Below are 72089 nucleotides of genomic sequence, written 5' to 3'. Positions count from 1 at the left end.
AAAGATAAATTAAAACACAAAAGATTAGGATTTAATAATTTAATTTTTGACTTCCATCTTATTGTTTAGTCAATTGAATTAAAGGACATATAAACTCCAAATGTGTATATATACACTAAAATTGTATTTATATGTATCACATCAAACTACAAACATTGCGTCCTCACATGTTTTCTAAATGTGCATTGTTAGTCTTATACGACTAGGCTCACCTACTTTAATTGCTAAAAAAGATGGTTCTAAGAGGTCTCTTCGATTCCTAATGAGGTTTGATTTTAAGTGACATTGAGTTCTAGTCACCCTCACTACCTTCATGCATTTTGAAGTAGAGTTACCGAAAAGGGTTTGATAGGACAATTATGTAAAGTTAAAAGTATTAACTTAATAAGTAGTAAAATAAAATCTCGTTTTATAATAATAATGTGAATCTTATGCTTCCCATGGAAATTACTTATACATGTTGATTGTACTACTTTTAATCTTACTAACTTAAACACAAAGACAAACACACGAAAGGCAGTGTACCTATCAATTAACAGTTTAGTTCAGGCAAATAGGGTATCGAACACATGGAACGGTAAACAATTAAAACTAATACTAATATTATCTAAATAAAACTATATTTAAAAATGGGGTTTTTCTCTAGTTTTTCAAGAATAGAAAAATAAGCAATTACTAAACACTTAAATAAAGGAAAATTAACAATTAAAAGAGAAACAAAAGACAACGAGATTCAATAAGATAAAAGATAATTCTGTTTGGATTCAATTCACTTGTTCCTATGGTTGATTTCGTGGCAGGTGCAATGGATTGATATATCAATGGTTACCGATTTCTAATATGATTAGGTTCATGTTCACTATTACAAATCCTTTAGCAAACAAGTTAATTCAAATAGTGGTCAGTTGATTAAACTAACAGGTTTCCTAGTATTCAGTTCGAATCAAATAAGACTTTTAATATTAGTTAACTAAATAGGTTGATTCAATCAACTCATATGTGGTTGGTCATCACACATGCTTACATATTAACTTACTTATTTTCTAGTTAACCCTAGGTTATGTTCACAACACTAGGCATACAATCTTGTTTTCACAACACTAGGCATACAATATTGTTTTCACCAAAACTATAAGATTCAAGCAATCAAGAAGATGTTCATGCAACTCGATTAACTTAGTTATTAACAGAAAATAATTAACATTAACACATAAGGATCTTTTAATAAGCTTAACTAGATAAATAACCAAATCAATATAATCCAAAGCCACTAATCAAACCATATTCATAAGATCATCTAGTCTAAACAGAAGTATGGAGTTTTAGCCCATAACTTCAGCAAATAACATCATAAAAACGAAATTCATCAATGTAGACATAATGTAAACAAGAGAATTAAGTAAATTAATCATGATTTTTCCTTTAGATCTCTTCAATTCCAAGCCTCTAGTTGAATTTAAAAAATCACAGCTTCTAAGAACTTCTATGGCCTCCAAAAGTCCCTAAAAACCTCCAGCAAAAGTTAGGGTTTCAAATGAAAACGTTCAATACAAGATTCTGAAAATAGGATTAAATCGTCGAATTTTATGACCAAACTCGCCGAGTTGGTCATTAAAATCCCGTATTCCCCAAGTCAGCGTCAAGAATCACGAAGCTTCTATTCAACTCGTCGAGTTGGAGGCCCAAACTCACCGAGTTCGTTTGGAATCAACATTTTCTCAAAACACAAAAGTCGTCCGAAATTGTGTCTTGTTTTCAGAACATTTTGAATGTCATCAATCGGAGTTACGAGTCATGGGATATGTCCAAAACACCGAAAAGGGGTCAAGCTGTCCAACAACATCCTTTTTTCTTCAAAATCCAAGATCCAAGCTTCCAATCACCAATTCTGCTTCCTTCTCCTTCCGAGCATGTCTTTGTTGCTGAAATGAGAGTTTAAACTAATTAAGTACCTTTTTTTCATTATTATAGATAAAATCAACATAAAGTATTAAGATAATGTATGAATTTTATAACTGAATATGCCCATATCAATTACACCTTGTGGTATATTCTCTTTGTGTAAGTGTGTGTTGTTTACCGGACCGTCAAGAGTAGAATATAATCAAAGAAAGGCATATGGTGATCACGATTCTCAAGCATTACATGAGCCAAATCTCATTGTAACGTCGTATGGTCGATTCACCATTTAGATTCACAATCCTCGGCTAATCCAATAATGGTTGTTAAATGAGAATTAGAAGAGATTAACATGCTATTGACACAAGTCAACAATTCTTGTTTTTTAGGAATCTCAAACAGATTGAGATCGACAATCGGTTGTCCACCTAAATAAATTTGGAATCAAACATTTGAATTTTACCAGAGACATCTGCTCCTTTCAATGTTGGATCGGGAACTCAACCCATGACACGATCTCTACCTTGACCACAATAACAAACTAAGAGGTTAGATCCAAACGAACCTCTGTTGCATAATGCAAAAAATGAACTAGACCTTTTCCTCTATGGGGAAAATCTAGTACGTAAGACACCTTCCATCTCCCCTATCCACCGCATGCGAAGAACTTGATCCTTCCTTCTTTCTAATCTTTGGAGGCTGATACAAAACCAGCTCAAAACATGTAACATCTCTAGCCTATTTCTTACTCAGGCCAATGAAGGTTGTAATCTTTTTGTCGATCATATTATTCATTATTCTCGAGACTAAAGCCGACATTATATCAAACCAGGTTCATGGGACCTCCGAACCAACCATTTCACTTATGAGTTGCAAACCAAAGGCCTTATAGGGTCAGTTAAGTCTTGTTGGGACCGATGTGCGTCTGGTTAGGCTGTGATTGTTGTTGTAGGTTAATGGATCGAGGGTAAGCTCGAGTGCTATTTTTAGTGAGTGGATCGGGGGTGAACTCGAGTGTTTTTAGTAGACACCTAAGCAGGTTTGTCAGAGTCGAATGGAAGCAAGGTCTAGTTTAATATGTAACAATTTATTTTTCGTTACGATGATGCACTTATGTGCGTGATTAGCATGACGACGTTTGTCTGAGAAGGTTTTGGGCCGATCAAATCTGTAGATTTCCAATCAGTTTGGATGATGTGGGGGTTGTGTCAGGTTCTGAGTTGGAAAAGATTTCTTTCCATCATGATTCAAGGAGGTTGTGTGGAGATATTTTCTTCAGGCCGCTTGGTATTAACAAAATTTATGGGCTAGCATAATTATCGGGTGATGGTCGACTATTCGTGATGCTACAAAATAGATGAATAAGATCTTGGAGTCAGTTTCGAAGTACTCTCAAGGGGTTACATCGAGAAGTGGAAGTGAGAACTGATCGTAAGGACGAAACCTAATTTAAGTGAGGGAGAATTGTAACATCCTATTTCTGGTCATTTCTTAATTCAAGGTTGTGGGCCGAAAGTCGATTGTGTGAGGGCTTTGGGCCATAAGGGGATAAAGTTAGGCCCTTTGGAAGGTGACAATGATGGTTGTGAGATCTAAACCTTTGAATTATGTTTTGGGCCAAAGGGTTGAAAAGAGAAAAGTCTTAGATCAGGTTCCTGCATGAATTGCGAATTTTAGTTCAAGAAGTAGGGGTGTTCGTTTGGATGGATCGGTTTGATCCGACCCAATCAAGTGAATCCAAATTGATTTCGGTTTTCAAAACATGGATCCGAATAGTCCAAACTAAATTCAAATCCGATCCGATCCAATCCAATTACAATTCGGTTGGATCGGTTTTTATAATTCGGTTTTCGAAAACCGAAACATTTTAAAACGACATATAATTCTAATACTACCCAACTTTACACAAGAAGCGAAAACAAATTATTTAGTTGTGATTTGGAATTTATAAACAATTACTAAGAAGATATATTATAGATAAATATTTTATAGATAGAAAACTTTTAAGAGAAAATGCATATTAATGTTTTTTTATCGGGTGAAATGTTTTGAACCTATTTGAAAAAATAAATTACAAAATTAATAAATAACTATAGATATATATTATAAATAAATAAATAATAAATGTTTATTCGGTTTTTTTGGACTATTCGGTTCTTATTTTATAAACCAAAACCAATCCAAAATAATAATTCGGTTTTGTTGAAAACCAATCCAAAAATCTGAATATACGAACCAAATAGTCCAATCCAAATTATCCAATTGGACAATTCGGTTTTATACAAATAGTGAACAACCCTATCAAGAAGTTTTTAGTCCAAAATATCTAGAAAATATTGTAGGGCTCTTCAGCACCTTTCGTGCATATAAAGAACGCCAAAATCGGCGTTGGAACGAAAAAGTTGTGGTAGTTTGAAAGTGTGTTGAAGTTGGGAAGGAGGGTGGTACATTGCGCGTACCAACATTATGACGTTGTGCCTTTAGAAGCGTACGTTGGGTGTACATGATCATAACCCAAACCCTACATATGGGGTTTTGAGCCTTATTTAAGCTCCTTAACTCCTCTAAACCACTACCATTCTCAGCCTCCGTCTCTCCAACCTCTTCCCTTGAAACCCTAACCTTACTTTCAGCTTTGTGAGTTCAAGAGTATGCTTTTTGGTGAGTTTGAACAAAGAAGAAGGTGGTGATAGTGCTTGGAATCTTGAAGCAACTTTGGATCTGGAAGTTCTCCTCCCTTATTCATCTCCAGAAGATATAAAGTTTGTACCTTTATTCCTCCATTGATAGATCTAGCTTAAGTGTTAAAGTTATGTCCTTTTTGTCCTAAAAATTGGTCCATTTGAGTGTGATTTATTCCAGAGCTTGTTAGGTGCATTTCCAGGTGTATTTGAGGGTATTAGGTCATAAAAATGCAATCTTGGTCTTGCTCTTCATTCATGCATGAGTTATGAAGCTTAGAGTCTTACTCTAAGTTACGACTTTATATTTGGACTCCTTCTAGTCATACACAACCATAAAGTTGGAAACATTATGATTTAGACTGTCTTTTAGGATTAGATCTGAGCTCTAGATAAAAAGTCTTAAGGGATAGAGTGCTTAATAGAATGTTGGAACCAACTTGAGTACACTGGGCGTACCTGGTAGTATGTTGGGCGTAGTAGGCTCGAATCGTGTATGCTAAGTGTAAGTTGGAGTACCCTGGTTGTACTCAGCCTACCTTAGACTTTGACTTTCGTTGAATTCCATTAACCCTTGACTTTTTCACCAAGTTTGACTTTTGGTCAAACTTGGGGGTTTTGGACCACGGATTACGATTTTTACTTGGTTTTAGTGATTAGTGGATTCGTGAGAGAAAGCAATACAGAAAGGGAAGTGCATCTCAGTATTTCAGGGTTCTTCATTTCAGGTGAGTTTCTCTTCACTGTACCCCGGGGTTGAAGGCACTAATGCCAACCTACTATCTTTGATTATCATTTATTAGGAGGATGCCCTAGGTACTATATGTAGTCACGTAGGATAGACTAAGGAATCTTGATCTAGGCTTTCCTGGATGTTCCTTGTTTGGTTGTGACTCTAGAGTAGGATCATCTGTCTGGGTGGCTATCTTACCTCTGGTTACATACTTTTACACATTCCTTGTTGATTTGGTCATGTATCCTTGTGTATAGAATGTTGTTATGTTGTAGTGATTTGCTATATATATATATATATATATATATATATATATATATATATATATATATATATATATATATCCTGGTGTGATAGGATGCAAAAGTAGAGTACCAGTAGGCAGGTTATCATCTAGCTGAGTGTCTAGGGACTGTACATAGTCATGTAGGATCATATGTTCGGGTGGCTATCTCACATCTGGTTTCTTATGGTTACGCATTCCATGGAGGTTAGCTGGTAGCGGAGCAATGTGCTGTGAGAGATCTAGTAGGCGTAGCGAACTATATGATTGATAGTACCTTTGTTATATGCCTACTTGATCCTTGTTTGTTTATATGTTGACATATGGTAGTGGTTGAGGCGGTCGTACTGTGTGTTGTAGGCCAAGATAGCTGGTTCGGTTCGGCTTCAAGCCGAAGGGATGGAGGCTTTGGAAGAGCATTTGGGTTGAGGCGGCAGTCCAACAAACCCTGTATATTCAAGTCCGGTGACTAATTGGACCCATTGCATGTCGGTATTCTAATCTGATGACTGTTTGAGCCAGGGTAATCCAATCTGATGATTGTGTCCTGATATGCACACTAGTATTTGTTGTATGGTGTATTTTGGGGAAAACTCATTAAGTTTTGTGCTTACCTAGTTGTTTATGTTTCAAGTACTATCAGTGATCGTAGGAAGGCGAAGGGGGGACTGTACACACTCATTAACAACATTGAGGATTCCGTGTTTATTATAATACTCTGATTTTCAACGAATGTAATTGAGAATAAATGGTTTTTCTTAAAATTGGTTTAATAATTATGAAGTTTTATCTTAATAAAACGGAAATTTTTTGGTATTGAAAATGTGACGTTACACCATAACACAGGTAATGACGAGACAACACATAACAAATTCATAGTGTTATCTACACTATTTACCCATCTACCAATGCCTTAGTAATTTGTGACTCCTTTTTATCCAAGTACGTATCATGTGCTTCCGACAATATATATTGGCGTATACTACCTTCCACACCTATCCACACTCGTTCCTAGAATTGTTCCAAAGTTCCCAAGTCACGAAACATGACAAACATTAAGCACTCTAACATACTTGTATATACCGAGACGATCACATACCATAACTCATCCTAGATTTGACTAGGATTCTACTCCTGTATATGCGTGCACTTAGCATACTCTAAAAATTGTCCTAGATCACTAGGAATCTCATCCCACCCTGGTATCTTATTAGGAAGGAAACTTTTATCAATTTCAGCTAACTATCTTATGCATGCCATTACATACCACTAAAAATTAATTAATCTTTCGATCATGCACTAAAATGGTTGGACTCAAACGAGAGTTGTATAATAGAGCCAAATCGAATATTCTAAAACTATTTAATTCTAGGAACATGCAACCTAACACATTCGACTAAAATTTAATTAATATAAATATAGGTTTCAAGTAAACCAACAACAAGAAATTCCTAAGGCTACAAGGCATCTTAGGTGTTAGACAATTCTATCATGCAATTCCTAAAAAATTACTTAGCCTACATACTAGTATGAATTTCTAAGAGTTCTCATATCGACGAATACAACAAGTAGCTCCAGTTGATTGTACGCACCACATCCTTTCCCTTTTGTATATACTTCTTTTATAAAAAAGATTTGCAAAAATCTACCTTTTTTCTAAAATGGTCTATATAAAACTCTTTTGTAAAAAGTTTTGTAAATTCCGTCTTTTGTATATAAAAACATTTTCCAAAATGTTTGTAAAAATTCTCAGATCCTTAGTTTGAGTTTGGAAAACATGAGTGTCCATCCGAGTCTCTCAAACCAGGGCTCTAATACCAACATGTAACATCCCATTTTCCATAATAAAATTTTCATTTTCAGAGTAGGGTATACTAATAAAATTTATGCCTAAAGGCAATATAAAACTCTTGTAACATCTCATTTGCACCTAACAGTATAAACACCAAATTAAGTAAAATAGACAATTTGATAGAAGACTGTTTAGGATAAATAGTCCTGATAAAAGTTGTAGTAATCATAAAAGTGACAGCATACATATAGCAAACGTCCAAATCTAACTTCATAAGAGAAGATATGTTTTTTAGAAGTTGCAGCATAACAGTGCACGACACAGAAACGTAAATTAGGATATGTCAATTGTTGGGAAAAACAATCTAAACAAGAATTGAATATCTCATCGATACCTATCCATCGATATAAAGACAATCAATAACGGATACTGTAAGAGAGAGTTATGATTTTTATACGGGCTTTAACATTCTAAGCCTGTTAAAAATATAGCTTTAAAAACAAATTAAGAATTAGCCGACAGAGTCTAAATGAAAGTTGTAGAACTCATCGATAGCTACGCATGGATAAAAAGAACATAAAAAACGGAGCTCGTATGAAGAAGATATGTTTTTTTTAATAATCTAAAAATTTGCACGCTCAGGCGCTCGCGCCGACAAGGCGCACGGCGAGCAAAGACAACCCGACGCGGCCCGCCAGGTTTTTGCCACGTTTCATCCTCTGATTGAGTCCACGTCACCAGCCTCGACAAGATGCACGACATGCATCTGTGTTGTACGGTGCACAACCCCACTATAAATAGAAGCCTTCAATCTCTATCATTTCTCACACCACCCTCATTTCAAACTCTCTCTCTCTCATTCTCTCTCTCTCTCTTTATCTTTCTCTTTCTCTGTCTCTGTCTCTGTCTCTCTCTCTCTCTCTCTCTCTGACTTTTGTCATGAAAATCCTTGTAAGTTAAGCTACACTTCTAGTGTAAATTATATGTAACACCCCAAAATTCAACCAAAATTTTTCGATTAAAACTTTTAGTATTTATTGAAATCCCACCAGTAAGATCATAAAACATTTATCAGAGTATCATTAAAAGTTATCAAGTACACAAGTCCCCCATTGCGCCTTTTCATGGCAATAGAAGAATTCAGCCTCTTTAGGGTTGGCAGAAGAAGTGATAGAAACACCTTTGGTTCTACTTGAAGATCAGGAGCCATCAAGGGACTTTCCCTTGGTACCCTTCGAAGGGCTCTTCCTCTTCTTCCCTTTACCTTAAGACCACTTTCGGCGGTCTTCAAAAGTCCTTGAAGTTTGCTAAGTGTAACCTCCTCCTTGTTCATATGATAGGTCATCCGGAAATGATCATAACAAGAAGGTAAGGAGTGAAATATGATGTCAATTGATAACTCCTCGAGAAAGTTCACATTCAACTTCAGCAGACAGTCCACAAACCTTTGCATTTTCTGCATGTGGCCCGTGATGGGTTCACCAGCTTTCATTCGGGTTGTAATCATGGAGGATATTATTTCATATCGCTCTTGAAGAGCACTCGGATGGTATCTTTCCATCAAATCCTGGTGCATCTCAAAAGGATAAAAGTTATCATAGGACTTTTGGAGCTCGGCTGTTATCGTGGCCAGCATGATACATGCCACTTTAGTGGCATCTCTCTCATGAGTCCTGAAGTCAGCAATCTCCTTGGGAGTAGCAGAAGACTCATCAAGTTCCTTCAGCTCCTTGTTAAGGACATATTCCTTGTCCTCATAGCGAGTGACCATCCTTATCTTCCTAATCCAATCATTGAAATTAGTCCCATCAAAGATGACTCTCCCACAAAGGTTCATGAGAGAGAAGGAGCCGGTAGGGTTTGAGCCAGAAGCAGCATTGTTGGAAGACATCTGAAAAAGAAGAAGGACAAGTTTAGATTAGATATAAAGATAGTCCTTAATAAGACACCAAAATATAATATTAAGGCTAGGACCCAACACAATATTTTATAACTTAGAAGAGGGATGCCATAATCCAAGCTATAAAATATTTAAAGGTAGGTCAATGACGATTCACCAATTTCCACCATGAAAAATGAAATGTATTATTAGGTTTTAATTGGTTTTGAAACTCCAAGATTCTTTTGAGATTCATTGAACTTTTCAATGTCATGTTTCAATCTCGATTGTGCCCTTCAAGTTTTGTGATTGGGATTCCGAGGATCACAAAATAAGGTGTGAATAACCATGCAAATTTACTTGGTACTCTTAATGTTTATCACCTAATCGATGTGCCGGTTCGCCACACACGCTCCACCGATCTATGATAAACCTTAAGCCACCCTTTTCCAACCTTGTTAAATCCAAGTTAGTGTGTCGATTGACCACACACGCTCCACTAACGACTTAACCAAGGTGCAAAGTGTAATTTCATGGGTTAGCACCAAATTCACATTTTCCTAAAGTAACTAAGATTGAGAATTTATAAAACATTTAGTTAGTTTATAATAATCATTATACTTTTAATGAGAATTAAAGTCATTGTCCTACCCGTTCGGCTGAAGACCCTCCACCAGTCAAGGAAGCGGTGGGTGAGAGTGGACACCCATTAAGCTGCCATTTTATAGGCAACAACTTTATACCCCCTTGTAGACCAGTTTCGTGAATGAGGCCTACTAACGGTAAAATGACTTGATCTTATATATATATATATATATATATATATATATATATATATATATATATATATATATATATATAAACTTTTAATACTATAAATTATAAGGGTTGAATTTTAACTTTTAAAATTATAGGGGTTGGAACTAAAGTTTTCAAAAGTGACTTTACATGTTCCAAAACTTGAGGGCAAGTGTTGTAACTATTCAAAAAATTTCAACTTCATAACTTATGAGTTAATGGTTTATTAAAATGAAGACTCTTCATTTATGTAACCTATGTGTTCTTTAATGGACTTTAAAAAGAAAAGACTTTTGGTAATCCATAACTTGAGGACAAATTATGGACTCCATTAAAAACATTTAGATCAAGAATTAAACTAACAAACAATTTGCAAATAATTCCTATGATCTACCAAAACTCATAAGTGTATGAACATTCATATCAACAATTTCAAGAATCATATAAACACATAAAGCTTGAAATTTGATAATAACCTTTTAAATTGGATTAGCGTAAACATTACCACATCAAAACCAAGTTATAAGGTTCAAAAAATAGTTTAGGGTAATGATCCTCATCCAATACCAAGCAAAACCCCCGAAATTCTGCATACAGGGGCATCACCACGTCGTGGTAAGGACTGCCACGTCGTGGTGAGCATTCTAATGCAAAAAATGCAGAATTTCAACTTTGGAAAAAACATGTAGCATCAAGTATAATTGTAAACAATCCTAGGCTTTGATACCACTGAAGGGTTTTGAACATTCTAACACTCCTGTGGTGTACATGCAACCCTAGAAACCTTGGATCTATGTTTTACTAAGATACATGCAAATTTGATTTTTCCAAGGTTCTTAAGCTAATTAGCATGGAATGGGGAACTTGAAACATAAAATCTAGTAGAAGAACATACCTTTCTTGTTGCTTGGATTCCTTAAGAACTTTGTGAGCCTAGCACCCCAAATGTGATGCCTAAAATGTTTCACACAATACCACAACTCTTGGAATAACTTTGAGAGAAATACACTATCACTCAAAATTGGCTAGCCCTCCTTGTTCTAGTCTTAGTGCCGATTTTGCTAGCCTATGAGGTCTTTATATAGTGTGTCACAAGTAGGGTTACACCATGTAAACCCTAATTGACATGGCTTTTCATTTCCTCCATGATCCATGGGTTTTAACCTCCATGGAGCACCCTATGGGTTTTAGCCCAATCCAATAAACCATGGATCATTAGCCCACTATATAATAATGGATGATTTACACAATCAACCCCATATATTTAATTAGTCTATTTTTTATCACAAAATTAATTCCAAATTAATTCTTGATCGATACTAATTAAATAATATGATTTCATATTAATATATTATAACTTATAATATGTTAACAAATCATAAGTGTCCTTCTTCTCATTTTGTCTATCCAGTTATCATGATGCCATGCAACCCAAATGGACCGTGTCAACCGGGTCAAGTACATACCAGAAATAGTTATGGACTTAGACACATTATCCAACAATTGCTTCTTAGGATCTCCTAGGATTATCTCTTCACCCTGCCATCAGCTGCTGAAGGACCCCTACCAATGTCGGTCAACTAATTCATGAATATAATTACATGCAACAAGGCTTAGATAATCGTTCGACTAAAAGACACAACCCTACAACGGTTAGACTCAAAAAAGAGTTGGGCAATAAGGCCAAGTCAATCACTCTCAGATTATTTAACCCTCACTGCATTTAAATTAACATATTCATGTGATAGCTAACTTACATTAATCTGAGTCCTACAAAGCACAAAGCAAGCAACATTCGAGCATCTAGCACTAAAAGCATCACATAAAAAGGCACTCCCATCTCAAAAGCTCTTGATGATCTCTGATCACTAGCATGCAGCACTACCAACTCACACAACAGGCATAAAGGCATCTCTCATAATCAGGCATCCTACCATGCAACACTGAGCATATCCTTAGCCCTAATCTAGCATGAAATTCTCGTATACTCACATCAAACATCAATCATATAACACGCATGGGTATTTTGGAAAATACTTCCTTGAGCTCGGTTGATTGCACGCATCTCACCCCTTTTTATTTTAAAAACTTTCTTAGAAAATCAATTTCTTTAATAAAGTTTTTACCAAATCCTCATTTTGAGTTTAAGCACACGTACCCAAGAGTATGCCTGAATCCCTCAAAACAAGGCTCTGATACAAGCTTGTAACGCCCCAAAATTCAACCAAAATTTTTTGATTAAAACTTTAAGTATTTATTGAAATCACAATTGCAAGATCTTAAAACATTTATCACAGTATCATTAAAAGTTAACAATTACACAAGTCCCCCATTGATGTGATGCAATCGAGCCATGCCCCTCCTTTAATATAAGAAAACATGAAACATGCAAACCACAAACCGTAAGCACAAAGCTTAGTAAGTTCCCTAAAATACCACACACAACACATCACAAATAAATAGTTATGGGCTATTAGCAACCCTGGGGACAATCAGCATTCCTAATGGGCTAACAGCACCCTCGGTGGGTTATCAACAACCTTGAGAACTATCAGCAGTCCCAGTGGGTTAACAGCACGCCCGGTGGGTTATCAGCAAACCTGGGGACTATCAGCAGTCCCAGTGGACTAACGGCACACTTGATGGGTTATCAGCAACCCTGGAGACTATCAGCAGTCTCAGACACATATAAAAAAAACAAAACATAATAATAACAGCTAGACCCAGTTAGTCATCACAGATACAACTATCCTACCACACAAGTTTATACAAACATACTAGAGTCACAAAGACAGGTAGCATCCTACATACATAATTTAGTGAGCCAACATCGGTGCCTTCGACTCATGGGCACCGGGAAAAGACTCACATCAAACTACTGAAACAATTAGATAAATGTTCGAACTGCTAATCCAGGAAACCTCCGCACTAAATATCATCAGGCAATATCCTAATTAATAATCATGTCATAAACCACAACCAGGCCCCACCCAAAGACACCCAAAAGCCTACAATGGCCCAAAATCCTAAATGGTGTCTAAAGCCCACTATGGGCCCAAATCCAAGAAGGCCTAAAACCCAAAAGTCAACAATTTGAGTACGCCCAGCGTACGCCACCACAGTATGCACTTCGTACGAGCTAGGTACGCCCAACATACGCCACAACAACCCAAACTCATCATTAAGGACTTAAATGGTTAAGCCGCTAAGTTTACTTCTTCATATCTGATCTCAAATAACATCTTAACCCATAAATTCAAAGACTTTAAGCATTTTCATGGCTGGAAAAGAGTTTAAACCTTGAAACTCTAACTTAATCCACACTCAACACTACCAAGATCTTGCATGGCTAGAAATGGACCATAAATTAACCATTTTTATGAATCCACAAGACCTAAAATACTTGAAAGGACAACTAATAAGCTTTGGAGTACTCCATAATCACAAAGGTCCAACCTTTGGGACAAAAGTTCATGAAAAAACCCATCTATGGAGATCTAGATGGAAACTCATCAAGGTATGAACTTTATACCTTTAGAAGATGCACCAAATGGAGTAGTTTCTAGATCCAAAAGCTTGAAAGCAACCCCTACTTTGTCATTAGTCTTTTCTTCAACAAAAGGCCTCCAAAATCACCACCAAGCTTCCATATCTTCACTCACAAAGGATACACTCGATATTAGGGTTTGGAAGTAGTGAAGGCTGATTATGGGAGGCCCAAGGGTCAGTTAATGCCTTTAAATAGGGGTGATATCCTAATAACTAGGCTCAACCTAAAAACCCTCCAACTTTGAATGACCACAACTTCTTCGTTCTAACTCCGATTTTGACGTTATTTAAATCCACAGAAAGGTATTGAAAAGCCCCACAAAAATATCTAGATATCTTGGACTGGGAAACCCTCAAACAAAAATCCATTTCTCATGCAAGAAATTGACCTATGACTTTTCCCACGCTACTCTTTGGCCCAAAGCACAATCTAGAGGATTTAGGTCTGATAACCTTCATTGCCTTCTCCTAAAAGATCTAAAAATCGCCTCCTTAAGGCCTTAAAGCTTTTATGGAGTCGATTTCCGGTCCTCGACCCTGTATCACAGAATGGCCCAGAACAGGGCGTTACATTATATTTATATTCATAGTCGTTGTTGTGGATATATATAGGATTTATCAGTAATTTCGATTATAATTCTGATTGATCTACTTACAAGAAAGGTGTCTAGAATGGTTATGTTGGCTTGATTGTTGGATTTCAGAAAGGCTATACGCTGAAATGGTCCTGCCTCCCAACTGTCGGTCCTGGTTGATCCTTATTTGATAGAACTCTCGGTATTCGTTGGGATTATTGAAAATATAGTTTTCAATACCAGATTTCTATAGGGATTAATAAGTTACAGTATTATAGGTTAATACTTGTAAAGCGTGTTACCATCCAATTGGATCCCAGTAGAATCACTCAAATAGTTGTCAATCGTCGGAGTAATTGTCCATGTGAGTTATCTCAGTATACTATGCATTACACTACATGTCCATGTCTTTTAGGATAGAGAACTAGTAGAGTAGAGCTTAGAATAGTCTCTATGTACTTAAGTGTAAATTGGTATAGTAAAAAGTATAAATGTGCTTGTAGAATCTAAAGTGCAGTGTGTATGTGCACAATTGTTGTGATATTAGAGTTAGTTAGAGGTTTGATGGTGGAACGACCAAAGAACTGGAGCCTATAGACCCACATGGATTTAGCTAGGTTCGATGGCAGAATGACCAAAGTACGCGAGCCTATAGACCCACGTAGGTTTAGTTAGGGATGAGGGTGGAACGACCAAAGTATAGGAGCCATTATTCGTACTCATGTATATGTATTGTAGTATAAGGTATTTTGGGGAACTCACTAAGCTTCGTGCTTACCCAATTGAATATAAATGTTTTTCAGGTACTCATGTGACTCGATTGTACACATGCACCTTCAGAACATGTTTCCGCACAATGTAATCATACTATGATATCTTTTAATAAATAAAAATGAAAATTTCGGGTTGAAAAATAGGGACGTTACAACTCATTTGTCAAAAACATAGTTTCCAAAGGTAATAATAAAAGACCTTTTGTTCGATCATTGTATAAACATCGACCCTACCATTCGAATCAGAGTATAAAATAGAATATGTTGAAATCTTGATACATGATGTCGATACGCGTGTATAGTCAAACATTGTCCTTCTTATGATTTGAAGAAGTATCTGCAAAATAGTTGATTGATAAATGTAAGCCAAATCTTAGTGAGTTCCTTAAGATATCATATATCACAGTACATATACAATGCGTACAACCATGGCTCGTGACCTTTCTTCATTCCACCGATAACATGTGTACCTGGACTCAAGGCCTATCGGTGTTCCATCATCAACACATGTATATAGGCTCACGTCATGCCACCGCTCCACCGTTAACTCTTAATATATGCATACAAACAAACCCTATCCAACACAACATGCAACTAACTAAACTATTCTCCTTGCCTAACAACATACTATAGTGCAACTACATCCTAACATACATAGGATATATATTGCAGTATATAGTATAGTGAGAAAAATCAACTGAACAATTTCTCAAACGACTAACAACTATCCAACCAAGGAACAGGTGCACAAAACATGTATTAACCTATAATACTAAAAATGATTAATATCTATGGAATATAAAGACTAATTTCTAGATCCTTTACCAATCCCATCAATATTGGAACGACTATCAATAAGGATCAACCAATCAAGATAGTCGGGAGGCAGGACATTTCAGCGTATAGCTTTTCTGAAATCTAGCAACCATGCCAACATATCTGTCCTAGATACATCTCCCATAAGTATATTAATCGGTACTTTTAACTAGAATCAACGACTGATCTAGTACTCATAGGTTCATAACAACGATTATGACTACAATCAAATATAGATGGGAGTAAATATAACTTACTTTATTTGATGAAATCTGAATATCCACGAGCAAAACTTCAACACCTACTTTATTAGATCCTTCCGGAATCTCCTAAGCTTCGCTAACCATATTACAGAACGAGAAGTCAAATCACGAGGGACCGAAATGCTCCAGGGTGAGAGAAAAAGAATATTGTTGGAAGAGAATGGGGCAACAAATGAAGGATGGGTGGCCTCCCTTTTTATAGGTCTAAAAACTAGAAAAGCGTGCCTGGTGTTGCCATGTGGTGGCTTGGCAGCCAAGTGTTTCCAGTTGCCTTCAGTTCAGGTTTCTGCTATTTTCTACTTTTTTGCATAATTGTAACTTTCTCATACGAGCTCCATTTTCACCATTCTTTATATCTACAGTTTCGTAATTTCGAGTACTACAAATTTTATTTAGACTACTCTATCTAAATCATTATATATTCCTCTTTCATTTTATATAAACAATATCTTATATTTATATAGTGAAATTATATTCTGAAATTCATACCTTCTTTAGACGATGTTAGATTTTTTCGTTCTTTATACTCACAAGTCGTACTAACGTCTACTATAATTTTCATGATGATTACTTTGGCTAAAAAGTAATATATTTCCACTTTGAATTTCATAAATAAGCATTTATATTAAAATATATTGTAAAGTGAAAACAGGGTGTTACACATGAGTTGTTGGACAATGAGTTTATTCGATCGATCAATTTACCCTGGGGAGCACCGATTTTGTTCGTCAAGAAGAAGGATGGTTTGCACAGGATGTGCATCGACTACAAGGAGCTTAATAAACTCACAGTAAAGAATTGTTATCCATTACCAAGGATCAACGAATTGTTTGATCAACTTCAGGTGTATTTTGGTTCTCCAAGATTGATTTATGGTATGGTTATCATTAGATGCGAGTGAGAGAGATGAGGTCTTACTGAAGACAACCTTTAAAACTATGTACAATCATTATGAATTTGTGGTGATGCCGTTCGGGCTCACCAATGCACTCGTTGCGTTCATGGACATGATAACCCATATATACAAACCTATGCTCGATTGATCGGTGATCATGTTCATTGACGTTATTCTGGTCTTTTAAAGACAAAGGAGCAACATAGGGAACGTATAAGAGAGATTTGTGAGGTTTTGAAGAGGGATATGTTATATGCCAAATTCTCGAAGTATGAGTTTTGGTTGCAAGATGTCCAGTTCTTAGGGCACCTCGTCAACCAAAAGGGTATTTTGGTTGATGCGACAAAAAATGAGGGGATAATGCAATGAGAGGTCCTGACGAATCCCTCTAAGGTTCTCGTTTTCTTGGTCTAACATGGTGTTATAGGAGGTTTATCCATGATTTTCCTAAGATTACAGTGATATTGGCCCGTTTGACTAAGAAGAATATTGTTTTTCGATGGAACCTTATAAGACATAGATTATATGATGTTCTAGTGTTGACCCTTCCCCAGGGTGTTAGTACAAATGATTATTCATTTTGTAAAATATACTTTAACAATTTTTGTTTGTTGTATTAATTACTTTTTGTATAATTATTTTCTTCATTTTTTTAGTAAGGGGGTGTTTGGATAGGAAAAAAAAAAGATGCTTATTGTTTATTCTTACAATAAGCTAATTTGAGTGTTTGGATAAAATCCAGCTTATTAAGCTAAATAAGCTAATTTTAATAAGCATCTCTCCCAATGCTTATTGTTTATTGCTTATTCCCACCATAAATAAGCAATAAACAATAAACTAATAAGCTAATCCAAACACCCCCTAAGTTCATTTATAAAACGATTTGGCCAAAAAAAAAGCATTTAGTAAAGCTTCTATTGCAAAGTAGAAGGTTTATTTGTAATATTTGATTAAAAATAAACATTATTCATTTTGTTACAAGACTCTACCAATCTTAATCTTAATGATTAACCCTAAAATATTTATAAGTGTATAAACATCCTAATTATGTTTTCAAAATATTAAATATCATCACCAATTGCGAATGAAGTGTGTCCACTTTTTATAGGGGTTTCTTATTATTGTGATTTGTGGGTATTGATTGGACTTATTTTATTTATCACAAACACAATGGGTCGGTTAAATCATCTATTTGTCATTTGGGTGGGTTGGTAATAAACCAATGAAATCACTTTCGATATTTCGTGGTCTTCAAATTTTCCGTTTTTATATACAAATATTAAAAGTCAGATTGAATTAAAGTACACCTTATAAACAACTTAAAAATAAGATTTTACCATGGTCGGTTTTTGGTTTTGAAGGTCATGCGAAAATTAAAAATAAATTTTAAATATAAATTTTCTAGATAAGCAAAATTATTGATAAATATATAATTGTTATAAAAAATAAATAATATTTTTGAACCACAATGAAACAGTTCATTCCATTTCATCTTACATTTTAACGTACCATAAACACCAGTAAAATATGTAAAGTTTATTGACAATAATAAAACATGGGATACATTAAGACCAATTAAAAAAACCGATTAACATGACGATATGATGTAAATTGATGAACTAAGTGAATCAAATGTACAAAATAATAACATGGAAAATGAAATATTATGATCCAATCGTTATCAAGCATGATCATCACTTTTCTCTATTGAGATCAATTTTGCAATAATTCATTGAGTTTGTGTTACATCCACAAGATCCATCTAGAATTTGTTTTCGTTTTTAATAGCTAGTCATAGTTTGAGCATAAATATAACAAGTTAACAACATAATAACAAAATGAAATAACCCAATATTTAACCATTTGACTCATGCAAATTGCAAAACATTAATATAGTCAAACATACACAAATGGCATCATCATTCATGTTCTTCTTCTCCCTTCAACACCAACAAAAGAATCGACACAAAAAATATCATCACCCACAAAAAAATTACTATTCATACTTTCATAGCAACAAATAATCTCCATAGATATTCATTCATTCATTCATAATAACAACAAATTTATGAACTACAACACATCATCTTCTTTTCTGGAATCACTTGAGCGGGACCCGGAACAATAATCTTCTTTCCAGCCAAATTTCCAGTATTCCCATTCTGTTCTTCATCTGCAACCAAACTTTTCTTGTTCACAATTCTGAAAATTTCAGTCAAAACAGTCAAGAATGCATCTTCTACATTTGTTGATTCAAGAGCAGATGTTTCTAGAAAGAACAATCCTTCTTTTTGAGCAAATTCTTTGGCGTCCTCTGTTGGAACTGATCTTTGATCTTCTAAATCACTTTTGTTTCCAATTAAAATGATGACAATGTTTTTGTCTGCATGGTTTCTTAGCTCTTCTAGCCACCTTGGAATGTGATCAAATGTTTGGCGTTTTGTTATGTCGTATACCAACATTGCCCCTACTGCACCACGGTAGTATGCACTTGTTACTGCTCTGTACCTGGTTTTCTCAAAAAAAAATGGACGATTTTACCCTTGAGAATATGTTTGTACATGGGTAAAAAGGTAAAATGAGTAAAATCGGTTAAAAGATCTAAAATCTGTTTTCATCAAGAATGGAAGGAGAAAGGAGGATCTAAAATCTGTTTTCATCAATGTCAAAATCATGCCTTTTCAACAAGATAAATTTCTTCTTTGGAGTTTAACGCTTGGTTCAATCTTTTTTTTTCTTTTAGGAGCTAGATACAAGTTATGTAGAATGAATCAGATTGTTGATGCATATAAAATGGGAATTATCTTCTTAAATGAAAAGGTGGAACACATTCATAGCTTACAAAAGCACACCTTATGCAAATTGAACGAAAGATCTAGATCAACAAAAGCACACATTATCTATAAATGTACTAAAATCAAAGCTAAGATCACACAAAATGCAGATCATAAGACAAACCATTCGATCGCAACAATCACAAGCGAGATCATGAATCAGTAAAGAGACGTGAAGTAGAATTATTACCGTTCTTGACCGGCGGTGTCCCAGATCTGAGCTTTAACAGACTTGTGTTGAATAACGAGGGTTCGAGTTTGGAACTCGACACCGATAGTAGCTTTGGAATCTAAACTGAACTCGTTTCTAGCAAAGCGAGCAAGTATCTGTGATTTACCCACCGCAGAGTCTCCGATTAGCACCACTTTGAAGACATAGTCGATCTTCTGGCTAGCATCACCATACCCACCTCCGCTTGCCATAGATCTCTCTACCTCGCTCTGTAAGTGAAATCGATATGCAGATCTTGCAGAGAGTGTTGGCGAATCTAGAACGGTAACAGAGATAATTCAAAATAGTGGGATTAATTGAAGAAAGAGTAATTGTTTGGCGACGATCGAGATGATATCTGAGGATATTGACATGCGGATGTTTTGGACTTGTTCCTCGGGCGGCTGTTTATTAGATTCAGTTTTCAATTCCCACTTAAAAAAAAATTAAATATCTTAATTTATTTTTGAGTTAATGCTTAATATCATAAAAGTCACTCCGACTTTTTTCTATTCTACAAAAGAAAAGATCTAAGTTTTTTATAAAACGTTTTATTTTTATCATTTAGCCGGTTATCATCGATCATCGTGTTGATGCTGATATGACATATTGACTCGAATCACCAAGTCAAATTATTAAAAAGAATCCGAAGAGGGCGAAGAAAAACGGATTAGCATACACGAGACTAAAACTCATTACCTCACCCATAACTAGAAAAACTACTAAACATATGAGGCAAGGATCACAATGATTAAAACTGTTGATGAAGTCCATAGTGATATGTTTCCATTTCCACACAGGAATATCCAACGGCTGCATCTTGTCGTAAGGTCACTAGTGCTCGGCCTTGACTTTCCTGCAAGTCAAGCACCGCTCCACATACCATGCTATGTCCCGCTTCATGCAGGGTCACCAATAATCACGACGAAGATCCCGATACATCTTCGTCACCCCGGGATGAATGGAGAACCTAGACTTGTGAGTCTCATCCATCAGAACCTGGCGTACACCACCCCAGTAAGAAACCCATACCCTCCGATGCAGGGTCAACAACCCACGACTGTCATAATCAAATGAGACCACCATGCCTATGATTCACTCACACTTTCGGCGCTCCTCCTTCATTCTCTCGACCTGCGCCTCCCGAATCCGCTTCAGCAACGGAGCAATCACTGTCATCCTCAAGCATATATCTTGTATCGGAGTTGCAACCGCCTTACGGCTGATGGCATCGGCTACCACATTGGCCTTCCCCGGGTGGTAGAGGATCTCACAATCATAGTCCTTCAACACATCTAACCATCGACACTGCCTCATGTTCAGATTCGGCTGGCCCATCAGATACCTCGGGCTCTTGTGGTCCGTGTAAATGGTACAACGAACCCCATAGAGGTAATGTTGTCAAATCTTGAGGGCGAAAACCCCGACCCCCAGCTCTAAATCGTGTGTCGGGTAATTCGCCTCATGAGGCTTTAACTGCCTTGAAACGTACGCTATCATGCGACCCCGCCGCATCAGCTGCATCCATACCCGCGATCGAAGCGTCACAGTAAACCACGAAATCGTCAATGCCCTTCGGCAAAGTCAGAATCGGTGCCTCGTATAACCGCCGTTTGAGAGTCTCGAAAGTTGCCTGCTGCTCAGGCCCCCAGCGGAATGTCACCGACTTCTTGGTCAGTCAGGTCAAAGGAACAACGATCTTGGAGAAATCCTGGATGAATCTCTGATAATAACCTGTCAAACCAAGAAAACTCTGAGTCTCGGATGGAGACCTTAGAACCTACCACTGCATCATGGCCTCTACCTTGGCCGGATCGACCAGAATACCCTTCTGGCTCACAAGGTGCCCCTGAAATTGCACCTCACGCAACCAGAACTCGCACTTGGAGAACTTTGTGAAAAGTCTCTCCCTCCTCGGTGTCTCCAGCACCTCCCCCAGGTGCTCCTCGTGATGCTCCTGAGTCTTGGAGTAAACCAAGATATCATCGATGAAGACTATCACAGACCGGTCCAACATCGGTCTGGACACACGGTTTATGAGATCCATGAACGCGGCAAGAGCATTGGTGAACCCAAATGGCATCACCACGAACTCATAATGACCATAGCGAGTCCGAAAGGTTGTCTTCTGCACATCGTCGCCCCTGACTCGCATCTGGTGATAACCCAATCGTAGATCAATCTTAGAGAACCAAGATGCACCCTGAAGCTAGTCAAATAAATCATCAATCCTCGGGAGGGGATAACGGTTCTTCACCGTTATCTTATTCAGCTCCCGGTAATCTATACACATCCGATGCGACCCGTCCTTCTTCTTCACAAACATAATCGAGGCTCCCCATGGCGAACTGCTTGGCCTAATAAATCTCTTGTCTAACAGCTCCTGCAGCTGTGTAGATAACTCCTACATCTCAGGAGGAGCCAATCAATATGGTGCCTTGGCTATCGGAGCCGCACCAGGAACTAGGTTAATCTTGAACTCTACTTGCCTCTCTAGAGGTACCACAGGCAAACCCTCTAGGAACACGCCTGGGTACTCCCGTACGATCGGTATATCATGCACGGTCGCCTTACCCTTATCCCAGGTATCCATGACACAGGCGACATAACCTGCGCAACCCTGCTGGAGGTAGCGCGTCGCCCTCGCAGCGGAACACATAGTCGACCCATGTTACGGCCTCTCTCCCTGTATCACCAACCCTCCCCCACTTGAGGTCCAAACTCGTACAAGTTGCTGCTTGCAGTCAATCACTACCCCATTGGGGCTCAACCAATCCATACCCACGATAACCTTATTCCCTCGCAGGAGAAAAGGGACTAAATCCTGGAAAATTGCTCATCAAACAACTGTAGTGTACATCCCCGATGAACCCTCACGACACGAACGATCCTATCGTCCACCATCTCTACATCAAGAGGACAGTCTAGCTCTCCTGGAGCTCAAACAAATTGCATGCTAAGCGCGAGTGATACAAAGGATCGGGTAGCCCCAGAATCAAATAATACCATAGCAGATATACCGTTCACAAGAAACGATCCTTAAATAAAACACATAAACATGAGCAATAATCAATATAAATAAAGAGATAAGCAGAATATGCACTCACGAAATCCTTAAGGTTCTGAGTAATACCAACTCAGGCTGATGATTTCGCAAATATGACTTCGCTTCTCAACCTAAAAGTGAAAGAGCCCAGCCTCTATGTTGAAGGGTTACTGACGGTTCTTATTCCCTTGGGGTAAGCGAACGGCCTGTTGGATGTGACGTTTTGGTTATCATGCGATTTCAAGGAAAAAGTGTCAATCACTTTTCAGACGTGGCTATTTTTACGGCTACTGGTTCGATTTTCAAGGAGCCACGTGGACTGCATTAAATGCTTTAACCGCTTCAAATTCAAATTGGGGTTTACGTATAAAAGGGTTTTGGGTCATATTGTTCTAACTTTATGCGATCAAAATTTCCCTAAATATTTCTTGCCCTTTACGTTCTCTCAAAATCTCTTTCGAACCCTAACAATGGCAGTTGTTCATGATAATGTTGATCCATCCCAAACAACAGAAGATGTTACTTCTCAACCATTAATGAAGATTCAAAGCACTAATTACCGAGTTCAACCAAATGTTACTCAATATCCAAAAGAATTGAAGATGCTCATAATTGCTTTGAACCATTCTGTTCTGTCCACGGCGATGTCTGCATCTTTTTTTGTTCCGATGACATGGTCGTCTCTTGCGGGTTCCACAACGGTGTACAACAAGACCTTCAAGGTGGTTACATTTCAATTGACTACTAAGAAGAAGTTCACGTTGACTAAGAATATGTTTGCTTAAATTCTGAGAATTCCTAATGTCGGCCCTTTCTATGAAGTCTCGAATGAACAACTGCTTCGCATGTTCAACGAAATGGGTTATCAACCAACTCTAACCAAGATAAGTAATTTCAAGAAATCTTTTTTGCCCTGCATCTGGAATTTCTTATTTGGAATTTTTCTTCGATGCCTGATGGGTCGAAGTGTTGGACTGGATAAGGCAAAATTGGAGATATATTCCTTGGTAGTAGGAATTTATTATGATTTACCGGTTGATTATACGACACAATTTTGGGAAGAATTTGTCAAAAGCATTAGTAACACGAATGTGGTGAATGGAATTTCGTGTGCTAGATACTGGTGTCTCATTTTACAGTTTGCGTATGAAAAGGAAGGAATTGTTGTTCCTGATGATGAACCTAAAGCCGAATTTGCTCTATATCATTATCCAAAGAAGGTGGAGGACAATCCATATGTGTTTCTATCATACCCCGAAACCGAAGGCGGAAACGTTCCGGGGCGGAGGACGTCATGTAAAGTATCACAACCAATGTACATAGTAAGCATAGTAAACACAACCATTACATTACATAGGGATATTTACATTTGTTTAAAAGCAAAGCAATACATGTTTTATAGATACATCAGTATAACAAAAGTAAAGACGAGACTCTATACGCTCCGTCTTCTCCAAAAGAACGCGGGATACTTGTCTAACGAGAACCTGAGAATACAAGCAGTTTTGAAAATATCAGCATAAAGCTGGTGAGTTCATAAGCGGTTGGTTTATGGTAAAAGAACAAGTTTCCTTTGGTTTTCTGAAAAAGTTGTTATCCAAGAAAATCCCATATTTTCTTACAAGAGAAGTTTAGTTATCCATTTATTAAACAGCCTGGTTAAGAGAAGTTAAGTTATCCCAGTAAAAACCCTTATTTTCCTTAAAAGTTGGTGGTTGGTTATCGATTCGGAATGGAGTGTACAAGTATCTACCATACTTGTAGCGTTTAAGTGAAGTTTCCTGAAAGTCTGGTTATCCTTGAAAAGTACATTAGTTTTAACACGTATATAAAACTAATAAGTAGGTAATAAATTAATTACTAAAGTAAATTTCCATAATCTAAGTTGCGAGTTCCATAACCATACAATAAACTAGATAAGGCTCGTAACGGGGCCAGTATCATTTTATGACTTTTGTCACCTGTGGACCAGTCGGTCCCACTGTAGCTAGCAGCCAGGTGTGGGGTAGTCAATCCCGTATAGATCTATACACTCAAGTCACGTTCTCCCTCCAGGAGATTCTGGTTACAGGGGTAGTCCTACACTCTCGTATCTAGGGGGAGTGTTACAAAGGACGTGTCTCCATTCTTAAGATTAATGAATTTAAAAGTAATAATATGGAAAATTCTGTTTTATTAGTCCTTCACTCTCATATCTAAGGGGAGTGTTATCAAGGACGTATCAAAAGTTCTAGGATTAATGTTATTGGTCCTTCACTCTCGTATCTAGGGGGAGTGTTATCAAGGACGTATCAAAAGTTCTAAGATTAATGTTATTGGTCCTTCACTCTCGTATCTAGGGGGAGTGTTATCAAGGACATATCAAAAGTTCTAAGATTAATGATTTTAACAGTAATGATGTGAAAAATCATCTGTGAAATATAAAATATAACATTTTATAATGAATTTCGCAATTACTTTGAAAACTAACTCTGCAAGTTAAATGGTCGGTTAATACGGTTTTCAATGTTAAAAGCATACGGAATATGAAACATTTCATACGAAATAATAAATTTGAGTACAAGATTTCCTTGTACTTTTGCTTGTATTCCCCCCTGAAAACATGAAAAACACACAAGAAAAAGTGTAGGGGTATGAACTCATCAGACGAGAAATGTGCCGGGTAGGATGCTAAGTGTCAGTTTAAGGCTTGAACACGCGCGAGGATCCTATGTAACATGAGGAGATACATAACTGTATCTAATTAGACTTTGAACTACTAATTAAGTAAAATAATACACTCCGAGACGCGAAAACACTTTATCTCAAGTGTTAGGAATGATCTGGGTTGCATCTAAAGGGGTGTATGGCTTGGATAGGGAGTTTACTCTTCAAGGGTAAACTCTTAGAGGAGATTTCGGCCCAATGACCATATCCCCATGAGTTTATGGCCATAAACTCATGGGTGGTGTGTTCTTGGATGTTTAAAGGTCTTACAACACTTGGGGAAATAAGCTAGGTTCAAGTCTAGGGCATAGGAAGTGGCTAAGTCTTCAAATTTACCATTTACATGAGTTTATGGCTGTAAACATAGATTTTAAGGCCGTAAACTCTTACTTGACCCTTCCTTTTGTGTTTTGATGGTTCTAGGTTAAGCAAACATGATTCTAGTCCAATATACAAGCCATGGAAGGAAGTTAGGGCACCATTTGACCTCCTTAGAGGAGTTTACGGCCAAGGGACCATTCCTTGGGGGGTTTACGGCCGTAATCTCCTAAGGTCATGGTTTCCTTGATGTTTAGGGTCCTTACTTCGATGGTGGTTGGTTCTAGACATTATATCAAGCAATAGGAGGTGTTTAAGGGGCAATTTAACACCTTAAAAGGTGTTTACGGCCTAAGAATGAGTGTTTACGGTCCAAGAATGTTCTTGGGCCGTAAACTCATCTTTACTCCCCAAATGACAAGATTTTGGTGTTCTAAGTCCATTCATGCAAGCCCTTAAGTCATAGCTAAGCACTAGAAGTGATTTGGAAGGGTTTTGGGGCTCCAAAACCCCATTTAAGGGTGTTTACGGTTTGGGGCTGTTCTAGGGCCGTAAACACATGATTTTTATACTTTTGGATGATTTAAACATGGATTTTCATGCTAAACAAGCTAAACTATAAGCTAGGATAGATTACTTACAAGTTTGGATCTTGAAAGAGGTGATATTGGATCAAAATTTGAGTTCTAGAGAGGGAGTAGAGAGAGAGAGGGTGTTAAGATTGGAAAAGATTCAAACGGACGTCCACTCACCCTTATATAGGGTTTGAGTTTGTGGCCCGGTGGAAATCTACCCGATACCGACGTTAAACGGAGCTTATGGTCGTACCCGATTAAGTTGTCGTAACCCGACGTGGTCGTGAATTAGAAACTTTTAAAAAGAATATCAAGGGTGTTTCACATGTTTCTAATGCGTTTGGACACTCATGAATTCATAATAAAAGTATCAATTTAAATAACCTAATCCAAAATGTTAACGAAACAATTCGATAAAGACGAGTTTTATTGACAGAAACGGGTTACAGTGACGGAATAAATTTCAGGTTGTCACAGTATCCCCCCGTTAGAGGGAATTTCATCCCGAAATTCAAAATTAAGATACAAATTATGGAATCGGAAAGAGATGCGGATATTTCTACTTCATCGAGTCTTCGCGCTCCCAAGTGAATTCGGGTCCCCGCTTGGCATTCCAACGAACCTTCACTATTGGGATGCGGCTTTGTTTCGTACGTTTGATCTCTCGATCCATGATTTTGATTGGTTCTTCCACAAAGCTCAGGTTTTCGTTGATTTCGATCTCATCAAGTGGGATCATGATGGTTTCATCGGATAAACACCTTTTAAGATTAGAGACGTGGAATACAGGGTGGATGTTGCCATGTTTTTGAGGTAGTCGGAGTTTGTTGGCTACGGGACCGATCCTATCGAGGATCTCGAAAGGTCCTACGTACCTCGGGTTAAGTTTTTTGCGCTTTCCAAAGCGTATCATGCCTTTCCAGGGCGAGACCTTTATCAGGACACGATCTCCAACCTGGAATTCCATAGGTTTCCGTCGTTTATCGGCGTAACTCTTTTGTCTGTCTCGTGAAGCTTTCAGTCGTTCTCGGATTTGAATGATCTTCTCGGTGGTTTCGCAGATGATTTCAGGACCAGTGAGAGCACTGTTGGGGACTCGACTCTTGGCTAGCTGCGTGTCCCCTACCTCGGCCCAGCACGGAGGGGATCTGCACTTGCGAACGTAGAGGGCTTCGAACGGGGCAACCTTGATACTGGTGTGGTAACTGTTGTTATACGAGAACTCGATCAAGGGTAAATGGGTGTCCCACGACTTTCCGAAATTGATGACACATGCTCTCAACATGTCTTCTAAGGTCTGGATAGTCCTCTCACTCTGCCTATCTGTCTGAGGATGATAAGCTGTACTCATATCCAGCTTAGTTCCAAGAGCTTTCTGAAGGGACTGCAAAAACCTTGAGGTAAACCTTCTATCTCGATCGGAGATAATGGACACAGGTACACCGTGTAGTCGGACTATCTCTTGAATGTAGATTCGCACGAGTCTTTCCATCTTGAACGTTTCTTTGATCGGAAAGAAGTGAGCGAATTTTGTTAATCGGCCGACAATTACCCAAATGGTGTCGTACCCCCTCGGAGATTTGGGTAAATTGGTGATGAAATCCATAGTAATCATCTCCCATTTCCACTCAGGTATCTCAGGCTGCTGGAGCAAACCCGAGGGTTTATGGTATTCGACCTTTACCTTGGCACAAGTCAGACACTTACCCACGAAGGTAGTGATTTCGGCTTTCATGTTTGGCCACCAGTATTGTTTCTTGAGATCCATGTACATCTTATCCGAACCCGGGTGCATGGAGTATCTGGTCTTGTGAGCTTCATTCATAACAACTTCCCTGAAACCTCCGAACTTTGGGTTCCAGATTCAATCCATGAAACAGTAGACTCCATCACCTCTGATCTCAAGTTTCTTATCCCTCCCCCTCAAGGCTTCATTCGACACGTTCTCTGGTTTTAGGGATTCTAACTGGGCTTCTCGAATCTATACGGATAAGTGGGAATGGATGGTCATTATCAATGTCTTCGCCTTGCGGCTTGAACTCTCCTTTCGGCTAAGGGCATCTGCCACCACATTGGCCTTGCCGGGATGGTAGCGGATTTTGCACTAGTAGTCACTGAGCAGCTCTACCCATCGCCGTTGTCTCATGTTTAAGTCTTTCTGATCGAAGATATGTTGCAAGCTTTTATGGTCAGTGAAGATCGTACACTTGGTTCCGTAGAGATAATGTCTCCAAATCTTCAGTGTGAAGACCACTGCTCCTAACTCCAGGTCGTGAGTTGTATAGTTAACTTTGTGTGCCTTCAGCTGTCTTGAGACATAAGCGATAACTTTTCCTCTCTGCATAAGCACACAGCCTAAGCCCTGATTGGATGCGTCGCAATATAAAACGAAATCCTCTGTCCCTTCGGGCAGGGACAGATAGGTGCGCTGCACAAGGCTCGCTTTAACGTTTGGAATGTAGTGTCCTGCTTTTCACTCCAACAAAAGGGTACACCTTTCTGTGTCAGTGGTTAGGGGTTTGGCGATTCTGGAAAAATTATGGATGAATCTACGATAATAGCCGGCGAGACCCAAGAATTGATGGATTTCTGTGGGTGTCTTCGGTGCCGACCAATTCTCTATCGCTTTGATTTCGGAGGGTCCACGTGTATGCCTTCCTTGATGGGTTTTGGTCATAACACATCCTATGTGCTCATACAAACCCTAATGCTTGGATCTAGGTTTCTATATTGTACATGCAAGTTATCCAAGACTATAAACCCTAATTCTAACATTCAAGTAATCATATTAACATGAGAATAGGTTTAAGATGTTACCTTGATTGTTATGTAGCAATAACAATCCCAAATCTCCTTGTGTTGACTTTAGAAAGCTTAGAGTCACAATTGTCACTCCTCTAATGGTTCACAAACACCATAAGCAAGAGGATGAAGAGGAGAGAGGATGGAGGCTGCCCAAAAACGTCTACAAACCCTAAAAGAGTCTTGTCCACGTTTTTGGTCCTTTAGGGATCTATATATAGTGAGGCTATTAGGGTTATCTAATAAGGAAACCCTAATTTGGATGCTTAAGCCCTAAGCAACCCATAGACTCCTTTAATTAAGGCCTTGGACAATTTCCTTATGGGTTTCCCCATAGAATTCGTCCACCCCTTAATACAAGGCAATCCATGGCCCAAATTGCAATTATCTTATAATTACAATTCCAGTCCCTTAAGTTTAATTAATCTCTTTTAGTCACAAAACTAATTACCAATTAATTATTGACTAATATTAATTAAACAATATGATTTCTCCTTTAATATATTATTCCCATAATATATTAATCAATCATATTTAATCCTTTCTCTCCATAATTCATCCTATCAAGTTGCTTTGGTGAAGGCAACCGAAAAGGACCATACACCATCGGGTCAAGTACATACCAAAATAGTTATGGACTTAGACACTAATCCAACAGTCTCCCACTTGGATAAGTCTAATAACTATTTTGCGTATGACTTCAGATCCTGATCTGCAATCGTAGCTTTCCAAAGCTGATGTCAACTCTGATCCTATCAGATACGTGTGTCCTTAGATAAGGGATCATATATTCCTCCATTCTAGATATCGTATGAGACATGATTTCAAATCATTCTCTTTGTACTATATCTCGATTCCCGATTTATGACGACTGACTAATTGAACAAATCAAATTAGCCATATCCCGGTCGAGCATTTACGTTTGTCATCACAAAATCATCGAGGGGCCCAAAGATATCGCTTTTATCCTACTTTGGATAAAAGGAACGGATAAACTTTGATACAATGCTTGCTTGCACTTACTCACGAAATCACACACAACAATATGTTTTATACCACCAAGTTACTAGTGCGTTTACATATTATCAATGTGCAACCGATTTGCAAGATACAACTCACACATCTCAGTTTCAAGAATATAAGATGTTATCGTCTCACCAATCACTCGTGATACAATTCATGGAGTGATCCAAGTGAGCGTGGGTTTAATCCAATGCTCAAATCATATTCATAAGCACTCATGAACGTTGCAGCAAACATTTGCTTATGTCTAATACTCGTTTAGACAATCCACACACCAATTCACGACAGTCTTCATTCATATCTACTTCCAACATATGAACGACTGTGGCCCGTTCGAATAATTCGATTATTCTTAATAAATTCAATTATTCTGGAAGTCAAAACATGCAAATGTGAAACACAAGAATAATACTAATCCCATATGGCCTCAAACCTTTGAGTATAAATAAAACTCCTTTTATTTATCACCATATTGATTACTCATTATTTGTCGTTTCAGGTAATCAACTTCTTACTTGAATTCTTACACTTGTCCCATGCTCCTAGCATGCACACAATGTTTACCTATGGTTCTTACTTTGTGAAATAGACCAAATTGAGCACATTTCCAATCATTCTCATTTCACAACTCCAAATCCTTTTTCATAAGTGAAAGAATATCAAATTCTTGCTACTTATACAATATGCTAGATTCTAACATTTTATGCAATTGTCCTTTCGTAAATTCACTGCACCAAAGTCACAAAGACTATTGCCAATGATATTACAAAGTCCTCTATCGGAGATTGTTACAAGACAATTCCTTAGATATGATGTCTCTCACTCAAAGTACATTCCTTTGAACATCCTTTTGCATAAAAGTTTCTAATCTAGACATAGATTTTCAATATTAAATTCCCAATATGGACACGTTTCCATATTTTCCATATGACAACTCATTCTTAATAGAATCTCATAATGTCGATATGATCCATCCAATATGGAAACATTTCCATATTTTCCAATACTATACTTCCAACTACTCACAAACGACCAATCCTCGGCTAACTTTGGATTGTCCTTTGATAGTTTTTTAATTATTTTAGTCAAAACCGATTCTTGTCCTTTTCCCCTCTAAATGCGCTAGACATTTGGAAAATTTTAGAATGGTCAAACATTAAAGCATTTGCAATCGATCCTATACCCGAAGCGTATGGGACACGACGCATAATGTTTTATTTGCTATGTTCTCAAAATTCGAAGTGTGAAGAGGAATGCCGTAATCATAATCGAAATTTTAAGAACACACCATGTACCCTTGACTAAATTTATTAACATTTCTCAACCTAATCCTTTAGATTTGAAATGAAGCATAATATTCTCTCCCTTAATTATAGCAAAACAACTTTACAACCCTTACAACTTTGCAAGGTATAACTCTTGTTTTTCTATAATTAATATTGCCAACTTGCAATACGTGCCTTAATAATCATACAATCATAACATTTATGCTCCCACTATCATGATGATTATTATAAACATAACACTTATGCTCCCACTAGCTTTGACATGTGTTCAGAAACCAGCTTAACTTCTAGCAAATCAATACTTATTGAATTTCTTAAGTTCATGTTTCTAATACTTAGTGCTTTGATAATCTTTTATCAAGTTTATACACATTTCCCTTAGATAGCTCTTATGTGTGTCTAAACAATTAAGACTAATTGCCAAACCTCACAATTCAAATTATGGAAAGGGATACCGTAACCATAATCGAATTCGAGAATGCAATTTTACAATCACTATCTTCTTAAAATCTTTCTTAGTGAAAGTATTTCCTCACAATCATTTTCATGAAGGAGGAAATCTTATGACACTTAGATTTAAACGTTGTATGTGTTCCTATCCATGTGAATTTGTTAAAACCAAAGTTTACGACAAATTCAAACTCATATGGATCGAACTTTCTTAATCTCGATTTCTTGCCTTATGGTAGCACAGCTGCCCACCATGTCTTCCAAGTAGTTAAGCAGCTTACCTTTTCTTATCAATGTACCTTTCATTGATCAAGGTTCCTTGCCTTTTATGCGTTCAAATGAGAACTTATAGAACTCACATGCATAATTAACTCGATTGGAACAGCACAGAAACAAAATAATGTCAACACGATAGGTTGTAAACCTCAACTCGTGTGCTAGTGATGATCGATAAGGTTTATTTTGATTTGTTCTTGAAACCTTTCAAGACCATTAAGACTCCCACTGACTCCTTGACATATAAGATTCTTTTGTCAATAAACATTTCTTGACAAACAAATATTCAAGAGTTAGTGTAGTTTTTATCAAACACTTCATTAATTGGTCCTAGTTGGTCTTTGTCTTATCCAAGACATCACAACTTTCCACATTTGATGAATGTTATAAACCTTCTTAATACTTATCACTCAATTTCACAATCTTAACTCTAAGACTTGTTTTGGAACGAAGTATGATTGACCTCTTGATTTAACCATTTCTCCAATCCTTGATTCCTCTTCTTAAACATACAATTGTACTAAGACTCACTTAGAGGATCAATTGAGATATGGTTCTTAATCATTAAGACCTATCATAAAGCATAAAAGCTACTCTCCCTTCTTCTTAAAATGGAGAAACTTTTATCTTTCTGCCTACTTGATTCTTCTTATTCGTTTTGCTATTGATTTAAACCTTTTTAATCAATTCCGAATTACACTTAATCTTATAAGTATAATCATATTTACTAAACTTTTAGTAAAACATGACGAATATCTTTGTTACTATTATGGTGGACTTTGACCAACACACAACTTTGTGTACTCGATCTCCTAGTCCTTCACTTGACACTTTCTCAATGAATTAGTCTAATTTCCAAATATGAAATTTCTCATTCATCGTGCAACCAAGTTGCATGATTCCAAGTTTCTGTCCAATTGAAACTTGGGCGATGAGAAACTCTCCCTATTTGGTAAATTCTCGACTTTCCATAAATAACATAATAAGAACCAAATCCATTATTGCTAATATTCAAACATCAATTTTTCATATACGCCATTGCAAGGATAAATAAATAATATAAAATCAAAATTTATTTTATTGCGGAAAAATTTGTCCTTACAATGGAATTAATTGAAAAACTATGCTAATACATCTTTCTTAGCAATATAATTCTAACTCTAAGTAGTAGCTCAAGAATCTAATCTTCGAGAAATGCGATCGAAATCCATTCCTTCACGGTTAGATGTTGCTCACTTCTTCCCTTAAGCTTCCTTTCTTTTCTTCGATCCTACAAAACATCAATTGTAATCTTATCACATTATGTATTAAGAATCTAGAATAGAAGCTTAAAAGAGTTAGTTAATGGATTTTACCTATATTAGAGCCACACGTTTCGACTCTCCCATCTCTTAGATCTCTTAGGTAAATGGGGCAGCTTCGTCTCCAATGCCCCTTCTCTTGGCAATAAAAGCAAATTGACTCTTTTGGAACATGACATGGAACTACTTCAGACATTGACTTTCTCTTATGATCAAACTTTTCGATCATAGCATGTCTTTCGTTGCCATTGTCTATATCCATAGAGGTCTTAAAGGCAGATTCACCAATCAACTTTGCTTTTCCATTGCGCCAAACCATTGCTGATTCAGCAGCAATAAGCATATGGGTGAGATCTATAAGGGTCACGTCGCGGTTCATCATATAGTACTCTCTTACGAACTCACTATATGAGTTGGGAAGTGACTGAAGAACCCAATCAACAGCCATTTCCTCACAGACAATGGATCCCAACATTCTTAACCTATCAATGTGTGACTTCATCCCTAGGACGTGTGCACACACCGACTTTCCTTCTTTATGTTTACTTGCCAAAAGGGCTTGAGTGATCTTGAACTTTTCAAGCCTTTGAACTTGTGGGTTAGGGAGAATAATTGGAGGAGGAGGAGGAAGTGAAGCATGATTTCTTGTTCCTCAATCGAATCGTGGAATATCATCTTCATGTGGAATGCTTGTTCCACGGGATTTGGGAAGACCATAGTTGTCGAACTTTGACATCTACAAAACGGGAGAAAACGAATTCAAGTTAGTTGATTGATTGAGTCCTTAGTAAATCACCCAAATAAAATACTAAGGCTAGGACCCAACACAATATTCTACAACTCGGGAGAGGGATGTCGTAACCCAAATTGCAGAACATTTGAAGGTAAGTGAATGACGATTCACTAATTTCCACCATGAAAAACGAAAAAGAAATTTAAGTTTTAAATCTATGAAAACTCCTAGATCCTATGAGATTCATTGAACATTTCAATGGCATGTTTAAATCTTGATGTGCCCCTCTCATTTGTGACTGGGATGCCGAGGATCACAAAGCGGGTGTGAATAACCATGCAAACTACATGGTGCCCCCATATGTTACAGTCACCTATTCGATGTGCCGGTAAACCACACACGCTCCACCGAACTATGACAAACATTGAGTCACCCTTTGCTACCTTTGCTTAGAACCATTTAGTGTGCCGGTAAACCACACACGCTCCACTAACGTCTTTGCAAGGGCACAAAGTGTAATTTCATGGAATTGCATCAATTCACTTTGCCTAAGTAACTAAGATTGGGAATTTGAAAAACATTTAGTTACTTTTATAATTCAGTATACTTATAATGAAAGGTTTCGTCCTATCCTACCCGTTCGGCTAACGACCCTCCACTAGTCAAGAGTGCGGTGGGTAAGAGTGGATACCCATTCAATCGCCATTTTATAGGCAATTTCCTTAAACACCCCTTATAGACCAGCTTCGTGAATGAGGCCTACTAACAGTAAGACTGACTTTTAATCATATATATAATGTTAGACTTTTAATGTTATATATATAGTATAGGGTGTATTTTACACTTTTAAAATACTACGTGGTTTAATTTAACAATTATACTTTTAATTCAATTAAATTGTTAACCTAAACTTTTATGGATTTATTAAACCTCTTTTAATTATACACCTTAATTAATTAATAAAACCATAAGGAAGTGATTTGAACTTTTCAAAACATTACTAGGGTTTTAGAATTTCACATTCCTAATTAAACTTTTAATCAACTTTTAAATTCCAAAACTTGAGGGCAAGTTTTGAAACATTTCAAAACATTAGGGTTTAGAATTTAAATATACATCAAAATTAAACTATTAATCAAAATTTAAATTCTAAAACTTGAGGGCAAGTTTTGAAACCTTTTTCAAAACATTAGGGTTTCAACTATTTAAATTTCAAAACAACAAAACTTTTGAGGTCAAATTTAAACTATAAAACCTAAAGGGGAAAATATGAAACATTTGATAACAACAAGGATCAAATAACAAATAATCTTAATTAACATTTAATCACATAATTATCCATATTTGATTTATTTAATGATTTCTTGCAAAACAATTTACCAATTTAATCAAAATAATCAATCAATTATCACATAAGGAAACAAATATTTTATTAATTGATAAATATCTTCAATTAGATCAAGAATATAGTCAAATATATCATAAAATCGGATTTATATTGATCTAATATGATAAAGGCAAGTATCTCAAAGATAAACAGCAAGAAATCCCGAAAATAGCTCCATCTGATGCTCGAACTCGCCGAGTACCACACTGTACTCGCCGAGTTGAGGCCTACTCGCCGAGTACACTGTGGTACTCGCCGAGTTCATCAGGCAGATGGCTCAAAAATCGATTTTGCAACTAGAATAAACACATGATGCATCAATACAATAGAAACCAATCAAGGCTCTGATACCACTAATGGGTTTTGGTCATAAGACATCTTATGTGCTCATACAAACCCTAATGCTTGGATCTAGGTTTCTATATTGTACATGCAAGTTATCCAAGACTATAAACCCTAATTCTAACATTCAAGTAATCATATTAACATGAGAATAGGTTTAAGATGTTACCTTGATTGTTATGTAGCAATAACAATCCCAAATCTCCTTGTGTTGACTTTAGAAAGCTTAGAGTCACAATTGTCACTCCTCTAATGGTTCACAAACACCATAAGCAAGAGGATGAAGAGGAGAGAGGATGGAGGCTGCCCAAAACGTCTACAAACCCTAGAGAAGTCTTGTCCACATTTTTGGTCCTTTAGGGGTCTATATATAGTGAGGCTATTAGGGTTATCTAACAAGGAAACCCTAATTTGGATGCTTAAGCCCTAAGCAACCCATAGACTCCTTTAATTAAGGCCTTGGACGATTTCCTTATGGGTTTCCCCATAGAATTCGTCCACCCCTTAATACAAGGCAATCCATGGCCCAAATTGAAATTATCTTATAATTACAATTCCAGTCCCTTAAGTTTAATTAATCTCTTTTAGTCACAAAACTAATTACCAATTAATTATTGACTAATATTAATTAAACAATATGATTTATCCTTTAATATATTATTCCCATAATATATTAATAAATCATATTTAATCCTTTCTCTCCATAATTCATCCTATCAAGTTGCTTTGGTGAAGGCAACCCAAAAGGACCATGCACCATCGGGTCAAGTACATACCAAAATAGTTATGGACTTAGACACTAATCCAACATTCCTCGCTTACCACGTGACCTAGGAAAGTTACCTTCCGAATCCAGAATTCACACTTGGAGAATTTCGCGTACAGCTTTTCCGATCTAAGAGTTTCCAACACTATCCTCAAGTGTTGTTTGTGATCTTCTTCGCTTCTGGAGTAGACAAGTATGTCATCAATGAACACGATAACGAACTTGTCCAGAAAGGGGCGACACACCCGGTTCATCAGGTCCATGAACACTGCCAGTGCGTTGGTTAGACCGAAGGGCATCACTACAAACTCGTAGTGTCCGTATCGAGTCCTGAATGTTGTCTTGGAAACATCACTCTCGTTAACTCGAAGTTGATGGTACCCTGATCTAAGGTCTATCTTCGAGAAATAGCTGGCTCTCTGAAGTTGATCGAAAAGGTCATCTATTCGAGGAAGAGGATAACAATTTTTGACGGTCAACTTGTTCAACTCACGGTAGTTTATACACATCCGAAAGGATCCATCTTTCTTCTTCAAAAATAAAATCGGGGCTCTCGAGGGTGAGGAACTCGGTCTGATGAACCCTTTGCCCAGTAGCTTATTAAGCTGACTGGATAACTGCTGCATTTCTGCTGGCGCTAAGCAATAAGGAGATTTGGCTATAGGATTTGCTCCAGGAATTAGGTCGATGCGAAACTCGACTTGACGTTCGGGAGGAATTCCCGGGAGCTCTTCGGGAAAGACATCAGGAAAGTTGCAGACTTCGGGGATGCTCTCGAGGTCTTTAACTTCCTGTTTCTCGTTTACCACATGGGCTAGGAATGCGCAACACTCCTTTCGCAGAAGTTTTTGAGCTTTGATGCAAGAAATGATGCGAAGATTGGAGCTAAGTTTATCGCCGTAGATCATCAGAGTCTGGTCCGAGGGTAGATTGAGACGGATGGATTTTTCATAACAAAGGATATCAGCATGATTGGGACTCAACCAATCCATGACAATAATAACATCAAAGCTCTTTATGAAAACTAGCATTAGGTCGATGGGGAAAGAATGATCGTTCAGGGTAAGGGTACAGCCTATGAATATATCGTTAGCGTTCTCTTTCTCATCGTTATCCATCTCGACTGTAAACGTTTCGGTTAATGGTTGAGGATTAGGTTTAAGAAGATGTTTGAATGAATGGCTAACAAAACTTCTTTCAACACTAGAATCGAAAAGGATACAAGCGTAAGAGTTGTCGAGAAGGAACGTATCCGAGACAACGGTGGGATCGACGACTGCCTCATCTCGCCCCACAGTTAGAACTCTTCCAGTGTTGCCAGCTGTTGTTGCCTTGGGGAAGTTTCTCTTGATATGCCCGACTTCACCACAACCGTAGCAGGCCTGACCGACACCTGCGCCGGAAGTTTGATTGGTTGATTGGGTTGGTGTTTTGCAATTTCGCGCAAGGTGACCTTTCTTGCCACAGTTGTTGCAAAGCACCTCACGGCATGGGCTAGAAGTGAGATGATGATAATTGCACTTGTTGCACCTAGGGAGGGTACCAGCATACCTACTGGTAGGTGCTTGAGCTGTAGAAGCGACGATAGAAACAGCAGCAGGAGTAGTAGCAACGTGGACTGCTACAGTTTGCTGCTTCTTGGAGGATCCTTGCGAACTCTGACTCTTCCGCTTGCTCCAAGATTTCTTCTTATTTTCACCGCTCCCTTTATCCGGATCAGAAGCGGTGGCCACTTCCTCGAGATCATCACCATGGTCAATCAGAGTTTGCGCCAAGCATTTAGCGCTGTCGAATGTGTTTGGCTTCGCAACCAAAACATTTCCCTTGGTTGGCTGGGTCAGCCCCCCGATTAATCTTTCAATATTTTTACTTTCCGGGGTAACCATTCTCGGACAAAGAAGCGCCAGGTCTTCAAATATGGAGGTGTAAGCAGTGACATCGGAACCCTTCATCTTTAGGTTCCAGAGTTCATGCTCTAGCTTCTGCATTTCGCCCCGCGGGCAGTATTCAGCAAGTACCTTCATGCTCTCCCAACCCATAGCATTGGCTACAGGCAGGGTTAAGGATTTGACTCGGCCATTCCACCAAGTCAGGGCTTTATCGGTGAAAGTGTAGGCGGCAAACTTCACCTTGTCAGTTTCCGAACAGGCACAGATTTCGAAAATAGACTCGATTTTCTCAAACCATCAAGTCAAAGCAATAACACCTCCAGTGTCATTGAATGGTGTAGGTTTCACGTTCATAAAATCTTTGTAGGAACACTCCTTCCGGTGTCCCTGACTACCTTCCTGGTTTTGAGGCTGAGTACCACCTCCTGGCCTGCCTGAACCACCGGGGTTCATTTGAGACATGGCAGTAGCCACAACAACAGTAACAGCTGCTTGGAACATGGCGGGATCAAATGGAGAGGGAGGTGGTGGTGGAGGAGGATTGTTGTTCTTTGAGCTGGGTCTTTTCCTTGGAGGCATCTTGATCTAAGATGATCAGGAAAGAGAGGATGGTAAGTCCTCTGGATAGAATCAAGAGATATGAAACAAGAGATATCTCATTATGGCAGGTAAAGTGTTCTACTAAGCGATAAAACAGGAAAGAGTTACCGAAGCAAGTAAACTATCGCTAAGGAAAGAAATGAGTAGCAACACTTGAATGAGGATTTCTATGACGAAGTTGACTCTAGAAAATACTCCCATAGTATTTTATGCTTTGCTGCTATGATGACTCATTGTTTGGATATTTGGTAAGTTTTATGCCTACTGCACACCACATTCACTCCCAAGCACATATTGGCTGTGTCTCGAATGGATATAGTTGATCAGGCTATATTGACCCTAGACACAACTACATAACTGCCCAGGTTTAACCACAGTGCACAACACCCAATTACTTATGTTTTGTTCTACTCAGGGTTACGGTTTCTGGCGTTTAGGTATTCTTGTATACTTGGAGCAAAAATACTTATATTTTTAAAGTATACTTTTAGTTCAGAGCACTTCAGCCCCTTAGTGTTTATAGTTATATACCATGTAAGGTTCAGTATACTTAGTTCACTATAAACAAGGGCTCTGATACCAATCTGTCACACCATGAAACCGAAGGTGGAAACGTTCCGGGGCGGAGGACGTCATGTAAAATATCACAACCAATGTACATAGTAAGCATAGTAAACACAACCATACATTACATGGGGATATTTACATTTGTTTAAAAGCAAAGCAATACATGTTTTATAGATACATCAGTATAACAAAAGTAAAGACGAGACTTCTATATGCTCCGTCTTCTCCAAAAGAACACGGGATACCTGTCTAACGAGAACCTGAGAATACAAGCAGTTTTGAAAATATTAGCATAAAGCTGGTGAGTTCATAAGCGGTTGGTTTATGGTAAAAGAACAAGTTTCCTTTGGTTTTCTGAAAAATTTGTTATCCAAGAAAATCTCATATTTTTTTATAAGAGAAGTTTAGTTATCCATTTGTTAAACAGCCTGGTTAAGAGAAGTTAAGTTATCCCAAGAAAAACCCTTATTTTCCTTAAAAGTTGGTGGTTGGTTATCGATTCGGAATGCAATGTACAAGTATCTACCATACTTGTAGCGTTTAAGTGAAGTTTCCTGAAAGTCTGGTTATCCTTGAAAAGTACATTAGTTTTAATACGTATATAAAACTAATAAGTAGGTAATAAATTAATTACTAAAGTAAATTTCCATAATCTAAGTTGCGAGTTCCATAACCATACAATAAACTAGATAAGGCTCGTAACGGGGCCAATATCATTTTATGACTTTTGTCACCTGTGGACCAGTCGGTCCCACTGTAGCTAGCAGCCAGGTGTGGGGTAGTCAATCCCGTATAGATCTATACACTCAAGTCACGTTCTCCCTCCAGGAGATTCTGGTTACAGGGGTAGTCCTGCACTCTCGTATCTAGGAGGAGTGTTACAAAGGACGTGTCTCCATTCTTAAGATTAATGAATTTAAAAGTAATAATATGGAAAATTCAGTTTTTATTAGTCCTTCACTCTCGTATCTAGGGGGAGTGTTATCAAGGACGTATCAAAAGTTCTAGGATTAATGTTATTGGTCCTTCACTCTCGTATCTAGGGGGAGTGTTATCAAGGACGTATCAAAAGTTCTAAGATTAATGTTATTGGTTCTTCACTCTCGTATCTAGGGGGAGTGTTATCAAGGACGTATCAAAAGTTCTAAGATTAATGATTTTAACAGTAATGATGTGAAAAATCATCTGTGAAATATAAAATATAACATTTTATAATGAATTTCACAGTTAGTTTGAAAACTAACTCTGCAAGTTAAATGGTGGTGTGTTCTTGGATGTTTAAAGGTCTTACAACACTTGGGGAAATAAGCTAGGTTCAAGTCTAGGGCATAAGAAGTGGCTAAGTCTTCAAATAGACCATTTACATGAGTTTAAGGCTGTAAACATAGAGTTTATGGCCGTAAACTCTTACGTGACACTTCCTTTTGTGTTTTGATGGTTCTAGGTTAAGCACACATGATTCTAGTCCAATATACAAGCCATGGAAGGAAGTTAGGGCGCCATTTGACCTCCTTAGAGGAGTTTACGGCCAAGGGACCATTCCTTGGGGGGTTTACGGCCGTAATCTCCTAAGGTCATGGTTTCCTTGATGTTTAGGGTCCTTACTTCGATGGTGGTTGGTTCTAGACATTATATCAAGCAATAGGAGGTGTTTAAGGGGCAATTTAACACCTTAAAAGGTGTTTACGGCCTAAGAATGAGTGTTTACGGTCCAAGAATGTTCTTGGGCCGTAAACTCATCTTTACTCCCCAAATGACAAGATTTTGGTGTTCTAAGTCCATTCATGCAAGCCCTTAAGTCATAGCTAAGCACTAGAAGTGATTTGGAAGGGTTTTGGGGCTCCAAAACCCCATTTAAGGGTGTTTACGGTTTGGGGCTGTTCTAGGGCCGTAAACACATGATTTTTATACTTTTGGATGATTTAAACATGGATTTGCATGCTAAACAAGCTAAACTATAAGCTAGGATAGATTACTTACAAGTTTGGATCTTGAAAGAGGTGATATTGGATCAAAATTTGAGTTCTAGAGAGGGAGTAGAGAGAGAGAGGGTGTTAAGATTGGAAAAGATTCAAACGGACGTCCACTCACCCTTATATAGGGTTTGAGTTTGTGGCCCGGTGGAAATCTACCCGATACCGACGTTAAACGGAGCTTATGGTCGTACCCGATTAAGTTGTCGTAACCCGACGTGGTCGTGAATTAGAAACTTTTAAAAAGAATATCAAGGGTGTTTCACATGTTTCTAATGCGTTTGGACACTCATGAATTCATAATAAAAGTCTCAATTTAAATAACCTAATCCAAAATGTTAACGGAACAATTCGATAAAGACGAGTTTTATTGACAGAGCGGGTTACAGTGACGAAATAAATTTCAGGCTGTCACAGTTTCCATCGATTGCACGCATTCCTGATGTGATGCTTCGAAGAGTTGACCCTACAAATCCAGTTTTTGTGACTTATCTTACAACTGTCAATCCTTTGGTTGAAACTGGTGTGTTATTACCAAAAGTTGTTGGTGGTCCATCGAAAAATAGCAAAAGTTATACTAAGGGTGTTAAGGCTAGTCCTTCGAAGCCTAGTCCTGAATCGGTTGAGAATGTTGTTAAAGTTTCTCCGAAGAAAGTTGTCAAGCCTGTTACTCAACCAATTATTGAAGAAACTACACAATCAATGGAGATTCTGCCTACGAATTCAGGGGTGGTAAAACGTTTGAAGAAAATGGCTCACAGGCCTCGACATTCCCCAGATATGCTACATGGTAAAGATGCGAAATTTTGAGATTATTCACAAGCCACAACTTAATAGCAAAGGAAAAAGGTGTTTCTATTCGAGATATTCCAGCTCCAGTATCCCCTGCATCCAAAAAGCGAAGAGCTCAAAATATGGCGAAACACATATCCAAAAAAAGAAAAAAAATTGTTCACGATTCTTTGGACGAAGTTGTTCCTGAGTCCGATTTTGAAGAAAGTGGTAAGTCTCAAACACCACCTCGTGATATTGATATGGGTATTCCATCACCAAAGAGGGGCTCTCCAATCAAGTCGAATCTTGAGGAGACTGAAGGTCCTGGTGGCTTTGTGAAAACATCTAATATGGACACAACCACTAATCTAGGTGATCATTCGAAGATATCCACTCCTGAGAAGACTATTGTCATACCATCTGAAGTTTCACATACCGAATTAGTTTCCGAAGAGTATCGAACTTCAGGCATCACTGCGAACATATCTCATATGGACGTAAATGTCAATATGGGTGAAGGAGTGTCGACCAACGAATCCCAAGGTACTTCGACTATTATCATTTCCTCTTCTTTCGATACATCTACCGTTGACACCAATGTTTCTCTACCACCATTCCATACTTCTATTTCTACCACTTTACCTCCATCCATACAATCACCAACTTTTGAAAACATCCTTAATCAACACATCACTTCGTTATTCCCCTCACAATCCACCGAAGGCCCCAAAACAGTTCAGGAAGATGAAACCACCGAAGATGGTGAATTTATGGGTTCTTTTGTTGATATTGAATTCGATCCAGAAGAGGAGAATATTACTGATCGCATGTTAATGTCTGGGAAACAATCCAAGATTCTCAACAGGAAGCTTAATTTTGTATTGCAGCTTCAAGCTAATGCAGGGGGTCAGAATTATGTGACAGGAATTGAAGTCGATGTAATGCTCAAGGCTCAATAGCTTCGATTAAGAAATGAATTGGATATAATGGACATGGACAATGAGAACCGTGTCAAGGCTCAGTCTTTTACTTTCAATGATGCGCTTAAGGATTTGACAGCTGTTGTAAAAGAAAGGCACATCTTGTTTATTTAAGATGTTAAAAAGGTTCGGGAAGATGTCAATCTAAAAATTGAGGAACTTAGGGTTGATATGGAGAAGGAAGTTGCAGCTATTACAAATGATTACTCTTCTCTTCACACTAAAGATGATATAATTGCAGATGCTGTTACGTATGTGGTCAAGTGGTATCAGTCGTTCCTTCCGAAAGTTGATAAGAAGGTTGAACTTGATGTTCAGAGTTTTACCAAAATCGAAGAGACGTTGAACAATCTTAAGGACTTAGTTTCGAAGATTGGTTCTTCATCTTCTTCATTGCTCACTCCGGAATCTTCGTTGAACAGTCTTAAGGACTTAGGCTAAATTAGCTCCTCTTGTGAAGCTCATTAATTTGATGCCAACAGATACCCCACCTGTTCACATAGGGGTGCAAGGGGGAGAAGGAGTTAGTGTTGGCATGAGCATGGCTTCGAAGGCCAGTATGGGAGGAAATGGTTCTTCGAAAGGAGATGATGATGCGAAAGTAGTTGGGAATCATTTCTACTCAAATTATCACTTCGTTGTCAAAGACTTCATCTACAATTACTTCAACAACAACAACAACAAAGCCCTTAACAAAAGGAGATGTAATTGGTTCTGGTGTTGGAGGTTCAAGTTCGTCAAAGCCACTTCCATCAACAGAAGAGATGAAAAACAAAGGAAAAGGTATCTCTACAGAACCCACTGCCGAAGAAAAAAGGCTGCAGTTGAAAAGGAAATGGAGAAACAAAGGAAAATTCGGAGCATTCTTCAACAAAGGAAAAATGACCCTCCTGGTCTTGACAAGGGAGATACTTCGAAGCACTATTGCTATGGGAATATTGAAGCTTTGGTGGTTAATGGAGAAATGCATGACTTTGAGAAAATTCCCAAGAAGAGCTATGCCACAAAAAATACTAATTTCAATCAGTTGGATTTTCGTATTAACAAAATGAGGTTCATGGCTTCTTAGTATCAGATTGCTGATAAATTCGAAGACAAAGAAGAATTCAAAAGAATGAAGATTTGATTTCACGCTGTTCTAGGAAATAGGGAAGAGGAGATCTGGTCGTTGGTCAAGATAATTCGAGTTCTCAACATTTCCAAGGATGTTTTGTTCAAGGGGGTGTTGCAGAATTATCGATTTCATGCTGTCATAGAAAACAACATCGCTTTTGTTTTTTCGGTGGCTGACTTCCCTCTAATGAATATTCATGACTTAATTTGTGTTGCAAGAATTCTGAAGGGAACTGATGTCTCAAAGCTTCAGTTAACAAGCACATAATATTTCTTGATCGTATTTGCTCACATCAAGTTATTCATAGACAGTTATTATGAATACCTTGCTTTAACTGATGTCAAATTAGCTTTGGTTGTTGGAAAAAAGATCACAGTGCCACAATCAATGTTAAAAAGTCAAGCTAGTTTGAAGAGCTATGAGGATGGTGAAATTTGTTTTAAGCCTCTTGGGATAGTATTTGTTTGAAAGAACAAAAAGGGAAAGAATACAAAGTTTTTGTTTCAAGCCTGTGACGTGGAAAGATATACAACTCCTCACTATACAAATATTGTTGTCCGAATGAATAGTTGTGCAAAGAATAGTGATGGAGACAAAGCCGAAATTTGCAAGGTGATCAATTGGTACTTTAAGATTCGAAGGGTGATACATCAAGCAGCTCAGATGTTGATGGCTTAGATTCGACACTTCTCACAAAGGGGGAGAATGTTGAGTTCGAAAATTGTTGTGAGGTGTTAAAGTTTGTCTGAGTCATTGTATGTGTCGAAGTTTATTTGTATGTTGTTTATTATAAGGGCATTTTGTATTAAAGCTTAAGTGTCTTAGTCCCTTATATTTTTTGTACGCTTTCATTATCACTATATATATGGGATGAATACTAGAGTTGGGGAGTAGCTTTTGCGTTCGAATTGTACTCTCTGAATTTTCTTTGTATTTCCACAAAGCGTAATCGAGCCATACATATTATATTTAGATATTGTGTTCTTAATTCTTTCTAAACTCTGATCTCGTATTACATACTCGATTAAATCACAACTATATATGCTCAAGGATACTGCGTGTAATCTTAAACGAGATGAACTATCTCGTCTAGTCATCAAGCTTCCCGACTCTAGAACCTGATCTCGAACCCTCCTTAATACCAGAACTGCTGATTGGTCTGCCTTGCAATACCACCATACTGAAAATAGACCAATACAAATAATCAAAATACGCATCGAAATATAAAAATTAGGGAATCACAACTCCACGAGCTCCATGGCTTCATCACAACCCTCCTTGAATCAAGTACGGATCCTCTACTCCAGTAGTATGGGCCCATACTACCTTCCACATCTATCTGTACTTTCCTTAAGAAGTGCCTTAACTCAACCGAGTTACTTTATATCCAATAATTCCCCTCACAAATAAGGCTCCCAACACTAGATCTCATCCTAGGTTTTCCTAGGGCAAATCCACACCACTCTCCACCATTAGCTGCAGAAAGAACTCCCGCTAACTTCCTCTAACTAGCTCACAAATACAATTACATATCACTAAAACTAGATAATTATTCGAATGAGAGGTCTCACACTACAACGGTTGGACTTAAATAAGAGGCGCACAATAGAGTTAAAACCCAACCTTCTAAAATTATTTAGTTCCCATAATATGTAACTTAGCATATTCGTTTACTAGTTAGTTGAAGCTAGTTAGAACTTCTAAAAAGCACAAAGCAAGCAACATTCGAGCATCAACTATCGAGACCAAGAATAACCTAGTCAGGACAACCTATCACTGACTGATCAGTACTAGCATGCAAGTCTACAAGCTCATACAACACGCATACAAAGGCATCTCTCCTAGCATTCTATCATACAGAAATTGAGCAAATCCTTAGCCCTAACTAGCATGTGATTCACAGATTCACATATCATAGCATATCAAATAACATGTATGTGTATTTTGGGAAAAATTACATGAGCTCAGTTGATTGCATGCACCATACCCTTTATTATTTTAAAAAAACTTTTCTTAAAATATGTTTCTTTTTGAAAACTTTACCAAATCCTCGGTTTGAGTTTAGACACACCCAAGAGTGTGCCCGAATCCGTCAAACCAAGGCTTTGATACCAACTTATAACATCCCAAAAATATGAACCAAAAAATCTTAATTTTAGATTTTAAATAAACAATATTCCAGAGCATTCTTCATACATCCCAGAAAATAAGTATATCAAACATTATGAAAATCAGAGTGTGTCCCAAAAGTAAAACCCATACAGTGTGTGCAATGCAGTCAATCTGAGCTCTTCCCCTTGGAACCAGAAGTACCATAAACATAAGCTAAAAACCGTAAGCACATAGCTTAGTGAGTTCCCCAAAATACCACATACCATACATACAAATAAACATATAATGGGCCCTACCCTGTCTTCGAGCCTCGCCCGACATCGGACCCCGTCCGACATCAGGCCCCACTCGGCATCGGGCCCCGCTCGGTAATAGTTCGGGCCACACCTAACACACATATAACATATATCAATTAACAAAAAGAACATTCAATAATCACAAAGATACATAACATACAAGTGGTAATCTGGCCCTAGCCCGATAAGAATATAAACACATAATACATGCAAGAGTCACGCAGACAACTAGCATACTAACATAGCATAAACATGGGCCGATATTGGTGCCTTCGACCCACTAAACCCGGTGAGGAAACTCACCTCGAAAATCTGAATGAAATGAATGATCCCTGACTGCTGGTCCTATAGCTCCCCAAGCTATCAATTGCCAAATAAAACCAATTAACAATTGGGATCTAAATCATAACCAAAAATCCATACTCGGGGTAAAAGACCATTTTACCCATAACCTAGCTTGATCCAAGAATGAAGCCCATAACCACAATCCAATGGGCTTAAAAATCAGACAATCCATCAAGGCCCAAATATGGTCCAATCTCCAATTGGGCCCAAATCCCTTCTCATGGGCCCTAACTCAAGGCCCAATAATGCTCCTGGCCCAAAACTCCCAAAATCAGATGGTCCAACTAACCCATATCCTTCTATGCCCAAAACAAGGTCCAACCCTAAAGCCCAACATCAAATGGCCACCTAACTGAATACGCGAGGCGTACTTAGCTTGTACGCTAAGTGTACTGGCTCGAGGGCTTGTACGCCTAGCGTACTCAACCCAATCAGCCACCTTCTACTTTAAGCACTTAACTAGTTAAGACTTCACCCCAGAGTGTAGATCTAACCTCATTAAGTTGAATTATCACGTAAAGTTGCTAACTTTACGTCCATTCATGACCATAAGAAGCTCTAAAGCTCAAAAAGGACTTAATGAGTGCATGAGGCCCCTAAACTCCATAAAGCTGACACCTTTATGCCTAAGGAGCCCATGAAGACCTTTGATATGAAAGAATAAGACTTTGGGACGTCCTAATCCCAACATCTATCCAAACCATGGCTAAAAACATAACTATTTAACCCAAAAAGAGATCTAAGCATCTAGCAACCAAGATAAGAACTTGATACCTCAAACTTCTTGAAAATTGGGTAGTGGTTCTGGATCCAAGACTTCCTTCTCCAAACTTAGCAACTTCAAGATCTTTTAACTCCTTCACAATGAATAAAATGAACACCAAACGCTCTTCAAATGCTCAAATGCTTGACAATGGAGGCTACAACTCGTTTTAGGTTTTTAGAGGCTTTAGGTGCTGGTAAAGAGGCCAGCCCCAGAAGATAAGGATGCTTAAATAGGTTGCAACTTCCCAATTTGGGTTTCATTAAAGTCTATGTACGCCCAACGTACGCATGCGTATGCTCAATGTACATGACCTAAGTCCCGACTCGCCACCAACCCAATACGCTAAGCGTACCAAGTGGTACGCCCCGCGTACTAGCTTCTCAACCAGACGCTAAGCATACCAAGTGGTACACCCCGCGTACTACTTCAGGGACCAAAATGAAATTATTGAATACTCAAGGGTCATAAGGCACATACCAGGGCACAAGTGTTATGATTGTTGTGTGGGGTATTTTAAGGAACTTACTAAGCTTTGACTTACAATCGTGGCTTTAAATGCTTTAGGTACTTCTGAGGATCAAGGGAGAGCGAAGGCGTAACTGTACACACTGTCCAACAATTTTCATGATTTTAAGAGATGTTATGATATGATACTCTGATTTTAATTCCGTGTTGTAAAACAATTATTTTGATGGTGCTGGTTTCTATGGAAATGGCTTTTATTTCATTTTAAAAATTGAAAATTTTCACCATGGTTTTTGGGCGTTACAAGTTGGTATCAGAGCTCTGGTTTGAGGGATTTGGATGAATACTTGTGTGATTCCAAACCCAAACTAAGTATCTACAAAACTTTTACAATTATTATTTTTAGATAAAATTTAAAAAGGAAAAAGAGGATGTGATGTGTAGAGTCAGCTAGAGCTAGCTTAAAGGAAAGTGATCCCCCAAGATACCTACACTTGTTATATGAATATCTGTTGATATGTGAATTGATAGAACTACATGCTAGTAAATAGGCTAAGGATCATGAAGAATTGCATGATGGGATTGCCTGATACTCATGCTACCTGGTAATTTATATGTAAATTTTTATGGTGTTAAATTTACTAAAGGCGAAGCCTATATGTAAGTTTTATGAGGATGTATGAAAAAAAATGAGGTACATTACCATAATTGGGTAATATGGACATGAATGGATAATAAATTAGGTGAAATATGTAAATGGAACTCAAACTTCCACAAAATAGCTAAATAGCTAAAATAACAACTTCAGGAACTGAAGATGAAATCCTCTATATGATGGGTTTATGGTAAGAAGCAACACTGAAGTAATATAAATTGGTATGTGAAGTATATGCCCAAGTGATAATATTGACTTCAATGATAATATATTGCTTAAATATGCATTTTGGCAAAGTACGATGTTATAATGAAAATTTCTTAAATACATAGATTCACGACTTGAGATGTATGTGAAACATCCCATATATTGACGAGGTCATGTGATGTAATAATATGATGTATACTAGAAGTATTCTCATTCATCGGGTCCAATTTACATGTATATATGTACTTAAACCTTGAAGGTTTTAGGACAGAAGTAAAATAGCGTAATAAAGTATGAGACGACACACCATATTCATGCGAGTCAAATTTATTAGACCACGTAACGTTTAAAGACTTGTGAAATATAAAGTTTGCTTATAATGACATGAGGTGTGCTAAAAATAACTTGATGTAGAAATGTGAGAATCTCGGTTAATGTTCTCAAGAATGCATTTGCATTTTTTTTTCCGATAGGCTATGCTTACCAAAAGGCTTCTAGCCTAGCGGTATCATGTGGTACCCTCTCTCTTTGAAGTCGAGGGTTCAAGTCCCGTCCTAGATATAAGTGAAATTAAATGTTAGCTTAAGAGTAGATTACATTTGCCGGTTCACAAAAAAAAATCGAAAGATCTGTCTTCCATGTTACTTTTATTTCCAATCAATTTGATTTGATAATAATATTCTTGTTTACACAGTCTCTTACCTCTTCCATTCATCCAATCAATATGCAATATGGTCAAATGTTTAGCGTTTGGTTATGTCATATGCTAATATTCCCATATTGCACCACAATAGTATGAAATATGAACTTGTTGATGCACTAAACTCGTTTAAAATCGAAAGATTATATCCCAGAGAAATTGTTACAAAGGGATAAAATAGTACGATTGGGGTTCACTTTCAATCTTTCAACAATTGGTAAAATTTGCCACTCGAACTTTCTAATTTTTTTATTTAACCCAAGATGATTTTCTAGTTAACATCCCTCGTCTTGTAACTTATATTTTGAACACATATCCTTACGATTTAAGTCCAAATCTAATAAAATAGATTAAGTCATAAGTATTACCTTAAGTTTCCATGGTTGAAAAGTCAACTCCAAATCTCTAAGGTTTTTACTTTAATTCTAGCATATCTGTTAGTTAAAATTTGAGATTACTTACTTCAAATGAACTAAATTCATAATTGTAATCAATTATTATTTAGTTTAATTTATTTGATAAAAATCACACTTCATAATTAAAACCTCTAGCTCCCAGATAATGGATGTTACATGAACAAGACGGATGCCAAACAAATAACAAAAAGAACAAGATTCCGATGCACAAGACACTAGATGACAAATGAGAGCAAATAAATATATGATAATGATAATAAAAGAACTTATTTAAAAGATTCAATAGGAGGAATACTGAAAACTTTAAACTAGATCTTAATGATGAAAAATATTACAAAACTAGCTACAAGACTAAATTTCTAATTTTTAACAAACCAAAACTTCAATCTAAGCTATGAAAATAGACATATAATAAATGAGTTTTTTTCCCACTGCCTCTCTAAAAACAAATGGGGAAAAATGCCAAAATGAAAATGTGTTCTTTTGTTACCCATTAAATAATAGTGGTTATGAAGCCGACCACAATGCCACATCGCACCAAACTCGTACTCACTCTTAACTTCGTAGATACCAATTTTCCTTTTTCAATTTCTTTGTTATAAAATAATTTATATAAAAGATTTTCCCCACCTTCAATTAAAATATATGCCCATTTTATTAATTTCGTCAATCATCATTATTGATTGGAACTTAATAGTGGAGATTGAGGCCCTGAGGGTGACAAAACACGTAGTCACAAACCATAAAACCTGATCAAATGAATACAAAGTCTAATTCATACAAATATAAACAAACATTCAAATTAATATATAAATTAATTTGGGCTACAAATCTTTACATATACCACACCCATGTTTCCTCAAAAGTGTAGAATCATCTAAAAAACAAATAATGGTTAGTTAGGGTATGGATATTTCTTTTGCTTTCCTGAATTTTATATAATAACTAACACGTTAAATAATATTTACAATAACAAGATTATAGTAACCATCTAATTTTTAATTGATAAAATTTCAAAAATAGTCCCTATGGTATCTAAAAAATGGTAAAGTGAAGCTAACTTTAATATACGCTTCATAAATGCAGTGCGGTTTCAAAAAAAATGTCATGAATGGTATTTTTAACATTATGTCTAATCGTCAAGTCGTTACTTTTTTTTTTCTTTTTATTAATAACCAATATTTCCTAGTTAAAATTTGAGAATGGTCCTTATGGTTTTTAAAAAGTTGCAAGTTTCATTTTTTAACCACCACCACAATCACCCGCCTTCGGCCACTGCCACCGCCAGCAACATTGCCTTCAATATGCAATAGCAACACCTTCAACAACCACCACTACCATTGCCATCATTAGCCACTACAACCACCACCACCGTCACCGCCACCGTCAACCACTATCACCACCACCATAATTATGGCCTTCAACCATCACCACCGTCACCTCCTTCAGCCTTTGCCATCACCACCACCATCACCTTCAACATACACCAACACCACTTTTAGCAATCGTCAATCAACGAATTCAGTCACAATCAATGCCTTTTAACTATTGATACCACCACCATCATCGCCTTCACCATGCATTAACACCAACTTTAACAACCACCATCACCATCATCGCCTTCAACCTAAACAACCGCAACCACTTTAATACCACCACCACCATCATCACCTTCATCCACCACTACCATCAACTCCTTCAGCCATTATCGCCACCACCACCATCTTAACCACCATTCATAAGGGGAAAAGAGAAGAGAGTAAAGGATAGAGTATGTGTTGACTTTTATATAAGGGTTAAACTTTTCATTTTATGTATATTTAACCAAAATTTACTAACAAAATGTTTAAAAAGGACTAAAGTTGCAACTTTTTGCTACCATAGGTCTATTTTGAAGCGTTTTTAAAAGTTATCCTTACCTTGCCATTTTTCTAAAACCACACGGACCAAATTTGAAATTTTATATTTTTAATATTTAAAGATTTTGTCCAACAGATAGACGGTATCTCTTGTCATGGTGCGTTAGTTCCAACGCCGTGACAAACCCAACACCACCAGCATCTCCTCAATTTCAGATTCTTTTTCTCTAATTTAAAGCTTCAAACCCCACTCAATTCTCTATCTTTTTCGGATAGAGAATACAAAAGAGGGGTGGTTTTGTGCATGTTAACTTGTTAAGTTAGTTACATGGCTACTTCATCTACCTCTTCTACCTCTTCTCTGTGGTTTCCGGCCACTTCTACTGCCGGAACCCGTAATTCTTTTCCCACTACTGATACATTCTTACGATGTCGCCGGAGCCGTCAATTGACCCGATTGAAGACTCACAAGTCGGTTGTTCGGTCGGATTTGGACAGAGATGTATCAGACATGAGAACTAATGGTAATTTTTGGATAAATTTGTGATGTACGTCTGTTTTAAGTGCTCTATGTTTTGATTAGTAGCAGTAATACTAGTCTGGATTTGTGCTTTTGGAATTTAGGCTGTAGTTTAGTCTCTAATAGTAGCTAATTCTGTTGATTTCTTCCTTAATTACTTACGAAATTCAATTACGACATACAGTTTGTTACAGATTTTCATACAGTATTTGTTAGAAAGTTTACTGTTAGAGTTGAGTTTTCCTTTCCGACCTCCATATCTGACGTATCTGTTGTATTTCCTTTTAGAACTGAGGGAGTATGATTGGTTTTTTATTCACTGATATTGGACAGATTTTCAACAATCTGATCACCTGATGATCATTGGTATGTTGTTTAGGAAAGTTTCATATGCTCATTTTTTATTACGCTCCTCAATCCTGTTATCTTGTACAGACTTCAAATTGGGAAGAAATTTTTGGAGTTTATGGGCGGCGAGTCCAAGTTCTGTTGACTTTTCTTCTAACAAATTTCGGCTCAAAATTCTTACACCTATTCCTAAATTTCGATAAATGCATAGAATCAATGGGCAATGATATTACAACAGTGACAATATATACATGAATTTCATGTCTACTTTATTTTACACATTCGTTTTGACTTTTTACAACTACTGGGACAAAACTGTGAGAGTGCCTAATGTACATGCATAAGCATCTGTAATAGTTACTTTATTTCTTCATCTTCTTTCTTTAGAAACATGAAATGGCATTGACTTCATCTTTCTTTGTTGTATTACTATATTATCAGCTCCAAAAGGATTATTTCCACCAGAACCTGAACATTATCGGGGGCCTAAATTGAAAGTGGCTATCATAGGTGCTGGCCTTGCTGGCATGTCAACTGCAGTGGAGCTTTTGGATCAAGGGCATGAGGTTTTTACAAAAATTACATACTTACCCCTCTACACATTGCTCACTTTCTTCTTATTTTCACCATACTTGAACTTCTCTAATCTTACAGGTGGATATATACGAGTCAAGGACTTTCATTGGTGGAAAAGTGGGTTCTTTTGTTGATAAACGTGGAAACCACATTGAAATGGGACTACATGTTTTCTTTGGATGCTACAATAATCTTTTTCGTCTTCTGAAAAAGGTCAAATAATAAATACTTAGCTTTTTACTCTAGTGATTGACCATTTTCAGATTCTGAAGTCAGAAAATGAATGTAATGATTATCTGATAAGTTTTCTTGGCTTTGTATGTAACTTAGGTTGGAGCTGAAAAGAATCTCCTTGTCAAAGATCACACTCACACTTTTGTAAACAGAGGAGGAGAACTCGGTGGTAATTTTTAAATCTTATTTCACAAAATCTTAAAATTAACATATTTTTGTTACATAATATAATCAATACTTTTATATACCAACTACAGAACTTGATTTCCGCTTCCCTGTTGGAGCACCATTACATGGAATTAACGCATTTTTAACCACAAATCAGCTTAATGTAAGACCTAAATACCCTTTTAATTATAATGCTCCTTCATTAAACATTCTCTCATCTTTTATATTATTATGCAGACATATGATAAAGCAAGAAATGCTTTGGCTCTTGCTCTAAGTCCAGTTGTGAGGGCTCTTGTTGACCCTGATGGAGCAATGACACAAATAAGAAACCTTGATAATGTAAGAACTAAGAACTTTTTGTAAAAAGTCAAATGCTTTCATTTCCTTTTTGACTTTCTTGACTTTTTTTTTATAGGTTAGCTTCTCTGAATGGTTTATGTCTAAAGGGGGGACACGTAAGAGTATTCAGAGAATGTGGGACCCAGTTGCTTATGCTCTTGGATTTATTGATTGTGATAATATCAGTGCACGTTGTATGCTCACAATTTTCTCATTGTTTGCAACCAAGACAGAGGCTTCCTTGTTGCGTATGCTTAAGGGATCCCCTGATGTGTATCTTAGTGGGCCCATCAGAGATTATATTATAGAGAAAGGAGGAAGGTATGATTAAATAAAGTTACTTAATTTAATTTCAACACAAATCATCCACCAAAAGAATAATACAAAAAGTTATTTCCCACTATAAATGTAAATCACTTTATCATCTGGTCTTAGGGCTTTGTTTCCTTGTTCCCCATATGGATAAAGAGCTGGATACATAAAAGTTGTTTCTTTTTTTTTTGTCTGAATAGACCATATTACCCTTGCACTCCAACAAACAATTTACACAAATTCATTTCAGGTTTCATCTGAGATGGGGATGCAGAGAGATTTTGTATGACAAGTCAGCTAATGGTGACACATATGTTACAGGGCTTGCCATGTCTAAGGTACATTCTTTTTCTTTAGTATTTGTAGATTTAGGGGTTTTGTGTTTTTTTATTATTATTTATATTTAGTTATTTACAATTAATATGTGCAATCTGGCATGATACTAGTGGATCAAAATTTAGTGCATGATAGCAGTAGCACCACTATTATTAAATTCATTAATGAGAACGAGACTAATCAAGAAAGTATTTTAATGAAATAAAACAAAGTGATGTTGACTTTACTTCCACTTTAAAAGTTCTCTTTTTAGTGTTACTTCCATAAGAACCATTTTTAAATTTACTTCAGTTTACATTTTCTAACCATTAAATTAAAAAAATCCCTATTATTTATGGTATTGTCTTTGTGTTTTCCAGGCTACTCAAAAGAAAACAGTAAAGGCAGATGTATATATAGCAGGTTTGTATCTATTTATATTACATTTATATCCAACAAATATATTATATTATATATAAAAAAAGTTTCCATGAAAAATGCAGCATGTGATGTCCCTGGAATTAAAAGATTATTGCCTTCAAATTGGAGGGAATGGGAATTCTTTGATAATATCTACAAATTAGTTGGTGTTCCAGTTGTAACAGTACAACTCAGATATAATGGTTGGGTAACAGAAATGCAGGATCTAGAACGTTCTAGGTGACCTGGAATTTTTATTTATTTATTTATTTATTTTTATCATTTTATACATATAAAAACTAAGTTATTACTTTTGATATGTAGGCAATCGAGGAAAGCAACAGGGTTGGACAATCTACTTTACACCCCAGATGCAGATTTTTCCTGTTTTGCTGACCTGGCACTCGCTTCTCCTGAAGATTACTACATTGAAGGACAAGGCTCATTGCTCCAGTAAGGATTGGAATCAGTCATTCCCATTCCTTATTCAATTCCATTCCTTCTCACTCTTTTGCTATGCAGATGTGTGCTGACTCCAGGGGACCCATACATGCCTTTACCAAATGAAGAGATTATAAGCCGTGTTGAAAAACAGGTAAACACCACTTTTTGTAAAACATTATTATTAATTATTAAAATAAATTCTTATAAGTTTTTAATTTATGTGATGTATTAGGTTTTGGCTCTATTCCCATCTTCCCAAGGTCTGGAAGTTACATGGTCATCAGTGGTCAAGATTGGTCAATCTTTGTATCGAGAGGGACCCGGTAAAGATCCATTTAGGCCTGATCAGAAGACACCTGTCAAGAATTTCTTCCTAGCTGGATCATATACAAAACAGGTGTTCACCATTTTCTTTTAATCTTTTTTTTATATGAATAGTCAACTGTTGTAAAAGTCAAAGTTTGGATGAGGGTTAACCGGTATTGTTGACTTGATTCAGGATTATATAGACAGTATGGAAGGGGCGACTTTATCAGGGAGGCAAGCTTCTGCGTTTGTGTGTGATGCTGGGGAAGAACTTGCAGCCTTAAGGAAACAACTTGCTGCCATTGAGGCCATAGACACCATTGCAGCCGATGAGCTTACTCTTGTTTGATTATAATATATCATAATATATATATGGTTCTTGTATAATTGATTGAAAACATGTAACGCTGATAATTTATAAATTTTAATTTCAAAAACTAAGGATTTATTAAGGTTTTATTAGTTTCTTATACTTTTAGTTTAGGTAGATAAATGATTTTGATTAGATTCTCGTATAATATAGAAGGTTATGATTTTTGATCAATAACTTGTGTATTTCATATAATCACGTGTGATATGAACAATTGAACACCCTCAATCACCACTCCATTTATATTTTTCGTTCATCTCAATCAACATCTGTCATATTTCAATGTCGACTCAATTTTCAAAAGGGTGACATTGTGTATACTTAAATAGCGACATGCATATGCCATTTGTGAATAATTTGAGTAATAGTAGGTACCTTTTCAATTACAGGGAGAAAGTCTTTTAGCTGGTTGGAAGATAATGAATTTAATGAAATTGTCATAATTAATACTACTCTATGAAATATAGTTTTCATGGACGATAGAAGAAGCTTCACCAGGGATAGTGTGACCACGATCCATGTGATCATGTCTGGATTTGGATATGGATTCCAACTTGGATATTATGGGTAGCCACCTTTAAATTCACATTGCCTCGTAAACCTTAGTTGCTATGCCTACTAGCATCATCTTTCAAGATGCGACGTTGAGAATGATATGATTAGTGTCACCATTACATTATCTTTATGTTTATGAGACAAAAATTATATAAAAGTCATTTTTTTTTTTTCAATTTTGACATCCGAAATGTGACGTCACAAAATAGTGACATGTCGTCATGTCATTTCATCAATGAGTGACAAGTCGGAAACTAAGAAAATAGTTAACATTGAAAAACACAATGTTTGAATTGAAAAAAAAATAACAATGTTAAAATCGAAAAAGTAAAAACCTAGTGTTAATGCCTACAAATAACAAGTAAAATAAGTAAAAACTCTAAAACTAGAACATAAGATATCTTAGTCCCAAAGATAATAACTATTTATATGGACAAAAGCCCAAATTAAAACTATATCTTTTGTTGTATTTCCGATAATTTCAGATTGGATTTCTAGATGTTCAGATCGGATTGTTGGATTCAATTTTTTGAATGCCCCTATCACCGGTCAATAACACTTCATTCATAAAGGCAAGTTGTTCAACCAATACCTTAGGATATATGGAGCTCGACATCCTTATGTCATATATAAAGTACCAAGCTCTCAGATCAGATACTTAGCTGAATGACACAAGGCTGCCTCATGTAAAGATGTATGATGAGACCACATATCTTGGTGTATGTTAAGATGTACGAAGCTCATATGGAGTCCTTCAAGTTGGATCAACGATTCTGATGTATGTATATCAAAAACACACTAAAGAGATCCTTCCAATTCTAGATGAAATTCCTAGCCCCTAATAGCATTAGAGGTAGGACAAATATAGGAAGGGGATTCGATCCCCAATTGCATTTCCAGATTCAACAAAGCCTGTCAATGTAGTAAACTAATTGAAAAGAACGCCAAAGCTAGATAAGAGCTTATCAAATAGGTAAATCAATACATAAAAAAAGAAGATGACATCAATGGGAAATACAATCCGTACAGACTAAAATCCTATCAAGCATCTCGAACCTCGGATGGTTGGACTCCAAATCAAGAATTTCATCCCAAATACCACCAAAACAACAACAGTGTGTTGAAATTTCATTCCCTACCTTGGTATTGACTTTACTGGCCTTAACAAAGCATGTCATTGTTTAAAAGTTAGACACATTACACATGTGTAATGGCTTTACTGACCTTAACAAAGCATGTCACAGATATTTCGACATATTCTTCCCTCGATTGACCGGTTAAGATGGAAGTGTGTTTAGATACATAAAAGATGAATATTGTAAAAGATGAATAAAACATCATTACTCTGCATACCAAGTTCCCCACTACTATACACAAATGATATTCAGTTTGATAAACACAAGTGTCACCTACAAACACTTAGTTGGAAAGATATCTAAACAAAAATTGGACAAAACATAAGGGTATATTATAACGTCCCAAATTTCAAACCAAAATTTTCATTTAAAATTTAAAAGCATTTATTCTAATTAGAACTTCAAAGATCCAAATATAAATGTTTGATTCAAAACATTTATCAAGGTATAGACATAAGAGTTATTAAATGCAGAAATCTTCAACAGATGCGATGTAATCAGGCCGTGCCTTCCTTTAATATAAGAAAATCTGAAATAATTTAAACTTAAAACCGTAAACATAAAGTTTAGTGAGTTCCCATAAATACCACATATCATACACAGCAGTGTGCCCCGCCCTAGGTATATGTTTCAACCCATGTGAATGTTATGGTTCACCCATAGTCTTACAATCACTTTCAGCCTATTTCAACCAGGATATGTTTTAACCCATGTGAATATTATGGTCCCCACATAGTCTTATAATCATTTCTATTGTTACAGTCCCCCCCCCCCCTGCAGTCTTTCCTATCGTGGTCCCCCATGGTCTTTCATGTAATTGCCATGGTCTTTCATATAATTGTAATGGTCCCCCCATGGTCCTCCTCATGGTCTTTTATACAAGATTCACAAAGACAATCCAGCATCCTACATGGTATAACAAGAAGACTCACCTTGACATATACACTTCAGACTTTGGCCACCACAAATAAAGACTTTGTCAATTTTCATCCCTGTCACTCTTCTTCTATCAATCAACTAACATTAATAATTAAATGCACTCATTTGCAGATACAATGAATATAATGCAATCCATTTTTTGAAACTAAAGACTTACATTATTCGGTAAACTATCATAAGAAAATTAAAAAAAATTAAAGAAAAAGTAAAGGGGTTGTTGTGAGTCGCTGGTCTCACCTGCTTAGGTCACTTCTCCTTTTATGTTTCTTTTCATTTTACATTTTTTTAAAATAAACTTTGTTTTATAAAAAAATAGATCATAACTGACCTCTATGGTCCTGTTAATCGAGATAAATTAAAAGAAATAAAAATCTTATTCTTTATTGGTGGAAGGATCTCATTCGTGTTCCACAACTGCGTTTTGTTCTCTAATTCCGACAGAATTGCAATCCGAGATTCCATTCAATCGTTGAATTGTTTGAAAAAAGTCAAAATTTTTACTTAAAAAGACATAATCTTTTTTCTTAAAAAATAGAAAAAAAATTAGATAAATTAGAGGGGATAATGGTTTAACTAAAATATATAAATTAATTAATAGATCAATTGGATACCAATCTTATTCTTATTGGCTTAAAGAGGGCGATGGGTTTTAAGTACAAAATAAATCGGAAAAACCTAAAGGGCCAAATTATTATTAAAAAAAAAAAAAAAACTCACCAATGAAAACCTTTTATTGTTCACAAAAAGGCAACCCAAAATTAATATATATATATATATATATATATATATATATATATATATATATATATATATATATATATTTCTTGTAAAAACACCAATTATTGTGAGAACATGAGGATATTTTACAACCATTAAATTAATTAAATAGATGGTTAGGTTAATTAAGTGTTTTATATTTAAATAAAATGGACAAAATGGAAAATACCACAAATTAGCTGATAACGGGTTTGTGAGGGCATTTGGGTAAAAAAACTAGGTTAAGTAAATTAGGAAGATGGTTTTCAGTTCGTATTTTTCGCTAGTGAATCCGTCTTCCATATCCGTACGCATCTTCCAATTTTTGTTGAAGATATTATCCGATTTCAACGTTGAATGTGATTCTGGTAAAGCTGATTCGGTAGTTGAGTATAAAAATCGTTGATTGTTCAACATAGCACATAATGAGGATTCTTCGATCAAACTAAAAAATGAAGGGTAACAAGTTCAGCAACACCTTTGAAGAAGCCATTAACCTTGCTGACGACGATTTCGTGAACATTCATTCATGTATTGATCATTGATGTTCAAATACAACTGTACATTAGTTTCTCTTTTGAATACGACGACTGTTGGCTTTGTTTGTTAAATACAAATATAATATGCATAAAATAGTTAAAAATCTAGATACAGAATGTTTGTAGTTAGTTTCTTTGTTGAAGATTCACGTATTCTGTTGTTGATTTTTTTTAGGGTTTTGTTGAAGATGACGACTGTTATACTTGTGTGTTTTATGTTTTTTTGTCTTTTTAATAATGATATTATAATCGTAATACGGTTAAGAATGTTGTTGTGGTTGTATCATGGAATCTAATTAGAAGAATGGCTAGTTTTTCAAGGGTTTTATATAGTATATAATAAGTAGTCTAATTTATTAACAATTTTTCATTGTCATAATTTGCAGGAGGTTCTAGTGTGGTGATGCTTAGTAGGGAACCATTAGCAAAAAAAAAAAGATGAAATGTCATTTTGAAAAAGATACTTAGTAGGGAACCATTAGCAAAAAAAAAGATGAAATGTCATTTTGAAAAAAATACTTCTTCTGTAAGTGATATTGTGTTAGATTTGTATGTGTTTGACTGCGTGATGTTTGTTTTTTTTATGTGTGGAATATTATATGATTAGCCATGTGTTTTCAATATTGAACACATTGTATAATACTTTAATATAAAGTATATATTAGTACTAAAACATTCTGATATGAATATACAGTATGTGTGAAAGTATGCAATGTTTCCACATATATCCAATATTGAAAACATTTTGATATTGAAAACATTATGTAAGAATTGAATACATCATATATTTTTTAGATTAAATACTATGCACTTAATTTGTATTAACAGTGTAATGGTTTGTGGTATTGTCTATTATTTCAAAATAAAAGTATTCTAAAAAAATTAAGGATTGTGTATTAAATTATTCATATCAGCATACATTATAATTTCACTAGTATGTTTTCTGGTTTATTGTATTATTTCAAAATATAATTTAATATTTAAATTTAGTATTCAATACAGAATACATTACTTATGTAATGCTTCAATACATAATACACAGTATGTGTGATAGTGTGCAATGCTTTCACATGGATTCAATATTGAAAACATTTTGATATAGAATATGTTATGTAATAATTCAATACATCACATATTTCTTGGATTAAATATTCTGCACTAAAAACATATAAAAAACAAATATGCATGATTTTTATTGGTGTAGTATTATCCCAATCATGCATTGAATCTTGACATGACTAACATTATTTGATTATTATGTTGTGTGTGTTAGTATGTAATATTTCGTAATATTATGTTAAGGTTTGATTTAGTATTCAATAAAGAACACATTATGTAATAATTCAATACATCATATATTTCTTGGATTAAATATTCTGCTAATGAAAACATATAAAAAACAAACATGCATGATTCTTGTTGGTGTAGTATTATCCCAAGCATGCATTGAATCTTGACATGACTAAGAGTATTTGGTTATTACATTATATGTGTCAGTATGTAATATATTTCATAATATTATGTTAGGGTTTGATTTAGTAGTCAATAAAGAACACATCATGCATGCTATGTTTCTACATGTATTCAATAGTGAAAACATAATATGTGTCAGGACTTAAATATCCTTGAATGAATTTTGATATAAGTAACATTATTTATTCTCACTAGAATGGTTTGTGGTATTGTGTATTATTTAAAACTAATAGTATTCTATAAGTAACATTTAAGCATTGTGTATGAAATTATTCAAATCGAAAACAATATTATTTAACTAGTATGTTTTTGTGGTATTGTGTAGTATTTAAAAAAATCATTTTTAAGTTTGATGTAGTAGTCAATACAAAATACATTATGTTGTTTATGCTTCATTACAGTATATAATAGTGTACACACATATAATATTTTGGAATATTCAAAGCAGAAAACATTTAAAAAAATTATGCATGATTCTTATTGGTGTAGTGTTATGTTATTTTGTGTTTGTTGTAGGTTAATCAATTAAGTGTTAGTGTCAGTAAGAAAAACAAAAGGAAAGATGAACATTATGAAGATAGTGAAGTTGATCTTGATGTTAATGTAAGAAGAAGTGGTAGGAAAAATAACTAAAGTCATAAAAAATGAAGTTTTAAAAGAAGCTGATAATAAGAAAGGAATGAAGAAAAGAAAATCAAAAAGAAAGAATGTAGTCGAAAATGAAGATGTAGTTATTGAGGACGACAAAACTAAAGAGTTGCAAAAGATAAGTTGTCGTATGTCCCCAAAATCAATGTATATGGCAGTGAAGGGAATGTCATACAGTCAGAAAGAAATGGCGAGACGAATGGGTTTCTGTGCGTTCCTTGATATAAATTTAGATTCAATACCTTCTAGATTAGCTTACTACTTGGTGGACAAATTCAGAGAAAAAATATCGACGATTAAGACTAAGAATGGGGAAATACTTATTACAAAGAAAACGGTTGAAGAGATGTTTGGTTTGCCAAGTGAAGGTTTAGACTACAACCAGTTGGTGGAATGCGATAAAACAGATACAGTTATTGAAGCATGGAAAAGTCAATATCCAGGAGGAAAGTTCAATAATGGAAACTATGTGAAGAGGATTAGACAATCAGATGTGGTGGAGAACATGTTCAAGCTAAATTTCCTGACATTATTCATAAACACGTTTGCAGAGACAGAGATGAGTGGGGAAAGCCGTATTAATTGTCTGGAGAAATTAGCAAGGTGTGAAAATATTCAAAAGATTGATTGGTGCAAGTATATAGTTGAATGTTTGGAGAAGGCAAAATACAAATGGAGGCCAAATGACGCAAACTGTTATTACACAAGTCCAGTCACTCTCTTACTGGTAAGTAGTTGTTATTATGTGCATTTAGTTTTATATTATTTTTTAATTCTTTAATGAAATTAAGTAAATATAACTTATTAATTATGTTGTTACAACTTACGTATGCGGACAAAGTAGTTTTGAATGGCTATAATCTCCGTAGATCAAGGCCATTGATAAAACAGATTGACTCAGTGGATTTGGAAATGTTGGAGGAGCTTGGATTGAGAATGGGAAAATTTGGAACATTGGAGTTTCGTGGAGATGGGAAAGTAGATCTTATGGATGTAAATGGTGGTGAGGATAAGCTGGTAAGTTAATTTATTATTTATGTCATGTATTTTTTGTAATAAATAATATTATACATAAGAAAAATGTGTAATTGGTTTTAATAACAATGACAGGTTGGGGTGGAATCAATTGAAATGCTATATTGTAGGATCTGTGATGATAAGAAAAAAATTGAGGAAGCAATTAAGAAAGGGTTAGAAGATGATGCAAATGATGATGTGCTAAAAGAGTGGTCACGAAAGGTGCACCAACTTTTTAATGAAAAGACTGTGGAACATGGAGATAATAGGTAGCCCACAAATGAAGCGACAATGAAAACGCCCGTTAAAGTTGCAGTCAATTCTGATCAAAGTAATTTTGTGAAAGGAAGTAGTTTTGTGAAAGGAAATAGTCTTATATGCAATGTTCAGTCTACTGGAAGGAATAACAAGAAGATAAAGGTTGTGGATGGGTGCGACTCACCTTCAGTACTCTTTCTGGAATATAAAGGAAATACATCATTAGATAGTCCAGTTGTTCTGACTCTTGGTTTTTTGAATATGTCTGATGAAATTGTGGAAAGGAGCATGAGAAAGAAAAGGGATTTTTGCAAAGATGACATACCATCATTCGATTTAAGAATAACACAATTGAATGAGGAAGATAAAAATATGGATGATAAGGAAGGAAGTAAGGCAATAATTAGATATACAAAAAAATCTATAGCGGAAGACAAACTGAAGAAAAGAACTGGAAAAGATCTTATGGAAAGTGAAATGGTGCATGTTGTTGATTTCAAAAATGGGAAAGGTAAAAGGAAGGGTAAACTTGGACAATTGGTGTGTTCACCTTATGTAGATTGGATTACGGACGTGGATGAGGCGGTTAAAGATGATGAAAACGTTGTGGCTCAAAGCATAATAGCATGGGGGAAAGATAAAGGGTAAGAATGTACATTTTATGTGACTAAATGAAAATGGATTTTTTTTGTGTTGTGACATTTTTATTGTATTATGTTTAAATGGTAGGGAAATTATATGGGAAACATTGAAGTTCATGGAATGCATTTGGAAGTTACACGTATGTTAGCTATGAGAACAAAAGTGCATACCAATGTAATAGACGCGTTGGCTCCTTTCCTTAATAAAACTGAGGAACTGAAGTCAGAGGCTTCTTACTCTAAGATGTACTTCACATGTGATACGGTTGTAAGTTTTTAATAATAATATGTGTGTTGTATGTCATATTCCGCTATGAATTGTAATATGGTCGGTATTTTGTTATGATAAAACAGACAGATTACATGGTTAATGAAGTTGTAGATGAGGAGCTGAGGTACAATAAATTCAGAATTATGTTTGTAGCTGTGATTAATGACATAGCGGACAAACCAGATTTGAAAACGGTGGACTTGGTATGGAATTGTTACATTTTATAGTATTTAAACATGATTGGTATCACACATTTATGTTGCACTGATGCTGATATTGTTTAAATACAGGTTTTCATACCAATTGTTGTTGATGACAGTTACTACCTAGTGTGTTTTTGCTTCAAAAGGGTTGCATTTTATATAATTGATAGCATCAAGAGGTCGGGGAAAATTGAGTCTAAAGAGATCAAATGTGAACAAACTCAACAGTCGGTTACCCTCCTAATTCATTTTCCCTAAGATAAAGGGGAAAGGTAAATTGTATCTAAAGCATTCTTCCTATTTTTCGAGACAATTTAAATGAACGGTGGAACACATCTTTCGATTAACAATGACTAACGAACAAAATATTTAAACAATTATATTGATGCATATGATTATATATATCATAGTGAACGAATTTTGTATCATCATGAATGAACATAATTGTATACTTCCACAAACACACTAATAACAGAGTTGAAAGTCAACATTCTAAGTTAAAAAAATGGATTCAAATCACTCCAAGTTAGATAGATTTTTTTACGATATTGAACAAACGGTTGAATCACAATTTACGAACATATTGGATAATTATGTCGGACATTGGTTTTCTAATTCCAAACAAGTACGGTGTAATTGTTCATTTTTATTAATCATACTATGGTCATTGACATGCTTCCCGCTTTGGAATGGTCCATTAAAACTTTCCAAATCATGCAACTATTATTATTATCATCCTTGTTTACGGTTGCTATTATGTGCAGGTTGATTTACAAGAATGACATCCAATGCTTATTGTTTTTCCATTGTGGTGTACATGTGTATCCACAGATCATTGTATTCTATTGGATGGAAACCCTTATTGTAACGTCATGTCCCGAACCGTTTCCTATTTCGGGGTGGTGACCAAAGATTGGGTATTATCAGGCTTAGGACCTTTGAGGAAATGAGATCTAGACCCATTTGGATGTGGGTGACGTAATTTAGATGATCCGACTGTACAATTTGTGTTTTGGAGCCATGGGGTATTTTGGTAAAGTGTCAACTCGAGCTTTTATGGAAATTGGATTTTTATTCGGGAAATTTTAAGGCAAGTATGAGTTGATAAAAGCGTAGAGCTTCTCGTTATCTTTTCATGGATATAAGAAGCGTCAAAATTGGTATTATAATGAAGAAGTTATGGCCTTCAAAGGATTGCAGGGTTTAAGGATAACCTAGTACGTGGGGCATACATAGGGAGTACGCAAGGCGTACTAGTTTGAAGTTCAGTACTTGAGCGTACATTGGTGTACACTTAGCATACTAGGAGGGTTTAATCGCCGATGTGAGGCCTCATACGTTGGGCGTACGAGGATTACGCGGGGCGTACGAGGGTTTAATGAAACCCTAGTTTTGAGATGTTGCACCCTATTTAAGCTCATTAATTACCAACCTCCATACCTCCTAAACCCTAAATTTCGACCCTTATCCTCCATTGTTGTATCTTTGAGCTATTGAGAAGAAGTTGGTGCTTATTTTTGTAACAACCCGTTTCTGGTATGTATTTGATCTACTTATATATCATTTGTATTAATGACTCGACGAGTGGCATCCCTAACTCGTCGAGTAGATGCGAGGTTGGGACGCAGGTTTAAGTAATCTACTCGTCGAGTCCGCGCTTGGACTCGACGAGTAGGACAGTCTGGATGAAACCCTAATTAAAGGGTTTGCACCCTATTTAAACCACATTATGAGCTTCAAGTCCAGCCTCCATCACCTCCAGAGCATTACCTTCGAAACCCTAATTCCCTTTTCGCAATCTTGAGCTTTCTTAGTGACTTGGAGGGTTTTTGGTGTATTGTGTATCTAGTTGAAGAGTTATAATGAAGAAGGATCAAGGGAGAAGGACTAGATCCAGGAGCAACACCAGTTTCTCTTCACTTTCAGGTAATCAAGCTCAAAACTTGACTTGTGGTTTTATAGATTTCCTCCTTTGCCCTCTTTATGGAGTTTTGGGGTCAATAAGCTTGATCCTTAAGACTTGGACGTCCCAAGTCGATTCACCTTCAGATCTAGACTCTAGAACCAATTTCATGGTATAAAGATGCAAGCTCTATGGCCATATTAGCCCATGCACTTCTTTAGACCTCTTTTTGGGTCCTTAAAGCTTATACTTCCATACATGCACATAAAGTTCATAACTTTACGTGTTAGATCAACCTTAGAAGCCCATATCTACCTTTTGGACGAGAATTGTATATCAGAAATCGAGTTATAGACTTGGACAATAGGCGACTCGACGAGTTGTTCTTGGAACTCGGCGAGTCCGAGGCTGGAGTCCCCAAATTTGTTGTGGTTCAAAGGAGCCCAGTTGAGTGCTAGCAGAGGTTTAGGAAGGCCCAAGGAGTGTTTCGACGTTTTAAGAGTTAGCCATAATCTGGAAACCATGGGACTCGACGAGTATAAGAACACACTCGGCGAGTCCAAGGCAATCTTCTTAACCGCAAGAACAGACTCGACGAGTTGTTTATACAACTCGGCGAGTCGTAGACTGGACGTGTTCATATGATGAAGGAGGTCTCGACGAGCTGTTCATACAACTCAGCGAGTCAAACGAAGGTTGACTCGATGTTACTATAGAATGAGAACTCGTCGAGTCTTTGCTAAACTCGACAGTAGAGTCGGTTTGGGAAATAGAAGAAAGGATAGGGACTCGGCGAGTTGGCGGCCCAACTCGGCGAGTCAGGTCGAATGTCAGTTGAATTTGACCTATATGATGACTTTGACCAGGGGTAAAATAGTCACTTTACCCTAAGATTAGTATCAGTGTGTGACTAAGTGTCTTTATGGAAATTGTAGTCAGGGAGTTGTCGGAGCAGCAGTCAGACATTTCCCGATCAGCATTTCAGCAGTCAGCCTTACGAGGTGAGTTTCATTCCAGTAGGAACGAGTCTACGGCCACAATGTCGACATTGCTTAGATAGCAGTAGTTTTCAAATTGTGGTCCGATGCTGGGGTGGTCCCGAGAAGTAGTACATTATGCTTGATGTCTTTGTGATTCGGGCATGTCTATGTGTTATGTGTTCCGGGCTGCGGCCCGATGCAATATGTAGTATATGTGTTATTGTTATATTCTATGGTTATGTTATGCTATGTTCAGTCAGTTCTGGTCTTCGGTCCGATGTAGGGGGCAAGGCCCCAGTCAGTTCTGGACTTCGGTCCGATGCAGGGGGCAAGGCCCTAGTTAGTTTCGGACTTCGGTCCGATGCAGGGACGAGGCCTTAGTTAGTTCTGGACTTCGGTCCGTTGCAGTGGGCAAGGCCTAGTATATGCTTTATATGTTATTTTATGGTATGTGGTAGTTTGGAGGAGCTCACTAAGCTTTGTGCTTACAGTTTTAGTTTTGGTTTCATGTACTTCAGCTAGCATAGTGTAACGCCCGTAGATCCGGGCTAGTCAATTTAGAGGCAATAAGGGTCGAAAACGACTTTTCGACAAAAGATTATTTAGAATAAATAATCTTAACCAAGTTGTAGAGTATGTCACAAGGTTTCCGTACATATAAATAATGCCGAAATCCGAGTTATAACGAAGAAGTTATGGCCCGTCGAAGTTTTACGGCAAAACCGGCACGGCACCGGGAAGCGTAAATAGTGAATTTATGATAGAGAGAGATTTAGCCTTAGCAATCTAAACGAAAGTTGTAGAATATGTTAAACTAAGAGCTTCGATAAAAAGAACGCCCAAATCTGACTTCGTATGAGGAAGTTATGATTTTTCTAAGATTCGGCTTAGCAGTGCACGACCCGAAACTCGAATTTTAGTTCGAGCGGTTTTTGGCTTACGCGACCTAAATGAGAGTTGAAGATCTCATTAATAGGAACTCAACGGTAAAAAGACGGACGAAAACGGAGTTCGTATGAAGGAGTTACGAATTCTTCGCGGTCATTTAACAGTCTAAATGCCTCCTACTGTTAAATTTGAGATCGGTCGAGAATTAGCCGACAGAGTCTAAATGAAAGTTGTAGATCTTGATTTTACCTACGCGCGGATATAAAGAACGTCGAAAACGGAGCTTGTATGCGAGAGTTATGATTTTTCTAAGTTCGAAGGCTGATACGTGATAGGGGGTGACGTGGCACCACCAAAATTGGACACGTGGCACCACCAGAAGGCCACCACATGGACCAACTCGGCGAGTAGGTCACCCCTACTCGGCGAGTAGACCAGTCAGCACCCTTATAAATAGAGGTGTCGGGTTCCCTCATTTCCTCACCCCTCAACCCTCTTTTTTCTCTCTCTAAAGTCTCTCTCTAAGCCTCCCTAACCCCCTAAAAGCCTAGGTAAACCCCCTAGCACCCGAAGGAAGCCCCGAGGCTCCCGGATTCCCGAGAAAAGAGCCTTTCGGTTCGGGAACGCTGCTCCAGCGAATCCCGATTTTGCGAAAAACCCGCTGTAAGTGAGTTGTACCTACCCTATCTTTAGTATAGCTTATGTTTTAATATAGTCACGTTATTAGGAACTTATAATAAGTATTTGGGCTATTATTATGAGTTATATTGAGTGTTATTTAATGCTTATATAATAATAATAATAGCTAGACTATTAATTTGTCGCGGTCTCTTAGAGTTAGATTCTAAAACAGACTATGCCTTCCTTCATGTTCTAATGTGATATAATCACACTTTAACATGTAGCGTTTCTAGCTACCAACTTCTTTAACAACGAACACGATACTTCTATTGATCTCTTTGATTTCAATTGTTTGGTTTAAGTCGGACGCTACATCGAACTTGGTTCCCTGAACCATGCAACATACTCATCGTAGTCGGACTCAATTCGATATGACCACTAGGGTCGGAATATCAACAATCTTTTTAGTCATTACCGAAACGATGGTAATGACATACTTGAATAAAACAGAATCAGTTACTAGCTTCTTGGTAACCTTGTGACTTTCCCTGATCCAAGTGTGAGTCCTGTGCTTCCGGTAGTATAGGCCTCTACTACCATTCACACCTACTCATACTCGTCTCAAGTATTGTCCCGTAGTTTTCCAAGTCACCACACAAGAAAATCACATAACAGCTTAACACATCAAATATCAAAACGAAGGTTTTTTTTTTTATTATTCCTCGAAACTATTACATAGGTGTTCAAGTTCACCCTAGACTATGCCTCTAACAGGCTACATCATACGATTCTATGGCTACTTCATAACTCGATCTTTGGATGTCAAGCCGTCACTCCTGAATCCTCGCATTGTCATCTGCTTCGTCAAGGATCATTTGAAATGCTCTCGCCTTTGGCTTTGGCGGCACATTTGGCTTTGTAGCCCCCTCTCTATTTGGGCAATCTTGCTTGAAGTGCCCTTCCTCATTACATTTGTAACACACCCTTTTATTGAATTTACACTCGTTGGCATAATGCCCATGCTTCCCACACTTGAAACAAGTTACTTCCTCACCGCATTTTCCAGAGTGTTTCTTTTTGCACTTCTCACACCATCTTTCTTCACTCCCTCCTCCTCTAAACTTCCTGGTACTGGATTTGCTTCTCTCATCGGGCTTCGCAGACCCCCTCAAACTTCCTCTTTTCGCCAACCTCGGTCTTGTTGGCGGCTCTTCCCTTGATCATCTCCTCAACCAACTTGGCAGCCCAGATAGCTGCCTCCAAAGTAGGTGTCTGACGCACTGACACTACATATTCCCATGGAAGTCCTTTTGCGTACTTGTCAATTTTCGTCAGCTCATCCGGAACAAGATGTAAGGCGAACTCCATCTTCTCTGTGAAGTTGTTGGTGTATTCATCAACAGACATGCTTCCTTTCTTTAAGGTAAGGAATTGGTTTTCTAGCTCGAGCAGATTTTGGGTTGAGCAGTACCTACGTTTGAATTGCACCAGAAATTCTGCCCATGTCAGTTACAGGGGCTCATTGGGGCTCAACGTCTTTCCCAAGGTATTCCACCATCATACAACGCCTACTCGAAACTGACGCACTGCAAATGTGGTCTGTTGTTTTCCCTTGCAACCGCACGTCATGAAAGCTAATTCCATCTCCGAGATCCAATCCATGACCCCGATCGGATCCTCCTTTCCAGTGAAAGTCGATGGCTTGCAAGTCAGAAAATCCTTGTACTTGCATCCATTCCTCTCGACTTCTTCATCTTGGTTGTTTTGTCGAACTATTGGTGGGTTGACTTGACCAACAGTCCCACTGTAGTTTCCTTCCTCAGTTTGCCCTTCGTTCAACTCGGGCTGTTCGATCTGAATAGTCGCTTCCTCTCGATTTTGCTGGAGCAAATGTCTGGTTTCCTCCATTTGACGATCCAACATCGCTTGGATCATCGCTTGCACTCCGGCCATCGTTATTGGCTCAACAGCGGCTACCACAACCGGTATTTGCTCAATCACTGGGGGTTGATCTCGGTTCCCATTTGCATTCACGTTTCCGCTACGGGTTATTGACATCTTGATCTATACACCGAATAAGGTGAATCTAGACCTTTACTTATGATTGACGTTTAAATCATTCTTATCACTCCGAAACGTTTATATGCTAGTTCTAATATCGTAGTTAAACGTTTAGAATCCTAAACACACAAGGTT

The 72089-nt window shown here is 36.9% G+C and overlaps 2 protein-coding genes across 2 annotated transcripts; one reads left to right on the top strand and one right to left on the bottom strand.

Annotated features, from left to right (window-relative positions):
* Positions 1 to 18775: 18775 nt before the first annotated feature.
* Positions 18776 to 20338, bottom strand: RABA4A (RAB GTPase homolog A4A). The gene is made up of 2 exons (XM_079024977.1): positions 19961 to 20338; positions 18776 to 19444 (listed from the first exon to the last, which is right to left on the bottom strand). Exons 1-2 carry the CDS (start codon positions 20191 to 20193, stop codon positions 19003 to 19005), a joined length of 675 nt encoding a protein of 224 aa, XP_078881103.1. The 5' UTR covers positions 20194 to 20338; the 3' UTR covers positions 18776 to 19002.
* A 32525-nt stretch (positions 20339 to 52863) lies between these two features.
* On the top strand, positions 52864 to 57154 carry ZDS (zeta-carotene desaturase). The gene is made up of 14 exons (XM_079024976.1): positions 52864 to 53234; positions 54020 to 54144; positions 54233 to 54367; positions 54485 to 54557; positions 54646 to 54719; positions 54794 to 54898; positions 54975 to 55219; positions 55461 to 55548; positions 55906 to 55948; positions 56029 to 56185; positions 56270 to 56398; positions 56468 to 56540; positions 56622 to 56786; positions 56889 to 57154. The coding sequence occupies exons 1-14, from the start codon at positions 53039 to 53041 to the stop codon at positions 57042 to 57044; spliced, it is 1764 nt and encodes a 587-aa protein (XP_078881102.1). The 5' UTR covers positions 52864 to 53038; the 3' UTR covers positions 57045 to 57154.
* Positions 57155 to 72089: the final 14935 nt, after the last annotated feature.

This window comes from Lactuca serriola, chromosome 2 (genome assembly GCF_051521515.1).
Source record: "Lactuca serriola cultivar US96UC23 chromosome 2, Lser_US96UC23_V15, whole genome shotgun sequence".
NCBI lineage: Eukaryota > Viridiplantae > Streptophyta > Magnoliopsida > Asterales > Asteraceae > Lactuca > Lactuca serriola.
Note: the sequence above shows the minus strand (reverse complement) of the source record. Positions and strands in the feature narration are given on the sequence as shown.

Excerpts from the sequence above, each read along its gene's own strand:
- RABA4A (XM_079024977.1), bottom strand. The coding sequence starts at position 20,193 with ATGGCAAGCGGAGGTGGGTATGGTGATGCTAGCCAGAAGATCGACTAT. Across the intron at positions 19,445-19,960 it reads GACACCGCCGGTCAAGAACG|GTACAGAGCAGTAACAAGTG; the intron begins GTAATAATTCTA and ends TGAGAAAACCAG.
- ZDS (XM_079024976.1), top strand. The coding sequence starts at position 53,039 with ATGGCTACTTCATCTACCTCTTCTACCTCTTCTCTGTGGTTTCCGGCC. Across the intron at positions 55,549-55,905 it reads CAGGGCTTGCCATGTCTAAG|GCTACTCAAAAGAAAACAGT; the intron begins GTACATTCTTTT and ends TGTGTTTTCCAG. Across the intron at positions 56,186-56,269 it reads CAGGATCTAGAACGTTCTAG|GCAATCGAGGAAAGCAACAG; the intron begins GTGACCTGGAAT and ends TTTGATATGTAG.